Raw genomic sequence first — 72,089 nt, 5'->3', positions numbered from 1 at the left:
CCGTCAGCTGTTGTATTTCTTTCAACTTTGTTGGCTTCCTCATAGTTATGATGGCCTATATTTTTTTGGGATTAGCTTCGATCCCTCTTGCTGATACTAAGAATCCAAGAAGTTCTCCTGCAGGAACGCCAAAGGAGCACTTTGTCGGGTTCAACTTGAGGCAAAACTTGTCAAGGTTGTCGAAGGTTTCCTTCAAATCTTCGATCAGTGTTGACCCCTTCTTTGATGTTATCACAACATCGTTGATGTAGACTTGTACATTTTTCCCAATCTGTGTTGCAAGGCACTTCTGCATCATCCGCTGATATGTTGCTCCCGCGTTTTTCAAACCAAAGGGCATTGTTTTGTAACAAAACATGCCGTAAGGTGTTATGAACGCTGTTTTGGCCTCATCATCTTCTTTTAGTCTGATCTGGTTATAACCAGAGTATGCATCCAAGAAGGAAAGACGTTCACATCCTGCCGTGGAGTCGATGATTTGATTGATCCTTGGGAGGGGAAAGTGATCCTTAGGACAATGTTTATTGAGACACGTAAAGTCGACGCACATGCGAAGGACTTTCGTGTGTTTCTTCGGCACCATCACTGGGTTAGCTACCCATGTGGCTTCTGTAGATATCTCTTTGATAAAACCAGCATCCTTAAGTCTATCTATTTCTGATAGCATAGCTTTGCGGTTTGGTTCCGAAAAATGCCGCAAGGGTTGTTTATTTGGTCTCGCGAGAGGATCCAAGTTGAGGTGGTGCTCGGCAAGTTCCCTGGGTACTCCTGGCATGTCAGTTGGACACCATGCGAAGATTTTCCAGTGCTCACGGAGGAACTTGACGAGCGCGCTTTCCTATGCGAGGTCCATATTTGTTGCAATGGACGTCGTTTTCTTCGGGTCCGTCGGGTGGATTTGCACTTCTTTTGAGTCCTTCGCTATGTTAAAGGTTGGTTCCCTGAGCGGCCTCCCTGTGTCTGGCAAAACATCATAATCAGTTTGCCTTGGCGCCATATATTCTGCTTGCATCCCGAAGGTTTCGATGCTTGATGAAAATCTCTGTCGCATTTGTCAGCTAACGCAAAGCTTCCTTTGACTGTGATTGGTCCTTTGGGTCCAGGTAACCTCCACAGTAAATACGTATAATGAGGTACCGCCATAAACCTAGCATACGCTGGTCGTCCCAACAAAGCATGATATTGCGACGGCAAATCCACAACTTCAAACTCCAATTTCTCTATCCTGTAATTTTCTCGGGTCCCAAACTGAACGTCGAGATTAATCTTGCCCAACGGATAACTTGGTTTCTCTGGCGTGATCCCGTGAAAACGTGTGTCAGTTGGTGCTAGATTTGTTAGGGATATGTTCATCTTCCTTAGTGTATCTGCGTACATAAGGTTTAAGCTGCTGCCGCCATCTATGAAAACTCTCGACACGTCGAAGCCAGCAATTACTGCGGGTAAAATAAGTGCGGATTGCCCAGGTCGAGGAACCTGCTGCGGGTGATCCGCAATTGTGAAGCCGATATCCTGTCCCGACCAATTTAGGTAGTCGATCGTTGGTGGAGGCATCTTTTCTCGCCATGAATACTTGCCGCGAAATTACTTTCTGCGCCCTGTTAGATGGCCTAGCTTTCTGAATCATCAAGACTACGCTATTAGAATTAGGATCAACATACGGAGGTGGTTGTGGTGCTGCCGCTATTCTGAGCTGGTGCCGATTCTCGTCTGTAATCGCGGGAGGAGGTGGGAGATGTATCTCGCTCCTTGGTCCCTGGTGATTTCTATTCATTGCTTGGGTATTTGCAATTCATGCGGCTCGCAACATTGCCTGAAAGTTGCGGCAGTCTTTTTGGAGATGTCCTGACTGTCTCTTTCCGTTGCTATCGAGAAAAAAGTGCATCTGACACGGTCCGTTCATCATCTCCTCGGGGGACACATAGGGTCTTTGAAACCTTGGTCCACTATTTTGCCTGTGCCCGCGAGAATCACCTCTATTGTCGCCTTGTTGTTCATTACTTCTTTGGTAGTCATCTCGACTATTTCCTCCAGGATTTCCTCGGAAGCCAGCCGATATGTGGCCGGGAGCGTCATTGTTGTAGAACTGGCGGGAAAATCGCCTTCTATTTTGAAAATTTTGACCGCGGTCCTCTTCTGGCGACCTGTGTCGCTTGTTATATATTGCGTCTTCTCCATCTGCCCACTTGTTGGCTATCTCCATCAATGCTGATATTGTCTTGGGGTTGGTTCTCCCTAAGTCCTCGATGAAATCTCCCCGTCGGATTCCTGCCACGAACGCGTCTATTGCTCTCTCGTCAGATATATCTTCTGCCGAGTTTTTAATAATGTTCCACCTCTGTATATATTTTCTCATCGACTCGTCGTGTTTCGTTTCGCACGCCCTCAACTCTTCCAATGACGCAGGTTTCTGTGTGTGGATCGGAAGTTTCTCACGAAAATATCTTCAAAACTATCCCACTGTCGATGGAACCTCGGGGAAAGTTTCTTTATCCAAGATCTCGCGGCACCACTTCGTGGACTTGGATACTTTGCATGGCTGTTGCTCTGGTTCCTCCTACCAGCTTCACCATCTCGAGATAATCAACGAACCAATCCTCGGGATCCTGCAGACCGTCGAATTTTTTGAAATTCTCGGGTAACTTAAACCCTTTTGGTACTCGAGTTTTCGGACTCGTCTCGTAAAGCACGGAAGCCCGCACAGATCTTCATCGGCAACTTCTGGTGAATGCCGATGTTCTCTTCTTTCTTGCCGCGCTCTGTCTACCCTTGCTTGAGCCGCCGTATCTCTTGCCCCACTTGTTCTTGGTGGATCTTGCACTGCAGCAGTAGGTCGTGGACTATTTTGCCTTGCAGTTCCTTCGGGAGGTGTAGCTATGAATGCTGTTCCCATGACTCCAACTCCAGCCATTGCCATGTTGAACAATGCTTCTCTCGGGTCTCCGGGGGGTGGTCTGGACGCGAGGATGTAAGCTTGCGTTGCCATGTATCCTGCTTCTGGCGTTTTCGGGATGATATTTCCCCTTGTATCAATCGACATGAAAGACATGTCGAGATTTTGAATTATGTTGCCCCTCTCTGCTTCAGGTATATTTTGCAGCCGAGATATTGCCCTCCTCCGAGCTTCTCTGTGACTATCTCCCGAAGTTCCTGATTGTCGACTGAGCTCTGCTCGACGCCTGCTTGACGCGGATGCTGCCTCTTTTCTTCTATTCAGGGATGTTGTTTCTTTTTCCAACTCCCTACTCACACGAGCAAGTCTATATTGATAGGCTTGTAATTCCTCGGCAGTAACTGTGGTGGTCATTGGTTCTGAACCATCCATGGCTCTTGCAGCCCTATCCCACGCTGCTTGCGGGAGTTGGACTCTTTCGCGAGGTGAGGTCCCGACATATTTGGTGCATAAGCCTCTTCTGAGATCAGCGGGATCGACGTATGGGTTTCCCAAATCATCGAAAGCCTCTGACGTCTCTGGTTCTGCTCGGCTTGCCTCTTCAATTGCATACACTTGATGATATTTTGAGTATTGATTTTTGTCGGGATTGGTGACACCATCATAAAGATTGGTGAAGACCTTTCCGGTGGCAGCAGATTTGTCGATGAAGCTGTCGACACTGTCGGAGTCGCTGCTTATAAAGGAGTCCGCAGTCGACCCGAAGGATGTGTCGCTGAAGATCTTGACGAACTTTTCGCTTGCCTTGGTGTCGATGAAACGTGGCGACGAAAACTCTTCATCACTTGTCGAAAAGTCAGAATCGATCGCTGAAAATTTCGACGAGATCGGAACTTCGAGACGATAAGATCCTTCCTTGTTGACGCTGAATCGGAATTCTCCGAACTTCATAACGATGGGCTCCTCCAGATACGCACATGCATCCAAACGGGAGGGCGGGTGAGGAATAAAATCGACTAGATCAGTTTTTTCCTGTTTACCTCTATCCATCGCATTGCTTGCTGATACGTCTCCGACGTATCGATAATTTCTTATGTTCCATGCCACATTATTGATGATATCTACATGTTTTATGCACACTTTATGTCATATTTATGCGTTTTCCGGAACTAACCTATTGACGAGATGCCGCAGTGCCAGTTCCCGTTTTCTGCTGTTTTTGGTTTCAGAAATCCTAGTAAGGAAATATTCTCGGAATTGGACGAAATCAACGCCCAGGTCCCTATTTTTCCCAGAACCTTCCAGAACACCCGAGAGCCGCCAGAGGGAAGCCCTGGGGGCCCCACACTACACCCTGGCGCGGCCAGAGGGGGGGCCGCGCCGCCCTATGGTGTGGTGGCCCCAGGCCCCCTCCGAGGCTGCCCTTCCGCCTATTTAAAGCCTCCGTCACGAAAACCCTATCACGATCGACGAAACCCACAGAAACCTTCCAGAGCCGCCGCCATCGCGAAGCCAAGATCTGGGGGACAGGACTCTCTGTTCCGGCACACCGCCGGGACGGGGAAGTGCCCCCGGAAGGCTTCTCCATCGACACCGCTGCCATCTCCACCGCCATCTTCATCACCGCTGCTGCTCCCATGAGGAGGGAGTAGTTCTCCATCGAGGCTCGGGGCTGTACCGGTAGCTATGTGGTTAATCTCTCTCCTATGTACTTCAATACAATGATCTCATGAGCTGCTTTACATGATTGAGATCCATATGATGAGCTTTGTATCGCTACTAGTTGTGTGCTACTCATGTGATGTTATTAAAGTAGTCTATTCCTCCTGCATGGTGTAAAGGTGACTAGTGTGTGCACCATGTGGTTCTTGTCGTAGGCTATGATCATGATCTCTTGTAGATTGTGGAGTTAATTATCATTATGATAGTATTGATGTGATCTATTCCTCCTTCATAGTGTAATGTGGGCAGTGTGTGCACTATGTTAGTTCTTGGTTTATTTTGCAATGATCTATTATGCTCTAAGGTTATTTAAATATGAACATTATTGTGGAGCTTGTTAACTCCGGCATTGAGGGTTCGTGTAATCCTACGCAATGTGTTCATCATCCAACAAAAGAGTGTATGTAGCACATATGAGAAAGAGTTATTTATTATGCGATCAATGTTGAGAGTGTCCACTAGTGAAAGTGTAATCCCTAGGCCTTGTTCCTAAATACTGCTATCGCTGCTTGTTTACTGTTTTATTGCGTTACTACTGCTGCAATACTACCACCATCAACTACACGCCAGCAAGCTATTTTCTGGCACCGTTGCTACTGCTCATATATATTCATACCACCTGTATTTCACTATCTCTTCGCCGAACTAGTGCACCTATTAGGTGTGTTGGGGACACAGGAGACTTCTTGCTTTGTGGTTGTAGGGTTGCATGAGAGGGATATCTTTGACCTCTTCCTCCCTGAGTTCGATAAACCTTGGGTAATCCACTTAAGGGAAAACTTGCTGCTGTTCTACAAACCTCTGCTCTTGGAGGCCCAACACTGTCTACAGGAAAAGGAGGGGGCGTAGACATCACTTGCTACCGACGAAGTCGACGATTCTGGATGTGCCATCGAGATCAGCTCCTTGCAACCTCTAGATCCCACAGACGGCGCCAATTGACAAAGTATTAACTTGTCAATGCCTACAGATTGTAGACTAGGGTTTCGTTAGATGTAGAGGGCAAGTAGATCTCGAAGGTTTCAGCCGAAAAGTACTCGACGATGTAAAAACTAGGGTTTGAGAGATAATGATTCGATGCTTTCTGCGTCCCTCGACTCCCCCTTATATAGGAGGCGGAGCCGAGGGTTTCATATCGTACAAGTTACAGAGTCCGGGTAGGTTTCTAACTCCTCCCGCAAGATTACAAATAATGCTTCCTATTACAACTCTAGCTTTCCTTAATAATATCTTGGGCTTCCGAACCTTCTTATTCTTCGAGTAGTGGGCCTTCAGTAAACCCCGGGTACCATCATCGGCAGGCCCATTGGGGATGCCTATGTCACTATGAGAGACGATGAAGCCAAGGAGTTTTCCAGCTGGAACGCCAAAGACGCACTTCAGCGGATTCAACATCATCTTGTACCGTCAGAGATTCTCAAAGGTTTCTGTGAGGTCGCTGATCAAGTCGGATCCTTTCCGGGTCATGACCGCGATGTCGTCGACGTAAGCGTGTACGTTCCGGCCAATTTGGTCCTTCAGGCACCGCTGCATCGTACTTTGGTAGGTGGCACCTGCATTTTTCAAACCAAAGGGCATGGTAACATAGCAGTAAGTGCCGAACGGGGTAATGAACGAGGTCGCCTTTTGGTCGGACTTCTTCATCCGGATCTGATGATACCCGGAATATGCGTCAAGAAAACACAGAAGTTTCGCCCCTGCCGTCGAATCAATGACTTGGTCAATGCACGACAAGGGGAACGGATCCTTCGGACAATGCTTGTTCAAGCTGGAGTAATCGATGCACATTCTTAGTATTTCAGTGTTCTTTTTGGGTACAAGGACGGGGTTTGCGACCCAATCAGTATGGATAACTTCTATTACAAAACCTGCCTCTAATAACTTTGCTAGTTCCATTCCTATGGCGCGGCGCTTCTTATCTCCAAAGCGTCGCATAGCTTGCTTCACCAGTTTAGCCCCCGGATTTATGTTGAGGCAGTGCTCGGCGAGTTCCCTAGGTACTCCAGACATGTCAGAAGGTTGCCATGCGAAGATATCCATGTTAGCGCGGAGGAACTCGACGAGCGCGTCTTCCTATTTGGGGTCCATGTTGGCTCCGACCGAGACCTGCTTAGTGGAATCTCCTTCCTTGAAGTCGATTTTCTTGGTATCTATCGCGGCCTTGAACGAGGTTTTCTGTTCGGAGATCTGCTTCTTGGTGGTGTGCATCTCTTGCGGATCCACCGCGGCTCTGTAGCCTTGTAGCTCCTCTCCTGATAGCACAGACTCTGTGAAGGCTGCTTCGCCTAACTCGCACTCGTGAGCCTTCTTGTAGTCTCCGGATACGGTAATCATACCCTTGGGACCCGGAACCTTGAGCTTGTTGTAGATGTAGCACGCTCTCGCGTGAAACTTGTGGTAGGTGGGCCTGCCAAAGATGACATGGTAGGAGCTCTTGAAGGGCACGACCTCAAATGTGATCATCTCTTCGCGGAAATTATTGGCATCGCCGAAGGCCACGGGAAGTCTGATGCTGCCAAGGGAATTTGCCTTTTTACCCGGAACCACACCATGGAATTCAGTGGTGCTGTGTTTGAGCTGTTCCTTGGTAAGGTTCATCCGCTCCAGAGTCTCCAGGTACATGATGTTCAAGCTAGCTCCGCCATCCATTAGGCACTTGGAGAAGTCATATCCGTCGATGCGGGGACTTACAACCAAGGCGTAGCACTCTTTCGGAATGACAGTAGGATGATCCTGTCTATCAAACATACACGGAGTTTCCGACCACCTGACATACTGCGGCACAGCAGGAACTGTGGCGTTAAGGATTCGGAGAGCTGATTTGCCTGCGCGGACTGTTGGGGTTCCGAGGAAGGTGTGGTATGCGCCCTCACTCTTTTTGACGAAGGGGTTGGTTTTAGCTGCGGATCCTTCCTTGGGATCCGGCGAAGCATCATCCTCATCCATCACCTCGGAACTGTCTTCCTCCTTGTCCTTGTTCTTGCCCTTGCCTCCTTTGCCACGTGGGCGGTGCTTCCGGGCTCGCTTGTATCCTGCTTCCGGGTCAGATTTGAGATCATTTACCCACTTGCAGTTGCGGTTGGTGTGAGTGGACTTCCCTGTAGCCGGATCCAGGTGGGCCAGGTAGGGCATGTCTCTGTACTCCTCATAAGTCTGGGGAGCGCGGGTTCCGGCAACGGTGACCTCGTCACCACGCTGCTGGCCCCTTCCAGCTCCGCCTCCGCGGTCGCGGCCTCTTCCCCCTCTTTGGCCTCCGCGCTAGAAAGCCATGGCGATCAAGTCGGATCCACCACTTCTCTGGTCATCAGGCGGATTTTTCCGCTTGGTGCCGTTGTTGCTGCCGTTATCACGGTTCTTCTTTTGCTGATGCAGGGGAATTGCTGTAGCTGCTAGATCTCCGCCTGCGTCGTCGGCGGCGGCAGTGTGGTCGCTGGCGATGGTGATCATGTCATCTAAAGTCAGTTTATTTGCATTGACCAAGCAAGTTAGCTTGTGCCGCAGCAATCTTCCTCTCTGCAATCCACCAATAAAGGCATGCATTGCTGTGCGGTTATCCACGTTCTCGCACTTGTTCCTGGTTTGCAGCCATCGGGTGAGGAAGCTCCTTGATGTTTCACCCTTCTTCTGGATACATGCCTGTAGGTCGCTTGTCGTGGCAGGTCTCTTGTAGGTGCCCCTGAAGTGCTTCTCGAAGGCGTTCTTCAGGTCAAACCAGCAAAAGATGGAGTTCTTCTCGAGGTCACTGAGCCAGATCCGGGCTGGACCTACAAGGTACAGCTGGAGCATGCAGCGGGCGATGTTAGGGGTTCCTCCGGCGAAGGTTACTGCATTATAGTAATCCTCGATCCAGGTATCCGGCCTTTCGGTGCCATCATAATGCTTCAGGTTTCCGGGTAGCTTGAGGTTCATCCTCGGCTTTGGTTCCTCTCGAATCATCCTGCCAAAGCACCTTGGGCCGATGTAGTCAGTTCTGTACTCGTTGAGGCGTTCCCGGGCATCGCGTGGGCCGCCGCCAGGGGTTCTTGAGCGAGAGCGAGATCTCCGGCCACCGCCTCCGCCTCCAGCTCCTCCACTTGGTGGTGGTGAGGGATACCTGCGAGGGGGCCTGTAAGATTTTTTGCTTCCGTCCTCGGATTCCCGGCGTTCTTCCTGTGGCTCGCTCCAGCTTTGGTGGCTACCTTCACCTTGATGATAGTCGCTTCCGTCGTTCCGGCTTCGGCGGGGCTCCGGCTCGCGTTCCACGTTCCGACTCCTCCTGGGCTCAGGTTCGCGATCATTGTTCCGGCTCCTTCTGGGCTCAGGCTCACGATCGTTGTTCTGGTTCTGGTGGGGTTCCGGCGTACGCTCCCTGGTCCTCGGCGGCGGCACGTTGTCGCGGATATTGATTCCACCGGCCCCATGGGGCCTGGTGTTTCTGGCTGGACTACGGCGGCGAGGAGGTGGGGGACGCGGGTATCCGTTAGGCGGAGGTGACGGGTTCCGGTACTTGTTCCTACCAGCGTACATTGCATCCTTTCCCTTCTTCGGATCTGACGAAGGCGTCTTTGACGGTACGGGGATTGGATTTGGGTGTTCTCTGGTTTTCCTTCTGCGCTCCGATGATCCGGTGCGCGATTCATCATCGGGATTACGATTGTCGTGGGCGTCCTTCTGCGCGGTCGACATACAGTGTTCCGGGTTGGATTCCAACCTGCGCAAAGTGTCTGCCTTGCTTTGCTGCTTCATTGCTGAGGCAACGAGCGTAAGGACGTAGTCGATATCAATCTCCTCGTCCTTCTTTTTCAAGATCTCCGCAGCCTTTTTCATGTTATCCTTTGGAGTCGTGAATGGCTGTTGCTCGGTGGGAGTCGCGAAGGTGATCTTGCGGGGAGCTACAGCTTCTCGCCTGAGTCTATCGTTCTCCTGTTGAGTCTCGTTGATCTTGTCCTCCCAGTGCTTCCGGAGTTGCTTGACTTTTGCCAGTGACTCGTCGACCTGGCGTTCTCGCTGGAGGAAATTTTCCACGAAGTGCGCGACTTCTTTCCTCTCGTCCAGCATTGCTGCTGCGGTGGTGGCGAATTTTTTGGCTATTGCCAGCATCTCCTGCCTCTTGGCTTCTAGAGCCTCCGGATCTGCAGCTTCATCAGGAGTTATAGGTTTGTTGAGGATCTCCGAGTGTGCGATTGCGTCCATGCCTGCCTACTCAACCAGTTCTTCTGGGGACAGGACTTCCTTATGCGGTCGTTCCCGCGATAGCGGGGATCCTGCATTAGATGGCTGTGGGTCGGAAGGGGTGTGTTCATCCGCTGATTCCTGCTGATCCAGCGCCGCTAAGGTTGCGAGAACCTGCTTAGGCTGAGCGGAATCTACTTCAATCTGTTCACCGCCTCCGAGTTCTTTCAGCTTGCGATCGTACTCTTCAGTGTCCATGGAGGAGGTATCGTCGGAAGTTGGGCTGAGGTTGCCCAGGATTGATTCTTCTCCCGGAGCGTCGCTTTCTCCGACAGCCTCCTGCTGATCCGGAGCGTCGCTGTTTTCTGGGTCCTCAACCTGCATGGGGCCAGCTCCGGCTTCTTGAGGGGCGGCTCCTGCGGTATGGGCTAAGAAGTGCACGAAGTGACACCTTTGCTTCTCTAACACCTGGGAGACCCAGGCGGATATGCATTGGTCTTCCACCTTTATTTCCTGCTCAGGGGCGGATTGGGTGGGTTTTGATTTTTCCAGATCTAAGGCGGAATCTTCTTCGGGAAGTTCCTGCGTCTCAGATCGGATCTTCGCGACTGCGTCCTGCTCAGCGACGGTCGCGTCAGCGTGGTACTTACCAGTGCGTTCCCGTCGGAATCGACGGTCTCGCCGATGAAGAGGTGTATCCCGCCGATCGGGATGATGGAGAGCTTGACGGGGTTTGTCTTAGCCGAAATCCAGCAGTCGTCCTCAGGGACGATCGGAAAGTTCCCGGCGTACTTGACGCGCCCCACGGCGATGGTGTCGCCGATGCCTCCGAAGGTAGAACCCTCCCGGTTCCAGCCTCCAGACGCCGCTGGCCCCACGGTGGGCGCCAACTGTCGTTGCCTATTCGACGGTACTCCAGAGGAGGGATCCTCATGGAGGGGAGAAGAAGTAGGGGCCATTGGGCGGAGAGTCCTCGGGATGGTGGTACGCGATTTACCCAGCTTCGGACCACCTGCACGATGGCAAGGCCTACTGCTGCTTGTCTGGAATTATCAGGGCGCTTTCACGTTGTTACAATGAGTTGTGGTTGTGCCTCTAGGGCTCCCGGGATCCGGCTTATAAAGGCGCATGGATCTAGGGTTTACATGGAGAGTCCTAGCCGGAATACAAGTTTCCTAACTACGGTACAATGTCTTGTCGTGTACGTCAAGGATCCGCCTTCCATCGGGGTCGTTCAAGATCCGGATACTTCATGGGCCTTCACGGATCCGGCCTCCTTCGTAGGTCGGTTGGGATCCGGCTTCCTGTTCCTGGGCTGGACTTCATCCTTCAGGATCTACAGCAACTGGGCCGCCCGATGGGCCACATGCCACATCACCAACTATGGGCCACCCGGGCTTGCCGGATCTAGGCACTGCCGTTGATATACCCATAAAGTATACCCACAACAGAGAGAGACTTGAGAGAGAGGAGGAAGAAGAAGCAACTCTTGAAAGATGGGGGCAAGAATGACTTAAAAGGCTGGCCCCATTTTTTCTGCCCGTTGGGGCTGCCTCGACTTGGGGCTGGTAGTACCGGCCAACAAGGGGCGGTACTACCGCCGGTGTGCAGCAAGCAGTGGAGGGAGCGAGCAGCGCGAGAGAGGAGGGGACCGGTACCTCAGGTGATCCCGGGCGGTACCTCCGGCCGATCCCGGGCGGTACCTCCGGCCTCGGTACCGGTCGCGGTACCATCCGCGCGCCCAACACCCTGGAACTTATACTGTAATCAAACCATCTTGAGCGGTACCAAGGGTGGTACCTCCGGCCGTGCTCCGGTGGAGGTACCGGCCGTGCCCTTTCCTCCGTTTCCTTCTTCTTTATCCAAATGAGACAAACTTAAAACCACAAAATCTAGAGTTTGGAAACTCCGATCGACATGAAACCAATTTTATTGAAAATATGAAAACTAGTGGGAGATGATTTTCTATAATTTTTAGAGTGAACCCTCTGTACCGAGAAAAATTCCAAAATCGAAAACGCAACAAATGATATATGCGAAATCCGTTTTCCGTGAACTAAAGCTTGTCATGGAAATAACCACAAGGTCTAATACACCACATGGATAAGATCCAAATAACAACCAAGAAAGATGATGCAAGGATGCAAATGTTTGACCGCACTCCGAATGATACGATCGAGTTACTCACTCGAGAGCCCCTTGATAGTACGGCCATTATCCTATAAACCAGCCTCCCAACTAAACCACGAGACCGGTAAGAAAGAAACCCTATCAAGAGCAAACCTTAACCTTGAGCATTCCATTTGAGCTCGATGGTGATGATCTTGACCGCAACAAGATAAAACTCCGTTCTTTATTGTGCTTGCTTGATGAAGATGAGGTCTTGCGGATTGCTCCCCCATACTCCACTATGGATGAACTTCTTCTTCAGTGCAGCTTCACATATCCATGGACACATATAAATGGCAAGTTTCAAGCATGTGAGCTCTTCGAGTTGACTCATCTTGAACTTGCACCTCATTTCTTCGTATTGCAACCTTGGCGCTAACTAATCGTTCAAGCATTACCTATGGACAACTCCTACACATATAACTCAATGCAACCATTAGTTCATAGGGATTGTCATTAACCAAAACCACACATGGGGGCTCTATGCACTTTCACTCCTCCCATGGAGATCGCGACCCAAATCCATTTTATAGAAGGTTTTAGGTCAAAACGAATATGATGGCGGTGGAATCGACGACATTCGAGATTCGACGCTCTAGATCCACCACCTAGTGGCACAATCCATCTTGTTGGGCTTGCCATTTGCAGCTCGTTGGGACCCCAGGGCTCTACTTTATCTACTTTTGTTCATACGGAAATTATCTGACTCCTCATGTTGACCTAGCTCCGTTTCGAGTTCTGTATCTCCTGGAAATTCTAAAATACTAACATGCATCAGTGTGTAGGTTTGCTTATTTTAGAAAAAAGTTTGAACAATTAATCTAAAACGGAAGCCGTATCTGTTACATCTATTAAATTATTAAAATAATAGAGAATAAAATAGTTCCACATAGATTAAAGGTTCTATAAGCGGTTGATTAAGATCTAAAAATGGATGTACCTAAAATATTCAGTCCATTTATATAGCTTCCTATCACATTACTAAAATGATAGAAAATACAAAGTTTCCACACAAACTAAATGTATCTTATATCAATTTATTATGAGTTGAAAATGAATGTACCTAAAAATGCTAAATCTATCTATATATATATCTACATATTACAACTATTAAATATTAAAATGATAGAAAATAAATCATTTCCATCAAAAGTAAAGTATCTAATCTATTGCTTACAAATTCTAATGGTTGAGATTTGAAAATTAAAGTAACTTAATATGTGGGCATGACCGGGTCTTGGTCACGAGTGTGCAAGTACAACAATAGTACAAATCGGGATTTTTTTAATTATCCATGGTGTTTGTGGGATTGACCTAGGCAGAGGTACATGTGGTTGTAACTGGCCTTGTTGGTTTTGCTTTATATTTTCTTTTGCTACAGTTGTGTTGATGGGTGTTTGTGTCTAGTGGGTTTCGTGTGGTATGTTGTGATGTTTGATTTATTGAGGACGCTTGGGCTATGTGGGTGTGTTGAGAGCCACCTAATGATGTACTATGATCCTTAATGTCAATATATCCAACTTTGTTGAAAAGGTTGTAATGGAATAATCTATGTGATATATTTTCATGTTTAATTTCGTGCAAAAAGGTTTATCTGAAAAACTGACGGGAGCACTTGCATACACCATATGATCACCAAACACATGTAAAACAAGCACACCTAAGGTAATTTTATATTTCCCGATTGTTATTATACTATATACAGTTCCAATACCATGTGCAGAAGAAACACACACGTTGTCAACTTTCTACGAAATCTAACTTGCAAGATAAATATATCAATGGTTAGAAATTTCCGTAATTATAGGTACCTAACAATAAATCAGAACTATAACTAAGATATTATTTGATTATACGATTTATAGATCTCTATCATGGTATTTATGAATACACCATATAATTTTGGAAATAGGTGAAACATAATTTAAGGAACATTTTATTGCAACATAAATTAAAATTAGCACGAGCAAACTATGCAAATTATGCATTAAAATTAGCTCAATGTAATTTTCGGAAAATTCTATCTGGTGCATTATTTTGGCCCATATGTTTTCATATAGGTTATGTGATTATTAACCCAGTTGTACGACTTTTCGTTTGCATTAATATCTTATTGAACATCTTTTGGTAAGACGAACACCCGACAATTCTTTCTCAACCTTGTAAAATTTAAAGTGTCTCACGCGAGACAAAGACGAGCCTAGTGATATCGTCAAAATTATTTCGTGGATGCCTTTATATAAATGGGAAACATGGAGGCTACGTTCTTTTAAAGAAATTTATAGATCTTTACTCGACCGAAAAATGCATTTGGAGCCCGATGTCACTGGAGCCCTTTATTTTAGAAATTTAAAAATGATATTTTCAAGTTTGAAAAAAATCTAAAAAAATGTACATATGTAATAATGAACTCCTCCGTTCCAAATTAGTTGTCGCATAGCTATTCTACATACTGAAGTGTGTGTAGATACATACGTATCTATACCAAGTCTGAGCAAAGCTACGACAACTTATTTGGAATAGAGTGAATATGCATTAAGCATGCAATGTCTCAAACTGAAATATTTTGTATTATGAGATATAGAAAAAAAGACAGAATCCAAAAAGTTTAAAGGTGCACTGTGTGAAATTTTGTTTGTTCTACGTTGAGTAGATTATAATGTATTTTGGGTTGAGACCTTGCATGCTCGAAGTATACATTATTGGCAATATATAGATATTTTTTTAGATTTTTTGAAACTTTAATTTTTTTTGAATGTTCAAATTTAAGGGCTCTAGTGAGTCTAGAAGCCAAATTGACACACACTTTACTATATTTATTTATGTAATGGTAAGGCACTTTTCTAAACTCGTTCAAACTTCTAAATTAGTCTCTCTAATACTAATTAAAAAAGTTAGACGAATTTAAAAGATAGGTTTTCTAGGAAAAGCCAACGAAGGATAGCTTCTGAAAAATGCCTTCTAGAAACTGAAAAGAAGTGGGCCTTACTCGACCTTCTACCTTATAACCGGGAACCCCTATCTATCGCTTATTAGCGCGCTTTTGTTGCGTCGCTTTTGGTCCGGCCCATTAATTCCATTTCGTACTTAAAATAATATCAAATTTCTCTACTTTCGTATACCAACTGACTACTATCCCACTTGTTGAAGTTTTGCTCCATGATGACATATACCAGAGTTCGAACACTGTGACCATGAGTTGCACAAATTTTTTCGAATCAGAACAAATTTCGAAACTAAGCGAAATTCGAATTTGAACAAATTATGAAATAGAGAAAAATTTGAATATGACAAAATTTTGAAACTGGACAAAATCGTTTTATGAACAGATTTCAAAACTAAGCAAAATTTGAATTTGAAAAAATTCAAAAGTGAACAAAATTTGAATTTGAGCAAATTCAGTTTCAGAATAAAATTTGAATCTCCACAAATTTCGGAACTGAATTTTTTTTTTCAATTTAAACCAAATTTTGAATAAAAAATAAAAAACCCAAAGCAAACTGAGAAAGAAACGGACAAAACCAGAACCGGGAAGAAAACATGAAAAAACCTAACCAGATACCCTGCCTCAAAACCCGAAAAAGAACGACACTAATGGGCCGCGACCCAAAATCGCCAGCCATGCATGCATGACCTATTAGGGGAGCGCCTAATCCCCGCTTTAAGCGGGAGCGAATGTCCCTCCCGCCTGAAGCGCTATCTCCATGGGCCGAACCGACTCGGCCCAGAAACTTCCCAAAACCAGCAGAATAAAAAAACCAGCTGAAAACCGTGTACTGCTGTTGCCACTAAATTAGCCGATCCAGACCTATCGTGCTCCAAGCGAAACGCCGGATATCGTCCGCTATAAGCAGCGAATAGGTTTCGGCACCTATTAGCGCGCGCTACTAGGCAATAAATAGGGATTCCTCTTCTAACTCAATATGGCAACGGGGACACTAACCACTGGTTATTGCTGAACCATAACCATCCCCGTGCAGGATAATTTTCTCCATCCCCATCCCCACTAACTGTCATGGGGCCAGTTCTTTTACCATCCCCGTCCCCATCGGGTAAATAAATAACCATCGGTTAACCATCCCCGCTTTATCTAGTAACTATGAGCCCAAAATAAAATGACAACATGGTAGGATGACGGGGCTGGCTGGGTCAGGAGTTTAGAAAGGAGAGGCGAGCATTTGGGAGTTGGGATTTGGGGGCTACTACGGCGGTTGGGGATGGGAGGGGAAATGTGAGCATAATAGGATTAGGGTTTTCTGGTATCTATACATACCTATCTTGTATCATAGTACCACATGTCATGTGCTTAACTGGGATTTCACAGTTATCGGGTATGGATAGTGGTAGCACAGACCCATCCCCACCTTGCCTAATGGGGAGAGTTTGCCTCCAATAAAACTCCCACGGGGATGAAGTACTAACCAAAACCATCTCCTAATAGGTGAATTAACCACCGAGATCGGGGAATGGGGCCCCATTGCCCAATTGACTTCTAACCCTTCCACAACTAGATGGTACCCCGCGCGTTGCTGCGGGATTTATAGAAATATTATTGTGCATACAATATTTATGAAGCCCTCTTGAGAAGATAAGTATGGTCGATCTATTTCTTAAACTTTTGATAAGTTGGATGAGCAAGGAGTGATGCATGGACGGTCGATCTCATAGTCTGTACATATGTTAGTGTTTCAGTGCCAGGTGAAAGAGAGGCTTTGATCGCAACGCCAAAGTCGCTGCCAAGTGCATGGAGCTATTACGATTCAGAATAAAATAAAGTATGCAGAACCTAGCATATTGTTGAAATTTGACTCATGTGTGTCCAATCTATATGTTGAAGTTCAAAAGTTTTGACTTGCTCACATTTCGTTTGGCTAGTAAGTGGCATGTACAATCAGTATGAGGGTTAGGTAGGTCTTAATCAGTTCATTCATTGCTTTTCCATTCCATATTCTTACACATGAATGTGGCATTTATATATGGCTATGAATGTTGATATACTATCATAGATTGAATATGACAAATAATATTGAAAAATAAGTTTTTTTCCACATTACTGTAAAATAAGATTTCAGCCACTTTGAAAACGGCCAGAATACATGCATGCCTAAACTGGAATTCTGCAAGGCAGATGTTATCAGTAAGATGGAAAGCAGGTTACCTGGCCGGTCATACGCATCTAGCGTTGTATAGTGATTTAGTTGAATCAAAATTCCAGAGAGAGGGATGTCGAACAGGGCACCAATGCACCAACACATACGACCATGATTAACAAAGCAGATCCATTCTATATTAGATGCCCAGTTTGCTCAACCTGATCGAACCAACAGTAATCTAACCGCAAGAGTTTATAAGCTCTTTTAAAGTGACAATGTAAAATACAACTCAGATGGATCATGCTCCCTTGTTGAGTTGCGCTGGATTTATTTAGTGGTGCTTAGAATAAGAATTCATATAGTAGCAGTTTATCAACTTTAATGTATAATAACAGGCCACTACATGATTTCAAAGTCCATAATTTTTTTATTACATGAAATCAAGTAAAGTAATGAGATGACACTGGTACATTGGAAAAGGAAATATAATGAGAACAGCCTTCATGTACAGTGGATCGATGGCCATACGACCCTAAAGTTGTTAGTCCTGCTTCAGAATGATTGTTATGAAGGAAAATTGATAGAGAACTCCTCAGAACCGAATACAACTGTGAATCATCTGAGAAACAGTGACAATATTGCAGAAGTAGCATCAGCTAGCACAATGGCTAAAATACATAGGATGCAACTTTCTGTCTCCATCTGGATTACAATTGAAGGAAATCAACCTAGTAATCAGTAAATCTTTATGTAAGCGACAAAACTAATTTTAGGTAGGAATGGAGCTATTGGTTGTTTCCATGAGTGGTCAGTGATGTCCTGCATGTGGGTACAAAAACTATTAGAAATGTCATACTTGTGTAGTAGTTATCTTACATGTAATATACTCAAAATTTTGATTTTGTTACGATATGAGATTAATGATACCTGGGTGTTGATCCTCTTGCCTTTCTTAGATGACTGTGCAACATTGTTGTCAGCCATGTTGTTTGAGGATAAACATGTAAACGTGAAAGTAATATTTGACATGTGATATGAGGAAGGGTACATACTTTTGCTTATGCCTTCTGACATTCTAAATTTGAAGTTCTCCAGCTCGAAGATTCATATATCTTTTTCGCCATGCTATGTAAAAATTGCATTTGTGATAAGATGCATCGTGCGCTGATATTTTTTTTACTTTTGGTACCTTTCTTTGTTTGTTGGTTCAAGTTCTCTAAATAAATCTACATGTATGTCTATACACTAATAAAAAAATTAAAGGGACATATGATCCTAACTAACCTCTATTCCTTGGCTGCTCACGACGGTGTCGGCATCCACGAGTCCACGACTGCATGAGACGGATTGTCTACCATGATGGACCACAGGATTTTCAGAACTTTCAAGAGTATCCATCTTTGCAAACTGCACACACCAAGGAAGCAGGCAGTTGTTATTTTGATATCTAGTCAATCTGGTTTAACGATCATCTCAAAAAAAATCTGGTTTAACGATTGCACTTGATGGAAGATTCTAGGGGGGTAAATTCCATGTAACAAATAAATTTCAGGCAGGATTCAAACGGAACAAATACTACATGCGACCGAGCAAGAAGATAGAAGATACATGTGCTGATTCAATGTACACTAAAAGTGAAGAATAAGAGGTGAGAGTCTGTACCAATGGAAGCAGCATGTCCAGCGTTCATAAGCTGAGACATGATGACAGCTTCTTCCTCCTTGATTGAGCGACCAGTACGCAAAATCCAATTAAATCAGGGTGGGATTGAGTGAGTAGCAGGAACAATCCAAGAAAAATCCAACCAAATCGCGGGGGAGGCAAAACGTCGAGCGGGTTTGGAGCCGGCACACAACCTAACAGATTGAAAAACATGAGGAAGGGGATAGTAAAAAAAAATGAACTGGAGAAAGAAATCTAGAGTGGAGAACAGAGTCGCTTGCATCGCTGGAGGCTGGTTCCAGCAATGGAGTCACGAGCAGGCTGGTTGTTGACGGGTAGCTATTTAAACGTGAGGATGGAGGTGACGTCTGAGTTCATCGCAACAGTTTCTTGTGTATTTGCCGGCAATAATGATGATGGTGGGCTGCATCGGCTATTTTTAGGAGCATTTGTGGCGAGGAGGCAGGTCGCTCAGCATTCGTGGCCTTGATGGCCATCAAGGCGTAGGTCGCAGCAGCGGGCAGCAGTCCAGGTCAGGAAGACGAAGAGCGGATCTTTTTTTCTAGGCGAACGGGGACCAACGTGAAGACTGGTGCCGTACGGCCGGGAACTAAGCAGGAACGTGAAAAATTCTAATCCAATGACGTGGCTTACTGTGAGATCAGCAAAATGGGGCCATCTATTAAGAAAGAGAAGATTAGCAGCATGAGAAGAATCAGCCTGACCAGGCCCATATGGATCTTTCTGGAGATGAGAGCCCAGAAGACGCACACGCAGCCCAGTACATAAATAAGCCCAGCAAGGATCCCGAGATTTGCAATCCTCTTCTTCTTCCTCCTCTCGCCTACTCCGGCAAACCTCTCTGATCCATCTCCCAAATTCCTCCCCTTCCCGGTCTTTTTCTCAAATTCGCGGTCACGACCACCACGGCAAGCCAGTCCCACCGGTGCTGGCCGGCGACGATCGATTCTCCTTCTTCCGCCGCCGCCGGTAAGGAACCCTAGCTTCTCTCTTGCCGCGGCCGCGACCATCCGCCCCCTCTCCCCGTTTCCACGGATGCCTATGGTAGTAATCTAATACATCCATCCGTTGCTGCTTCGATTAGGCTACTGTAATTCAGCGCAGCGCGAGATCGATCTCCGCGTCGCTCTGTTTCGGGGATTTGCCAAGACGAGGAGGAGATGAAGCGCAAGCGTGAGGGTAAGTCGGGCACCGAGAGTTCCCCGAAAACCGGCTCAGACGCTTCCACATCCAGCCCAAGCAACGGAGAGGACACCCCACCGCACAACACACCACCAGTCTCCGACCCCACCCCGGCCGTGCCCGAACCACCTCTTCCACCTCCCCAACCGGAGAAGGCGAGCGTTGCCGCTCCCGGGGCAGCAACACCCTTCTCAGCAGCGGCCAACCCCGCCGCCGACATACCGTACACCAAGCCGAGGATGGCGGTAGTATACGGCCGGGTGAAGCTAAAGTTCAAGTCCTCCAAGGCTGCTGAGCCCAGCCACAGTCCCTCAGAACCAAAGGCGCCCGCCGATGCCGGCAAATCTCAGACCGCTGCCCCTGAGACGGGCAAGCAAGGTACCGCCGAGAAGGGTGTTGTTGCCCCGTTGGATACGCAGGCAACTGATGGGCAGGGGTTGGAGCTGACTGGTTCCGATAAGGAGAAGGTGGGGAAGAAAGTAGGAGTCATCAAGCTCTTGTCTGCGGGATTGCCTCATTCGGCGCAAGATGGAGCACAGGACAGGGAAGCTGATGAAGTGGTTGAACCTCTTCCCAGTAAGCAGGAAACGGTTTTAGTGAACGATGAAAGTGACAATGCGTCGGAGCCGAGGAACTCGCAGGAGTCGGAGGTGAAGCAGTCGTCTACCCCAGACCGTCAGCGCGATGAGAAAGAGTTGGCTGCTGCGCTTGAGGTGAGTACAACTTGGCTCAGATTTACAGGGGGTCTTCTGGTTCCCGAAACATCACTTGATAGTTGATACTGATCTGAGATACATGAAAACTTTACTGGAATTATTTTTTGCTCTCAGGCTATTAAGAAGGTTATGAAGGTCGATTCAGCTGAGCCATTCAACGTCCCAGTAGATCCTGTTGCTTTGGGAATACCTGTGAGTGTTTTCGTGCACCGTTTCTTTCATTTTAAATCACTGGGACATTCTGGTAGGCGTGACACAGGACTAGGTTCCTTCCAAATGATCTTAAATACTTAGTTGACTCAGCCCCTCATTAGTTTTGGTGTTGTATCGGCACGTCCACCTAATGTATTCTGTGGTGGTGTAGTATTGATCACTTCGGTTTGAAAGTGTTTATAGATATCTACTTGCTATGAGTATGGCAGTATGTAGTTTCCGTTTATCATGCTTGTGATTTTTCTCTCTGTTAACTTTTCTGGGGTAACTTTATTAGTGAGTGGGTTGCTGCCCTGTACTCAATTGCATGGTCCAATAAATGTTCTTATTAGTATCTTCCATTTCTCCACTCTTGGATTGTTATTATTAGGTCTATTTATCTGTAGTTATGGTGAAAGATCTACCTAATTACATTATTATTTAGCTGAATCCCGTGGGGTTTTCCTTCCTCACAATATCAAGTTACTGAGCCTCAGTATATTTTTTTTTCTTGAATATAACTAACAGAGTAAGAAACAGTTGTCTCAAATGAGGATCATTTCCTCGGCAGTTTCCCAGTAGATTTCTGTAGCTGCATATCTTAAGATCTTTGTTCTAACTACCGGAGAAATTAATCTGTATGCATGCTCTTATTATGGATAAAAGATTCACTTCATCCACGTGTTTTTTTTTGTTTGCCCTCACACTTTGCAAATTTGTAGGATTATCTTGATGTTATCGACACTCCTATGGATTTTGGCACAATATGTCAAAATTTGGAACATGGTAACAAGTACATGAATTCAGAGGATGTCTATAAGGATGTACAATTTATATGGGATAATTGTATTAAGTACAACAGTAAAGGTGATTACATAATAGAGCTTATGAAACGGGTAAAGAAGGCCTTCATGAAAAATTGGCTAGCAGCAGGCTTGTACTCTGATGTGCAAGACAATGGTAAGTATTGGACAGAAGGGAATTCCCAACTTATCCTTTGTACTTCCATCTGATATTTAGCTTGCATCTGAGTTTTTTTAATTAGTTTCAAGTAGTAAAATTTGTGTACCAAAAATGAGTCAATACCAACTACCAAGTGCCCAAAGGAACATCATATACAAAAATGAATATTTTATAATCAAGTCATTTATACCATCAGTATTTATGAGTTTGTTTTCAAATTATTTGACATAGTGCAGAAAACAAAATGAAGTTTTGACATTTCCTATTATTGTACAAATTTATTACATAAGAGACCAAGTAAAAAATATTAATGCTGTTATACCACTTCCCTTCCATGTGGCATTGTGTTAGCAGTTCAACAATGATGCACACTTCATGGCCATTCTTTTGAGTTGCATATAGTTCGCATTACCTGACCAAATGCATGTGTTCATATATGTGACGAGTTTTACCAAACAAAATCTTAGGTGGCAATGACACCACTGGTGATGAGGATGCCAAAGTTACTTCAAAAAGCAAGTCTAAGCAAAAAAGGCGACGCCCAGGGTATGCAATTTTTCTTGTTTGACAGTTACCTGCAAGTTTTATTTATTTATTTGTTCTGGAGGCTGAGACTATCATGTGATATAAACTTGCTGTGTGCTATGTGCATGCTCTTCAGGAATCATGTCAACTGGAAGTTTAGGCCACTGCATGAAGTAACGAAATAGGAATAAACTAAACAACATACTGCACCTGGAACAGTGATTTGTCCAGCATATCATCTATAAGACTCATGTGCATGTATACCATGTTTTCGTAACCTTTATGAACTGGGAAAACTGCAAATGGAGGCCGAGCTACATGTAGCCCTTTATTTTTAAAAATTCGAAAATCGTATTTTTAAGTTTAAAAAAATCTAAACCAAAATTCTTGATTTAGCCAATGATGTATGTTACTAACGTGCAAAAATGTCAAATTCTTTGTATTCTAGGCTACACAAAAATAACAAAATCTGACAAGTTTTATAGTATTGAAATGTGCACTATTCACTATGCTCAGATCCACACATTTGTCATTTTTGTGTAGCCTAAAACACAAAGAATTTCACATTGAGATTTTGCACGTTTGTAGATTTGATCATTGGCTACATCCAGAATTTCGTTTCAGATTTTTCTGAAACCTAAAATACGATTTTCAAAAAATTTAAAATAAAGGGCTACATGTAGCTCGGCCTCCATTTGTCCACTCTCTTATGAACTTCCTATATTGACTATATTTTCTTATTAGTATTATTATTAGCCTTTTGGTAATAAAACATAACATAGGCGTAAATTTCTCGAGATCATGACAGAGATAGTTCCAACAGTTATACTACTTTGCAGACCTATATTCATGTTACAATATTTTAGTTGAGGGGCATTTAACCATTGTTCCCTCAAATGAATATATGTGTAGTTAGTTAAGTGATTAATCAACAATACTTAACACTTTGGGCGCACATATTTTCCTTGTTAATTCCTGTTAGGTTTATATTATGTAACTGTGTCATGTTCGCGATACCTGTTCAGAGTGGGAACACACATATGTTGCTTGATTATTTCTGTTAGATCAATATTATTTGACAGTAACACTGAAAGAGTGGTCTTTCTGATGTACAGAAAGAACATTAGCCCACTATGCCCACCTGCTGATTTTGCGGCTCTGGATGTCAAGGAAAATATTATTCTATAATTCTTAAATAACTTGTTTGAATACAGGAATGATCGACACAAAGATGACTGTTCATGTGCTGTATGTCAAGTTACACGACGTAAGAAGGAAAGGGTTGAAATTTTGTCTGTTGATAATGAAACCACTGTAATGAATAATGACATTTCTGAAGAACAAAGCATGGAGGTTAGAATCAACATCTAAATCCTTGGTTCGATTGCCCATTGCATTCTTTGTGTCATGTATACATCATTTTTTTTTGAGGAATTATACATCAAATTTTCCTCCGTTGCTGTTATGATGTGCAATTCATATGCTCAGTGGAACTACCACAACGTCTCTGTTATCTGTCTTGGTACTCTTCACCATATTGCAGACATGCTTAAGTGTTCCTAATGTCATTTTGGAAATTATGTAATTTTGTTTAATTATTAGCATATTGCGCCATTTATTTAGTTGTCGTAGTGCTTCCTATATATATGAGTGTAACCACATTGTGGTCAGTAGAAGTTCTACTGGCAATTTTACCCACAGGTACGGGTACCCGCGGATACCGTACCCGCATGGGCAGGGTATGGGTACATTTTTATGCCCATGGGTAGTACCCATACCCTACCCGCTAAGCCATGGGTAGGGCACGGGTATTGCTTTGTACCCACGGGTATACCCATACCCTGCTCATTTATTGTCAATTTCTTATGTTACACATAACACATCTACTTTTGTTGACTTATGAGTTACTATATGAGAATGAGATTTTTATATTTTTTTAATTGTTATGTACTCAACTACCTGTTATCGAGTTGAGATAATTCATTTTTTAATCGAATTTATTATCGATAAATGTAAAATTGCGAGAAACTTATGTACAATTTAATGTACCCACCGGGTACCCAATGGGTATGGGTACCCGCCGGGTATGGGTATGGGTAAAGTTTTATACCCATGGGCACGGGTATGGGTAGAAGTTTGTACCCATCGACTATACGGGTATGGGTTTGGTATTGCTCTACCCTGCCCATTGCCATCCTTATCTGAACCACCACAACGTCTCTATTATCTGTGTTTGTGCTCTTCACCATATTGGATACATGCTTAAGTGTTCCATTTTGGCAATTCCGTAACTGTGTTTAGTTATTAGCTTATTGTGCTATTCATTTAGTTGTCGTTGTTGAAGTTTTGGTTTTAATTCCTAGATAGTTTGTACACTTCTATTCTCAGAGTGTAAGTTTGTATTTCCATCCATGTGGATCGTCTTCATCTTGAATGCTTTAACTAACTTTTGCTTTTGCATGCCAGGTAAACTTCGGTGTTAATAATTCCGGTAGTCATGATACACCCTCTAGTCAGGAGAAACTACAGCATACTGATGTGTATAAAGCGATGGTAGAAGTTGACGCGCAGACTCAGATGAAAGATCTTGGTAAATTCCTGAAAAATCCATCTCCTGACTATGAAGATGAGGGCTCCAGACAATACTCTGAGGAAAAAGAAGAGGTAGAGTATAAAGATGCCAACAATCAGGACGAGCATACTTCCGCACACCCTAATGATAACTCAGAAGTTGAGCATCACCAACAGAAGGTAATTTTAACCAGGCTGTGTGAAAGAAACTTTAACTTTTTATCTATGGTGTGGCATTATTTGACTAGGTTGGCAGAATCAAAAAGGTTCATACTTGTCTTTGTTCAGTGGTTAGTTTCTCAGCCTGTGTTCCTATCTTGATAGACAAAGCATCAAAATGTTCCAAGCAACAAGTAATTATTTCGGAAATATTGCATTAGTTGATCAACATCAACTTATATTGCGGCGTGTTTTTTGTCCCACTCACATGCCCTGTCGGTGCACCTATTAGTATGTAGTGCTACTGTACCCACCTCAGATCTTAGGCATCATAGTGGGCTAAAAAGTCATTTATTTATGCCTATATATTTTCGTGGGAAAGAAGAATCTAAACTCTGTTTTTTGTGATCTGACCACAGGCACGGACAGAAACCAGCCAGGAGGTTGAAATGGAAGATTTCCCCATTCAACAGGAGAACCAGTCATTCCTGCACCTCTGCTCGCGGCTTTTCCCCAGCAAGCGGAGCTCTGCTTTCAGGGGGCGCCATTCCCTGTTCCGTCAACAGCGCCGAGTGGCAGCAAAAGAGAGCCCCCTACACGCTGCGATGACAACGATAATGAAACGGTAGGAAATTCAGTTTCTTGCCAGAGAAGCTCCAGGAGGCGTTGGTATGATTCTGGGAAAGCTCTTCCCTGAAGACATGGAAGCTGGCTGGTTGGTATAAAAAGTTGATTAGTCAGAACATTTCTCCCTCAGATCCCAGGACTCTGGTATGATGTGGGTACGAAAATTAGTTGGAGGATACCTGTCCATTGTGCGGGAAGAATTCTCTTGTTCATTTTTGTATCAAAGCTAGTCGTGACAGTCACACGTAGCTTGCCGCCCTGGCATAGGGTTGTCCGGAAGGCTATATTAATTCTTAAGCGATTTGATTAGTATTTGTGCCGATTCTTCCGGCCAACCGCTACCTGACTCCCAGTTGCTTGCCCAAACCCAAAACAGAAGTTTGATTGTGATGCATGATTCACGATTGAATATTAGCAGTGAAGATTTAATATGCTCTCTAATCAGTTTTTCTTTTGAGGAATTTGTTCTCTAATCAGTTTGTCTTAAACCTGTCACCTACTCCCTGGAGCTTGCCTTGAGAGTATAGTAAGATGGATTTGCGGGCAAGTGGGACTTTTTATGCGTATATCCTGCTGGTGTGCTGATAAGGTCTCTGTGCTTGGTCTTAGCCAGTAAAGTGGTGTATCACTGATAGCTCGCCATCTGGTATTCTGGCACCCTTTGTTTTGTCTCAAAAATCATCTACAACTCTGTAGCACATTTCTTCCCACAATAACACTTCATATAATTACATGTTTGCAAGTGCCGACAAATTATTGTTTTCGGTTAGTAAAGTACTCCTTAAAAAGTGCACACACATATATGGTAAATCACGGAGGTAATACTTGTGTAACCATACGATACGAAGCCTGGAACTTTTCCTTGCAGGAAAGTTTCCAGCCCACGTAAGATGAGTGCCTGAATCTACCGTCTTGTCTGTAACTTTGTCAAGGGTAAATGTCAAGGTTCTAGTAACCAGTGAACCACCCCTACTAACCTTGTCCGACTTGGCCGCAACGCTGCAGTATCTCTGTACATACGGAGGTGTTTGATTATGACGGTTCGGTTTAGTCCCAACCGTACGTTTGGGAGTGCTCGCGTACCAAAGTTTTTGTTTGTTGCCATAGAGGAGAGACAAGGTTTCGGTTTGGTGACAGGACTGGTCCATAAGGCACCGGATGATTAAGGGCATCTACAATGGATTTGGCGCGCCGTCAGCTTCCTGCTTGGAGATGTGAGTACTGCTAACACTTGCTGAATTGGGAGAGGCAAAAGGAGATAGATAGACGCCTTTCCTCTCGATGTGCGAAAGAGAGGTATCAGAGGTGCCTCCGAAGAGGCGTCTATGTGTAGAGCATGTTATTTCTCCATCACGTGTTTTAGTTTTAAGGGTGTGATTAAGTGTCTACTGAGAGCTAACTCAGTAGAATGATTTCATCGAATCTCAATTGCAATCCATGTTGCAACTCATCATTAACATGAATCTTGAAACAAGTCTAACGGTTCTGAGATATTTTTCGTAGTTGTAACCTCACTTGTAGCTAAAAAAAATCATCCATTTGCTTACCAGGAAAATGTTTTTGCCATTTCTCTAACAACGTGGAGAGCATAAGAGAATCATAGTGCTAGTAGTTTCTACAGTTAGAGATGCTCTAGCAAGTGCTTATGCACTAATTTGACTCTGTTTAACAGGAGTATAATCCAGCAATGATTGTGAATTTGGAATTTAAGCAGCTGCTGCAGCCTGGCTTAGTGAGGAGGAGGAGGAGGAGGAGAGATTCACAAGGTAGCATTGACACTTGAATTTCAACGGACCTAGTCAAGTCTACCAAACCAAACCTCATCATCGATCCATCATCATACAGTACATATATTTTTTCTAAAATTTTAAATAAATATGATGTATAAATAAAATAAAAAGTAAAACCAACCAAACGCGTTGTCTTCGACTTGTTCTCCATCCATTCATCCACCTACAACCCCAGAACGCAACAAAGCCAAGCAAAGGCTCGCTCGATCGACCTGCTCCCATTCCATCCATCCATCCATGTCGTCTTCTTCCTCTCCATCTCACTCCCAATGCTAATGTCTCGCCGCCGTCACCTCGCCACCAACGCAGCGCCTCTCCTCCTCGCGGTACTCCTCCTCGTCGTCGTTCCGCCGTGCTCGGCGGCGCCGTCGGCGCGCCAGCTCTCCACGGTCGCCATCTCCCACACCAACGACTCCACCCTCGTCTGCGCCCTCATCATCGACAAGACCGACGAGGATGGCGTCTACGCCACCGGCGGCAACTCCAAGCTCCGCTGCGCCTCCTTCCCCGACGGCCAGGTCAGGACCTACCCTTCCGCCGACATCCCCTTCAACGCCATCGCCGCCGGCAAGGACTTTCTTTGCGGCCTCATGGCCCCGGCCGGCGGCCACGCCGCCATGCGCTGGTGGTCCTTCACCGAGGAGGCCGCCGCCAACCGCTCCCGCCCCGTAGGCCGACGCCTCTACTGGGGCCCCTCGCTCCGCTCCATGTCCGCCGGCGGCGGCCACGTCTGCGGCCTCTCCGACGACCACGAGCCCAACTGCTGGGAGTGGCCCGGCCTCTCCCTGCCCAAGGGCCTCGACTTCTCCATCATCGCCCTCGGCCAGAACTTCCTCTGCGGCGTCGACAAGACCAACGGCACCGCCATGCGCTGCTACGGCGGCGGCATGCAGTCGCCGCCCGCCTTCGCGTACGGGGACGCCGCCTACAAGGCCGTCGCCGCCGGCCGCCGGCACGCGTGCGCGGTGGACGCCATGGGCGGCCTCGTGTGCTGGGGCGACGGCAACCCGGACGTCCTCCGGGAGGAGCTGCCCGCCGACATGACGGCCATGGCGCTCGGCCACAACACCACGTGCATCCTCGCCGGGAACGGCACCGTCAGGTGCTGGGGCGTCAAGGTGCCCAAGGAGTACACTCGCACCAGCTTCGCGTCCATCGAGGCCGACGGCGACACCGTGTGCGCCGTCATGACCAGCAACTACTCCGTCGTGTGCTGGGCCAAGGACGGCCGCTTCGACGGGAATCATCTCGTCTTCAACAGCACCCTGCCCGGGGCATGCACCAACAAGACCAGCTGCCAATGCGACGTCGTCTCCGGCTCAGGGGCGCTCTGCGGCACCGGCGGCGGGGTTAGCGGCGTAGAGCTCGCCGTGTGCCATCCTTGCACGATTCCGCTCAACGCGTCGAGGATCGTCGTCGCCAATGGGAGGACCCCGACGCCAGGCAACGATGACAAGAAGAAGAATGCGCTGGTTGTGGGGCTAAGCGCGGCCGGCGCCGGCGTCGCGGTTCTCGCGGCGGTGGGGCTGACGTTCTACCTCGTCGTGTTCAGGAAGTTGGACAAGAAGGCGCACGTCACCGTCAGGCTCGGGGAGTCGTCGTCGAGGGGGCTGTGCCGCGACGGGGAGAGCATGGTCATGCCGGCACCGGAGCGGTCAGCGCTGCAGCCGGCGCGGCCACTCGGGTGCGAGGAGTTCACGCTCAAGGACCTGTCGCGGCTGACCAACGGGTTCGCGGAGGAGTCCAAGATCGGGAGCGGCAGCTTCGGGTGCGTGTACCGCGCGAAGCTCGCCGACGGGCGCGAGATCGCCATCAAGCGCGCCGAGCGCGCGTCCACCGGCGCGCGGAGGCGGCGGCGGTTCGACGCGGAGCACGCATTCCGTTCGGAGTTGCGGCTGCTGTGCCGCGTCAACCACCGCAACCTGGTGTCGCTCCTGGGATTCTGCGAGGAGCGCGGCGAGCGCATCCTCGTGTTCGAGTTCATGCCGCACGGCGCGCTCCACGACCACCTCCACGGCGACGCCACCGACCGGAGCACTTCGCCGCTGTTCTTGTCGTGGGAGGCGCGGCTCCGGGTGGCGCTGGACGCGGCCCGGGGCGTGGAGTACCTGCATTGCTACGCCGTGCCGCTGATCATCCACCGGGACATCAAACCTTCCAACATCCTGCTCGACGCCGACTGGACGGCGAAAGTCTCCGACTTCGGCCTCTCCCTCGCCAGCGGCTCCGCGTCGGCGCCGAACTCGAAGACGTCGGGGACGGCGGGGACGGTGGGGTACATGGACCCGGAGTACTACCGTCTCCAGGAGCTGACCGAGCGGAGCGACGTGTACAGCTTCGGCGTGGTGCTCCTGGAGCTCGTCACCGGCAGGAAGGCGATCCACCGGGACAACAGCGAGGAAGGGAGCGGGTCGCCGAGGAATGTCATCGAGTTCGCCGTGCCGGCCGTGGAGGCCGGCGACATCTCGACCATCCTCGACGGCCGGGTGCCCGCACCGCGCGGGCACGAGGTGGAGGCGGTGGCGCGCGTGGCCAAGATCGGCGCCGAGTGCGTCCGGCGCGGGCGCGGGCGGCCGGTCATGTCGGAGGTGGTGGCCGAACTGGAGTGGGCCGTGACGCTGTGCGAAGAGTACGTCGGCCGGACGACGAGCGGCGCGCGGAACAGCAGCTCCGGGCACGGCGGCTCCGACATGTCTCGGTCTCGGTCGAGGTCGGAGTCCGAGGACCGGAGTCCGTACCACACCCGTGAGTTCAGCTTCGACTCGGGTCGGGTCGCCGGAGTCGGGCATGGCAGGTCCTACTCAACCATGTAAAGATTTGATTCTTTTTCTTCTTCTTCTCCTTCTTTCACAGTGTTTCTGTAGGATGAACCCACCCATAGTAGTTAGTTCTTGTCCATAAAAATTTTACAGGAAAAAACAGAGAGAGAAACAAATTCTCATTTTCCACGAGATGAATCAATGGATTTGCTGTAAATTGTTGCGGTTAATTTTACGTTGTGATCTGTGAAGAAAAACAAATAAGAAATCACAGAGTTTGGGAAATTTTGACACATAGTTATTGGAGTAGTGGTGGGTGTGTACTTTATAAGTTGTAGGTGTAGATAGCCATACTTCAAAGTTCAACAAACAGCAGTTGATAGAACACATGGACGCAACCATAGCTTATACCATGATTTGATCCTCCAGGATCTTGTATAGTACAATAATGTTCCGTGCTAATTTCTTTATTCTCACTTCATTCTCTGCAAGTAGTGGCTGTGTTGAGCTCCAGATTATATTAGTATTTTCTACATTCCAAGTTCTGAATTTATTCCTTATCCAGAAACTAAATTTGAATAATTTCAGAAAATTTCTCTATATCCTAAATTTTAAAAGAATCATTTTACAAATTAAACTGAATATATAGGCAGGAAATTTATTTTATTAAAAATACAGCTCTCATGAAAGGTACATGCATATGTACATACGCTGAAAGTCCACATGAATATACATAAGGATATACAAGCTGATTTCTTGCAGCTTAATTATGCACAAATTTAAAGACGGAGGACATTCGGTGCCCGCAAACTTGATGGGATCAACAACTATTCTTTGGTTACAAGTTGTGCAACGATCCATCAGTGAAGTCACCAGTTGCTCACCAGACAAGGAAGGAAAACATAATTACCAAGTCCTCTACCCTTTATGTTGTTCATAATTATAATTTGAATATTTGATCCATCTTTGCGAATCAAGTTCTGGCATGTACTATGTCAAAGACAAACACACCATTTTGATGACTACAATTTGAAAAGGTAAAACATATAGGCAGTCAGTTTATTTTATTAATTGAAATTACAACTCTTATGATAGGTACGTGTATACTTACATACGCGAAAGTCCACATGAATGTACATAGGGATATACAAGCTGATTTCTTGCAGCTTAGGTACATATACAAATTTAAAGGCGGTGGACATTTGGTGTCTGAAACTTGATGGGATGGACAACTAATCTTTGGTTACAAGTTGTACAACCATGCATCAGGTAAAGTCACCAGTTGCTCACCAAACAAGGAAGGAAACTATGTGGAAATACTTACCAAGTCCTCTACCCTCCATGTTTTTGATAATTAAAATTTGATCCATCCTTGCCGATAAGTCCCCGATACTGCTATGTTGGGCCTGCTTGATTCAAAAGAATTTTCTTACCGGTAGGATTTCTTTGTTCTATAGAGACCATTTGATTTAAAATATGAACCCTCCAAAATTTATATAGATTGCTTTCCTATACTACAAAGTCATAGGATTTCTAGCTAGAGGTTAGACCTCTTGACAAAAACTCTATGTGCCTATGGCAACTACGACTCAATCGTTGTAGAATTTTTTTCTGCATTTTTTCTTAGGGTAAGCTCTTTCGTGCTGTTGTTGTTTTGTCTTTGGTGGCTGTCTTCGGACTAGCCGGTGTGGAGTTCGTGCTACGAGTGGTAGATTCTTGTATTCAAACCCCTGCCTTCTATAAATATAGGGCACGCCTTTGATCTCGCACTCTCGGGTAAAAAAAGTGAATCTAAATATGAAGAGAGGAGGGTGGCCACGACTCCACCAAGGGAAATGCTGGATTCCATCCAGACCTGGTAGACCCCATCCATCCATGAGCATACGAAGAGAAGAGAACAAAAAGAGGAAGGAAGAAAGCTATAGTTTCTTGTTGGTGCTGCATAAAAACGTGAATTTTCAAGGTCAACTTCAACTCCTTGAAACTTTCTGTGTTTTTCGATGGTGCAATCAAATGACTTCCTCAATTAATTCATGTGATGTTGCAACCAAAATTCATGTGATGTTTATTCATGTAGAATTTTACATGGCATGACATATTGTTTCTGCGGTTTTACCCTAATCCCGTGCTTTTAAATCGTCTGAATCAAACGGACCCTAATATAGAAAATCCATATTCTGGTACGTATGTACGCTGTCAAAGATACGTGTATGCTAATTTGATAACCGAAAGTTGACTTGCAAAACATCCGATAAGTAGGATGGTTTGATCTGATCACACATGCAACCAACTGGTAGCTTTTTAAGCATGATGGACTAGGCAATATGAAAATGAAACTGAATATGAATATGATGAAGAGAGGATGGTGGCCACCACTCCACCGAGGGAAAGGCTGGATTCCATCCATACCTGGCAGGCAAGAACGTTTCAATCCATGAGCATACGAAGAGAAGAGAACAAAAAGGAGGAAGAAAATAAGCTTGTATTTTGTTGGTCCGGCATAAATAAGAATATGAAATTTTCAAGGTCAACTTCAACTCCTTGAAACGCGATTGTGGGCAGGCCAATGTCGCCTCAGAGTTCAGAGAAGGTCAGCTCCACACACGTCGTACAGCTGTTTTTGGAGAACGGAACCCTTCTGTTCCATACATATTCCCATCCCACACGCTTTTTTTTTTTTTTTTTTTTTTTTTTTTGCGAAAAGGGCAAATACTATTAAACCACAGTTCTTACAGAAAGGTCTAGAACAAAGATAAAAGTTACAAGTAGGTCCTCCTGGATCCTGTCTTCGTCAACGGCGAGCAAGACGTGCCGATGGCGCGCCGCCGCAACACCTCCTTCAAGACTTGGATCGGAAGTGCCCCTCTGTGGACGGGAAGTCGTCGATCCTCGACTCCGGAGAGCCTCCACCTTGCTCCGTCGACTCAGACGCCATGGTCAACAGCATCAGCACCTTGAGCTTCAACAACCGGCCAGATCCGCCGCACCTCGGACTCCGGCGAGGGGACACCACACACCGCAGATCCGGAGAACCGCGAGCGTGGGGAGGACAGCCGATCCATGACAGGGCTCCACCGAGGCCCACCGCGAGAGGGGAAGATCGCCGCACCAAAAGGCCACTCCGCTGTCGCCACCACCTCCTCAACGCCGTCGGCTGGCCACCTACTCGAGCCTACGCTATGTACACAACGAGATCTGGGGTTCCCCCACCCCCCCGCCACCGGAGAGGCCGACGGAGGGAGAGGGAACCGGCGAATCGCCACCAGCGAGGTGGATTGACTAAGTGGTTTCAAGAAATCGCCTCTCTGCTACTGTTGCGGGAGAGAGGAGACGTCCATGGTCGTCTTCCCATCCCACACGCTTTGTTCCTGTATGTTTGCCAGTTACCCAAACGCGATCCGCGCCGCCAGGGGTGTCGGAGCTGCACCGCACCGGACCTCTGTCACCATGGAGGGGACCACCAGTCACCGCCTGAGCCCACCTCGCTGCCGCCATGGCAGGTTGCCACGCCCAAGCACGACGTGCCACCAAAGCCATCTTCACGGGGCCGCCGCCCTGCAACTCGCGCCGTCGTTAACCAGAAGACACCACCGCTATGCCTAACGCCTGCCCCCACGCCGCGATGTGAGAGGAGATACGAAAAATAGAATATGGTGTATTGATTGTATTGATCACCAAAGGGTACAAGTATATATAGAAGAGAGGAGTAGAGGAAGGGCAAACCATAACCCTATCCGTATACGAATACAACACCCCCCAGTCGAAACTGGGCTGCTGAGACTGGTACGGAAATCCTGGAACACGGTAGTGGGTAATCCTTTGGTGAAAATATCAGCAAACTGTGAGCTGGTAGGCACATGAAGAATGCGAGCTTCTCCGAGGGCAACATGATCACGAACAAAATGCATATCAATCTCGACATGCTTTGTTCGTTGATGTTGCACATAATTAGTTAACAGGTTAGTGGCGCTGATGTTGTCACAGTACACAACAGTGGCTTTGGACGCTGGTTGATGAAGCTCAAGAAGAAGTTGACGGAGCGAGACAGATTTTGGAACACAGTTGGCGACAATGCGATATTCAGCTTCAGCACTAGAATGTGACAGTGTGTTGTCGTTTGGAGGACCTTGACACCAGGTTGGTCCTGAGGAAGATGCAAAAAACCGGGGGTAGACTTGCGGGCATCCTACCTAATCAGCATCAGAGTAAGCCACAAGTTAGGAGGAGGAGCCCCCATGCAGCTGAAGTTCAAGATGAGCAGTCCTGCTAACATATTTTAGAATCCGTTTAATGAGTTGAATATGCGCTTCACGTGGATCGTGCATAAACAAACATACCTATTGAACAGCGTGTGACTAATCTGGCCTCGTGAGTGTCAAATACTAAAGGCCTCGTGCTAAACTCCGATACTGAGAAGGATCAGCTACCAGCTGTCCATTATTAGCCGAGAGTTTGCACTTGGGGTCGATGGGGGTGGATGTGGGGTTGCAGTTGGACATGTTAGCGTGTTCCAAAATGTTAGGAGCATACCGCTGCTGAGAGAGAAATATGCATGTAGGCGTGCATCGCACGTTAACACCAAGGAAGTGATGTAATGCACCCAAGGAATACAGACTGTAGGGAGTTGATAATATGGTGGGGGAGGGAGGTGGTGCTGGCTGTAAGTATGATGTCATGAACATATAGGAGGAGATAGGCGGTGGCGGTGGTGGAGTGGAGAACGAATAGTGAGGTGTCACTTTTGGAGGTCACGAAGCCAAGTGTATGGAGGTAAGTGGTGAAGCGCAGGAACCAAGTGCGAGGAGCTTGCTTGAGGTTGTAAAGATACTTTTTGAGCATGCAAACATGAGCGGGGTGAGCTTCATCCACAAAGCCGGCTGGTTGAGTACAGTAAACAATTTCTGCGAGATCACCATGCAAGAATGCATTCTTCACGTCCAGTTTATGAAGAGGCCAAGACCGAGAGGCGGTAATGCCGAGAACCACACGCACTGTAGTATTTCACCACTGGGCTGAATGTTTTGCCATAGTCAACTCCTTCTTGTTGAGTGAAGGCACGTAGAACCCAACGAGCTATATAACGTGCCAACGAGCCATCTGGGTGCAGTTTGTGTTGAAATATCCATTTGTCGGTTACCACATTGACACCTGCAGGACAAGGAACTAGAGACCAAGTGCCATTCTGAATTCGAGCATCAAATTCATCACTCATAGCGTCGTGCCAACGGGGTTCTTTAAGTGATGTACGGTATGACAAGGGAATAGCAGAGGTGACTGTGGAGATAGAAAGATTAAAATGTTGCTTGGGCATGAAATATCCGGTTTTACCGTGTGTGCGCATATGGTGTGCGTTGTCGGGTGCATCTACCGGGATGAAGACGTTCGGCAGGTGAAGAGGACGGGGCGGCATCGAGTTGATGGGTGGGCAATCTCTGGGCGCGGGGGAGACACGGGTGGAGGTGGCGGCACAGGAGTGGTTGCTGGTTGTGGTTATGATTGCGGCATGGATGGTGCATGTGGATCGAGGAAGATCTGATCCGGTACGGCGGGTGGAGTGGCTGTCTGAAGGAGATATGCCCTAGAGGCAATAATAAAGTGGTTATTATTTATATCTCTATGTTTATGATAAATGTTTATATGTCATGCTATAATTGTATTAACCGAAACATTAGTACATGTGTGATATGTAGACAACAAGAAGTCCCTAGTATGCCTCTTAAACTAGCTTGTTGATTAATGGATGATTAGTTTCATAATCATGAACATTGGATGTTATTAATAACAAGGTTATATCATTATATGAATGATGTAATGGACACACCCAATTAAGCGTAGCATAAGATCTCGTCATTAAGTTATTTGCTATAAGCTTTCGATACATAGTTACCTAATCCTTATGACCATGAGATCATGTAAATCACTTATACCGGAAAGGTACTTTGATTACACCAAACGCCACTGCGTAAATGGGTGGTTATAAAGGTGGGATTAAGTATCCGGAAAGTATGAGTTGAGGCATATGGATCAACAGTGGGATTTGTCCATCCCGATGACGGATAGATATACTCTGGGCCCTCTCGGTGGAATGTCGTCTAATGTCTTGCAAGCATATGAATAAGTTCATAAGAGACCACATACCATGGTACGAGTAAAGAGTACTTGTCAGGAGACGAGGTTGAACAAGGTATAGAGTGATACCGAAGATCAAACCTCGGACAAGTAAAATATCGCGTGACAAAGGGAATTGGTATCGTATGTGAATGGTTCATTCGATCACTAAAGTCATCGTTGAATATGTGGGAGCCATTATGGATCTCCAGATCCCGCTATTGGTTATTGGTCGGAGTGAGTACTCAACCATGTCCGCATAGTTCACGAACCGTAGGGTGACACACTTAAAGTTGGATGTTGAAATGGTAGAACTTGAATATGGAATGGAGTTCGAATATTTGTTCGGAGTCCCGGAAGACATCCCGGACATCACGAGGAGTTCCGGAATGGTCCGGAGAATAAGATTCATATATAGGATGTCATTTTATGTGAATTAAAATGATGCGGAAGGTTCTATGGAAGGTTCTAGAAGGTTCTAGAAAAGTCCGGAAGAAACCACCAAGGAAGGTGGAGTCCAAGTGGGACTCCACCTCCATGGCCGGCCAACCCTAGTGGGGGAGGAGTCCCAAGTGGACTCCCCCTTAGGGGGCCGGCCACCCCCCCATATGGAAGGGGGGAATCCCACCCCAAGTGGGATTCCCACCCTAGGTAGGTTTCCTTTTCATATGGAAGGTTTTGGTTTCGGGTCTTATTCGAAGACTTGGAGTCCAACACTTGGGGTTCCACCTATATAATGAGGGGCCAAGGGAGGGGGCCGGCCACCCCAAGACCACAAGCTGGCCGCCCCATTGAAGTGGCCGGCCACCCCCTCCCAAACCCTAGCCGCCCCCCTCTCCTCCATATCTCCCGCGTAGCTTTAGCGAAGCTCTGCCGGAGTTCTCCACCGCCACCGACACCACGCCGTCGTGCTGTCGGATTCAAGAGGAGCTACTACTTCCGCTGCCCGCTGGAACGGGAGCTGGACGTCGTCTTCATCAACAACCGAACGTGTGACCGAGTACGGAGGTGCTGCCCGTTCGTGGCGCCGGAGCGATCGTGATCAAGATCTTCTACGCGCTTTTGCAAGCGGCAAGTGAACGTCTACCGCAGCAACAAGAGCCTCATCTTGTAGGCTTTGGAATCTCTTCAAGGGTGAGACTCGATACTCCCTCGTTGCTACCGTCTTCTAGATTGCATCTTGGCTTGGATTGCGTGTTCGCGGTAGGAAATTTTTTGTTTTGTATGCAACGTTATCCTACAGTGGTATCAGAGCCGTGTCTATGCATAGATGGTTGCACGAGTAGAACACAATGGTTTGTGGGCGTTGATGCTCTTGTTATCTTTAGTTTGAACACTTTGCATCTTCGTGGCATAGTGGGATGAAGCGGCTCGGACTAACTTTACATGACCGCGTTCATGAGACTTGTTCCTCGTTCGACATGCAACTTGTATTGCATAAGAGGCTTTGCGGGTGTCTGTCTCTCCTACTATAGTGAAGATTCAATTTACTCTTCTATTGAAAACATTAGTATCAACGTTGTGGTTCATGTTCGTAGGTAGATTAGATCTCTCTCGAAAACCCTAAACCACGTAAAATATGCAAACCAAATTAGAGACGTCTAACTTGTTTTTGCAGGGTTTGGTGATGTGATATGGCCATAATGTGATGATGAATATGTATGAGATGATCATTATTGTATTGTGGCAACCGGCAGGAGCCTTATGGTTGTCTTTAAATTTCATGTTGAGTAGTATTTCAAAGTAGTTGTAATAGTTGCTACATGGAGGACAATCATGAAGACGGCGCCATTGACCTTGACGCTACGCCGACGATGATGGAGATCATGCCCGAAGATGATGGAGATCATGTCCGTGCTTTGGAGATGAAGATCAAAGGCGCAAAGACAAAAGGGCCATATCATATCACATATGAACTGCATGTGATGTTAATCCTTTTATGCATCTTATTTTGCTTAGATCGCGACGGTAGCATTATAAGATGATCCCTCACTAAAATCTCAAGATAATAAAGTGTTCATCCTTAGTTGCACCGTTGCCAAGACTTGTCGTTTCGAAGCATCTCGTGATGATCGGGTGTGATAGAATCAACAAGTGCATACAACGGGTGCAAGACAGTTTTGCACATGCGGATACTAAGGTGGCCTTGACGAGCCTAGCATGTACAGACATGGTCTCGGAACACGTGATACCGAAAGGTAGAGCATGAATCATATGGTTGATATGATGAACACTTTGAGTGTTCGCCATTGAAATCACACCTTGTCTCGTGATGATCGGACATAGGTGCGGTGGATTTGGTTCGTGTGATCACTAAGACAATGCGAGGGATATTGTTTTGAGTGGGAGTTCATCTAGATTTTTAATTATGTTGAATTAAAATTTGAACTCAATTTGTCATAAACTTAGTCTAAACTTTTGCAAATATATGTTGTAGAGATGGCGTCCCCAATCAATTTTAACCAGTTCCTAGAGAAAGAAAAACTTAAGAGCAACGGTAGCAACTTCACCGATCGGTTCCGTCATGTGAGGATCTTCCTCTGGCGGAAATCTGCAATATGTGCTTGATGCACCGCTAGGTGACCCTCCTGCAGAAACTGAAACCGATGAAGTAAAAGCTGTTTACAAGACTCGGAAAACTCGGTACTCTCAAGTTCAGTGTGCCATCCTGTGCAGTCTGGAATCCGATCTTCAAAAACGTTTTGAGCACCACGATCCTCATGAGTTGATGAATGAGCTGAAAGCTATATTCGAGACTCATGCGGCCGTGGAATGCTATGAAGCATCGAAACATTTCTTCAGCTGTATGATGGAAGAAGGCAACTCCGTTAGTGAGCACATGCTCGCCATGACCGGGCATGCGAAGAAACTCAGTGACTTGGGAATAGTGATTCCTAACAGACTGGGGATTAATCGTGTCCTTCAATCACTGCCACCAAGTTACAAGAACTTTGTGATGAACTAAAATATGCAGAACATGAACAAGGAGTTACCTGAACTCTTTGGCATGCTAAAAGCTGCTGAGATTGAGATCAAGAAAGAGCACCAAGTGTTGATGGTCAACAAGACCACCAGTTTCAAGAAACAGGGCAAGTCTAAGGGAAAATTCAAGAAGGGTGGCAAGAAAGCTGCCACGCCTCCTATGAAACCTAAGAACGGCCCTAAGCCTGATGCTGAGTGCTATTATCGCAAGGAGAAGGGACACTAGAAGCGTAATTGCTCCAAGTATCTCGGCTGATCTGAAGAGCGGCCTTGTCAAGAAGAAGAAAGAAGGTATATCTGATATACATGTTATAGATGTTTATCTCACTGGTTCTCGTTCTAGTACCTGGGTATTTGATACTGGTTCGGTTGCTCATATTTGTAACTCGAAACAGGAACTAAAGAATAAACGAAGACTACTGAAAGATGAAGTGACGATGCGCGTTGGAAATGGATCCAAAGTCGATGTGATCGCTGTCGGCACACTTCCTCTACATCTACCTTCGGGACTAGTTTTAAGCCTAAATAATTGTTATTTTGTACCCGCGTTGAGCATGAACATTATATCTGGATCTTGTTTAATGCAAGACGGTTATTCATTCAAGTCTGAGAATAATGGTTGTTCTATTTTTATGAATAATATCTTTTATGGTCGAGCACCAGAAAAGAATGGCTTATTTCTGTTAGATCTCGATAGTAGTGATACACATATAAATAACATTGATGCTAAGCGAATTAAACTGAATGATAATTCTACTTATATGTGGCACTATCGTCTTGGTCATATTGGAGTGAAACGCATGAAGAAACTCCATACTGATGGATTACTTGAATCACTTGACTTTGAGTCACTTGATAGATGCGAAGCATGTCTGATGGGAAAAATGACTAAGACTCCATTTTCTGGTATGATGGAGCGAGCTACTGACTTATTGGAAATCATACATACCGATGTGTGCGGACCAATGAGCGTAGCATCGCGCGGTGGTTATCGTTATGTTCTAACCTTCACAGATGATCTGAGTAGATATGTGTATATCTATTTCATGAAACATAAATCCGAAACTTTCGAGAAGTTTAAGGAATTTCAAAGTGAAGTAGAAAATCAACGTAACAAGAAGATTAAATTTCTACGATCTGATCGTGGAGGTGAATATCTGAGTTATGAGTTTGGCATGCATTTAAATAAATGTGGAATACTTTCACAATTGACACCGCCGGGAACACCTCAACGAAACGGTGTGTCCGAATATCGTAATCGAACTCTCTTAGATATGGTTCGTTCTATGATGTCTCTTACTGATTTGCCGTTATCATTTTGGAGTTATGCATTAGAGACATCCGCATTCACTTTAAATAGAGCACCATCAAACTGTGAGAAACGACACCGTATGAATTATGGTTTAATAAGAAACCTAAGCTGTCGTTCCTGAAAGTTTGGGGTTGCGAAGCCTATGTAAAGAAGTTACAATCGGACAAGCTAGAACCCAAAGCGGAGAAATGCGTCTTCATAGGATACCCTAAGGAAACTATAGGGTATACTTTCTATCACAAACCCGAAGGCAAAATCTTTGTTGCTAAGAACGGAACCTTTCTTGAGAAAGAATTTCTCACTAAAGAAGTGACTGGAAGAAAAGTAGAACTTGATGAGATTGATGAATCTATACTCGTTGATCAGAGTAGCGCAGTACCGGAAGTTGTACCTGTACCGCCTACACCGGCAACAGAGGAAGCTAATGATAATGATCATGAAACTTCGAACGAGGAATACACTGAACCTCGCAGATCGACAAGGGAGCGTACCACTCCTGATTGGTATGATCCTTGTCTAAATGTCATGATTGTGGATAACAATGATGAGGACCCTGCGACGTATGAAGAAGCGATGATGAGCCCAGATTCCAACAAATGGCAAGAAGCCATGAAATCCGAAATGGGATCCATGTATGATAACAAAGTATGGACTTTGGTAGACTTACCTGATAGCCGAAAGGCTGTCGAGAATAAATGGATCTTCAAGAGAAAAACAGATGCTGATGGTAATATTACTGTCTATAAAGCTCGACTTGTCGCAAAGGGTTTCCGACAAATTCAAGGAGTTGACTACGATGAGACTTTCTCACCTGTAGCGAAGCTAAAATCTGTGAGGATTTTGTTAGCAATAGCTGCATTTTTCGATTATGAGATTTGGCAGATGGATGTCAAAACGGCGTTCCTTAATGGAGACATTGAGGAAGAGTTGTATATGGTACAACCCAAAGGTTTTGTCGATCCTAAAAATGCTGACAAAGTATGCAAACTTAAGCGTTCAATCTATGGACTGAAGCAAGCATCAAGAAGTTGGAACCGACGCTTTGATAAGGTGATCAAAGACTTCGGGTTTATACAGTGTCATGGAGAGGCCTGTATTTACAAGAAAGTGAGTGGGAGCTCTGTAGCATTCCTGATATTATATGTAGATGACATATTATTGATCGGGAATCATATAGAACTATTAAGCAGTGTTAAAGGTTATTTGAATAATAGTTTTTCAATGAAAGACCTTGGTGAAGCATCGTATATATTAGGCATCAAGATTTATAGAGATAGATCAAGACGCCTAATAGGGCTATCACAGAGTACATATCTGGACAAGATTCTAAAGAAGTTTAGAATGGACGAAAGTAAGAAAGGGTTCTTACCTATGTTACCAGGCAAGGTCTTGAGTAAGACTCAAGGAACGGCTACGGCAGAAGAAAGAGAAAGGATGAGTAATATCTCCTATGCCTCGGCAGTAGGATCTATCATGTATGCCATGCTATGTACTAGACCGGATATAGCACATGCTGTTAGTTTGACTAGCAGATATCAAAGTGATCCAGGAATGGAACACTGGACAGCGGTCAAGAATATCCTGAAGTACTTGAAAAAGGATATGTTTCTTTGTTATGGAGGTGACCAAGAGCTCGTTGTAAGTGGTTACACCGATACAAGTTGGAACACTGATCCTGATGACTCTAAGTCACAGTCTGGGTACGTGTTTATATTGAATGGTGCTGCAAAGAAGCTGGGCAAGCTCGAAGCAGTGCACGGTGGCGAAGTCTTCAACAGAATCAGAGTACATAGCGGCTTCAGAGGCTTCATCAGAAGCGGTATGGATGAAAAGGTTCATTGTAGAGCTCGGTGTGGTTCCTAGTGCATTGGACCCATTAATCATTTACTGTGATAACATGGGTGCCATCGCCAATGCACAAGAGCCAAGGTCACACAAGAGGCTGAAGCATATCAAGCTGCGTTACCACTCGATTCGCGAGTACATCGAAGATGGAGAAGTAAAGATTTGCAAAGTACACACTGATCTGAATGTAGCAGATCCGTTGACTAAAGCTCTCCCTAGGGCAAAGCATGACCAACACCAGAATGCCATGGGTGTTAGGTATATTACAATGTAATCTAGATTATTGACTCTAGTGCAAGTGGGAGACTGAAGGAGATATGCCCTAGAGGCAATACTAAAGTGGTTATTATTTATATCTCTATGTTTATGATAAATGTTTATATGTCATGCTATAATTGTATTAACCGAAACATTAGTACATGTGTGATATGTAGACAACAAGAAGTCCCTAGTATGCCTCTTAAACTAGCTTGTTGATTAATGGATGATTAGTTTCATAATCATGAACATTGGATGTTATTAATAACAAGGTTATATCATTATATGAATGATGTAATGGACACACCCAATTAAGCGTAGCATAAGATCTCGTCATTAAGTTATTTGCTATAAGCTTTCGATACATAGTTACCTAATCCTTATGACCATGAGATCATGTAAATCACTTATACCGGAAAGGTACTTTGATTACACCAAACGCCACTGCGTAAATGGGTGGTTATAAAGGTGGGATTAAGTATCCGGAAAGTATGAGTTGAGGCATATGGATCAACAGTGGGATTTGTCCATCCCGATGACGGATAGATATACTCTGGGCCCTCTCGGTGGAATGTTGTCTAATGTCTTGCAAGCATATGAATAAGTTCATAAGAGACCACATACCACGGTACGAGTAAAGAGTACTTGTCAGGAGACGAGGTTGAACAAGGTATAGAGTGATACCGAAGATCAAACCTCGGACAAGTAAAATATCGCGAGACAAAGGGAATTGGTATCGTATGTGAATGGTTCATTCGATCACTAAAGTCATCGTTGAATATGTGGGAGCCATTATGGATCTCCAGATCCCGCTATTGGTTATTGGTCGGAGTGAGTACTCAACCATGTCCGCATAGTTCACGAACCGTAGGGTGACACACTTAAAGTTGGATGTTGAAATGGTAGAACTTGAATATGGAATGGAGTTCGAATATTTGTTCAGAGTCCCGGATGAGATCCCGGACATCACGAGGAGTTCCGGAATGGTCCGGAGAATAATATTCATATATAGGATGTCATTTTATGTGAATTAAAATGATGCGGAAGGTTCTATGGAAGGTTCTAGAAGGTTCTAGAAAAGTCCGGAAGAAACCACCAAGGAAGGTGGAGTCCAAGTGGGACTCCACCTCCATGGCCGGCCAACCCTAGTGGGGGAGGAGTCCCAAGTGGACTCCCCCTTAGGGGGCCGGCCACCCCCCCATATGGAAGGGGGAATCCTACCCCAAGTGGGATTCCCACCCTAGGTAGGTTTCCTTTTCATATGGAAGGTTTTGGTTTCGGGTCTTATTCGAAGACTTGGAGTCCAACACTTGGGGTTCCACCTATATAATGAGGGGCCAAGGGAGGGGGCCGGCCACCCCAAGACCACAAACTGGCCGCCCCATTGAAGTGGCCGGCCACCCCTCCCAAACCCTAGCCGCCCCCCTCTCCTCCATATCTCCCGCGTAGCTTTAGCGAAGCTCCGCCGGAGTTCTCCACCGCCACCGACACCACGCCGTCATGCTGTCGGATTCAAGAGGAGCTACTACTTCCGCTGCCCGCTGGAACGGGAGCTGGACGTCGTCTTCATCAACAACCGAACGTGTGACCGAGTACGGAGGTGCTGCCCGTTCGTGGCGCCGGAGCGATCGTGATCAAGATCTTCTACGCACTTTTGCAAGAGGCAAGTGAACGTCTACCGTAGCAACAAGAGCCTCATCTTGTAGGCTTTGGAATCTCTTCAAGGGTGAGACTCGATACTCCCTCGTTGCTACCGTCTTCTAGATTGCATCTTGGCTTGGATTGCGTGTTCGCGGTAGGAAAATTTTTGTTTTCTATGCAACGTTATCCTACACTATCGGAGGGGGATTTTCTGTGGAGATGCTCGGTGGGGGTTGTGGAGAGCCGTCGGAGTGCGGAAAGGAACTTTTGTCGAAAACGACATGACGTGATGATGATTTTGCGAGAGGAGAGATCAAAGCACATGTAGCCCTTATGTTCACGTGGGTAGCCTAGGAGGATACACCGGGTGGAGCAAGGGGAGAGTTTGTGGTCTATGGAGTGAGAAATATTTGGAAAACAAAGCCAGCCAAAAGTACGTAGATGGTCATAGGTGGGATGAACACTGTATAGGAGAAAGTAAGGAGTGAAATTGGCAATGACTCGAGACGGTCGAATGTTGAGAAGATGGTCTGTGGTGTTTATTGCTTTAGCCCAGATAGGAGGTGGTAGTTTGGCTTGGAATATGAGTGTCCTAAAGACATTATTTGTAGTACGAATCATGCGTTCAACACAGCCGTTTTGGGGTGAGGTGTAGGGACAGGAGAGCCTAAGGGTAATACTGTGGTCGAAGAGGAAAGTGCGTAGAGGTGTGGTGAGGAATTCCCCACCGTTGTCACGTTGGAGGCAACGGATGGTGGTGTGAAATTGGGTGGTGACAAAAGAAAAGAAACTAAGTAATGTGTCACATGTGTTAGATTTAGCTCGTAGAGGAAAGACCTAAGTAAAATGAGAAAAATCATCCAAAACAACAAGATAATATTTATAGCCAAAACAACTAATAACTGGAGGTCCATATATAGATCACAGTGAATGAGATCAAAAGGTGAAAAAACCTGAGAATTCGATACATGAAAAGGTAATTTGTCGTGTTTCCCTAACTGACAGGCATCTCACCAAGTTTGAGTGCCGGTATTTTTATTATAGTGAGAAAGAAAATCTAATGGTAAATGAGCTAAAGCGGTGGAGCTGGGATGGCCAAGACATCGATTCTAGAGATCATTGGTGACAGCAAGAACAGTTGTGGTGGAGCCACCGTGATCACCGAAGAATGGGCAGAGGTCGTCGGGGCTATTGGAGCGCATTAGGACCCTCCTAGTGAAAAGATCCTTCAGAGAAAAACCAAATGGGTTAAATTCAACAGACCAGTTGTTGTCACGAACAAATTTTCGAGTGGCACAAAGGTTTTGAATAAGTGATAGAGAAACAAGAACATCGTTAAGTAGAAAGGGTCGAGACATGAGTTTGGCAGTACCAGTAGCAACAACAGGAAGACGTGACCCATTGCCAACAACAATATGATGAGAATTTATGTATGAAACGGGATGAGATGAGGTCAGTATACCTTGATTGCCGGTGACATGAGATGTAGCACCGGAGTCCATGATCTAGTCCCAGCTCGAGGAAGGGAACGTGTTTCCGTAACTTGGGGCATTGTGGTAGTGTTATCACCAGATTTTAACCAAATCAGAGGTGGGCCGTGATTGAGATGGGCTTAACAAACATACGTAGAAAATATTCATGAATCGGCCTTGTATAAAGAGTTTGGGCTAAATTGCCCGTGTATCTGTAAATATAGTAGGATACGTGTCAGTTAGGATTAAAAGGTAGAGTTTAGCTCGTACACGGTTGGGATTATTCCCACGTTAGAAAGTCTACGGACTATAAATATGTATCTAGGGTTATTGAGAAGGAAGACGATCACGTTCACAACAAAACCAATCTAGGCGCATCGCCACCCCTTGTTTCGAGGGTTTCTTCCGGGTAAGCGCTATGCTGCCTAGATCACATCTTGCGATCTAGGCAGAATCTTGTTTATCTGTTGTTCATGTGTTGCTCGTACTGAAGCCTTTTTGATGGCGAGCAACACCGTTATCATGGATATGTTAGGGTTAGCATCGGTACTTTCTCGATGTATTTGATTAGTCATGCTACTCCTGGATATCTAGCCACCCTTGTACCGATCTTAGGTGCAAGGGTGGCACCCTGCTTAGTCATTGTTTAGTAGATTCGATCCGTTACGATTGCTCCTTGTTCTTCAAGGATTAGTTTAATATCTACATAGTTAGGCCTTATAAACGGGTTGAAGGATCCAGTAGCACGTAGGGTATAGTTTGCTAGTCCTAGAGAAGATGTTCCGAGAATCAACTCCACGTTGGTTTTTAGGCCTTGTCTAGAGCTGGTTTATTATCACTTTTCGTGGTTCCATGTGCTCAATCACGTGTAGGACGTTCCGGTTATGTGGTGAAAACCCTAGATCGTCGTAGATCGTTTTAACTTAATATTGATCAAGCAGGACCACCATGTTATCGTAGATCTCATACGAATCATGGGTGGATCGGCTCCTTGAGCCGATTCACGGGACAACCTGAGAGCCGATCGAGGCTCGTATTTAATGTTTACGTGTATGCCATGCAGGAAACTAGTCGAAGCAATCCATCACCTTCCTGACCAGGTATAGGTCAGGTGGCACGCCCTTGCACCAGCATCGGACGTGCGTGCCGGAGCTTTGCGGGCCGTCGTCCGAGGGACTAGGGCCCTCCAGCAGTCCTGGGAGCCTCCCGGCTCTTCGTGTTGCCCGTCGCTACTCGTCGGTGGGTTTTGATGGTCAACACATTCTGGCACGCCCGGTGGGACCTTCTTCTACAACAACTGCATCAACATCCGCATCGGAGATGGCGGAAGATCCAGTCACGTACGAAGACCTGTCCGAGGAGTACAAGAAGAAGTACGACGAGATCAAAGCTCTCTTCGAAACCGACCTCATCGGCTCTTTCCAGAGGACCCGCTCACACGGCATCAGGTGGAAAGGGTTCTCAGCTGAAGGCGCTCTCGATGGAGTGGATCTGTCTACTCCTTCAGAAAAACGCACCAGGTCTCTACGTCAGGAGGTTAATCACATGGTAGCGCACTCGCTACACCGCCATTCTGAGAGCCTGGTGAACGCTTTAGAGCGTGTTGCGCTGCGCGTGGTCCAGGAAATCATGAAGCATCAGTACTCTCCGTCAGGACCTGCCCTAGGGACTCACCAAGGAGAGAAACAGTTCCAGACCCGACCACCGCTGCCGTTCGCGCTAGCAGCGCCAGAAGTGCCGAGTTCACTGGCATACGTCGTCTACAAGATCGGTGGTGATCCTAGTGATTACCAGTTCTTGTATGAACCGCCTAAGGAGATCCCGCACGGATACATGTGCACATATGTGCCAGACTGCAATAACTGGGCGCGCACGAACTAGGTTGCAACAGTAGGGATCTCTGGAACAGCAAGAGGGGTTTCTGGATCGGATCCCGAGAAGCAGGCGTGGCTAGCTAAGAATGCCACTCCAACGAATCATCAAAGCTCAACTCCTGCAGCTAGCACCGTGGATCAGATCAGTGCAATCTTGCGGGACCAATTCGGCATGGTGCCGAAGAGGAGGGCAATCAGCTACTCCAAGCCGTACCCCAACGAGTACGATTTGATCCTACTACCACCCAAATATCGGCTCCCTGAATTCTCCAAGTTTAGTGGATCGGAAGGCTCTAGTTCAGTTGAGCATGTGAGCCGATATTTGGCGCAGTTGGGCATGATCTCAGCATCAGACCCATTACGTGTGAGGTTTTTCGCGCAATCTCTCACAGGATCGGCTTTCGGGTGGTACACCTCGCTGCCACCAGATTCAATCCGGACTTGGAAGCAGATGGAAGAATAGTTCCACATGCAATATCACTCAGAAGATTTCGAGGCTGGCATTGCCGATCTAGCACAAATACGACAGAAGCGCAGAGAAACAGTATCTGAATACATTCAGCGCTTCAGGGCCGTCAGGAACCGATGCTATTCGGCTCGTATGAATGAAAAAGAGGCAGTCGATCTGGCAGTGGTGGGTCTTGCATCGCCGATCAAGGATATGGCTTCCCAAGCAGAGTACACTTCACTGGCGCATATGGTTCAGAAACTATCATTATATGAACAGCGCCACCCAGAGTTGTACCAGGACAAGTTCAAGCGCGCGGTAGTCCTGGTTGAGACAGAAGGAGATGAAGACTCTGCGGGAGATCAGGAGGTAGCCGTGGCTGAATGGACTCGGTGGGCAAACCCCGTGTCCTGCAGATGGGTTAAACCACAAGGTCCTGCAGAAGGGTTTGACTTCGACGTAAGCAAAGCTGAGCAGATTTTCGACCTCTTACTCAAGGAGAAGCAGCTGAAGTTACCCGAAGGCCATAAAATCCCTACAGTGCAATAGATGAACGGAAGGCCGTACTGCAAGTGGCATAACACGTTCACCCATACCACCAGCGACTGCAGGGTGTGGCGTCAGCAGATCCAAATGGCGATAGAACAAGGCCGTCTAATTTTCAGCCAGTACGCCATGAAAGTTGACACGCACCCCTTCCCTGCCGTTAACATGGTGGAGTGCACTTACCCTGGGAGGTGTCAGCCAGGTTTCTCGTTCAGCATCAACATGGTAGGACCTGTGTACCACCCTGGTAAGGACAAAGACGAGAGCAGCCGCTCTCGTGACAAACAAAAAGAGGGGGCCGTTCCACGTGACCGGCCCCAACGTAATGACAAGCGCTACATCACGGAGGAGCAAGTGAGGAACGTGCGATACCAGCGACCTCTCTCAGAGCACCTCCTCAACAAATATGAGCGTCAGTACGACCAGCGCCGACGATACGATAGCGACGACGAAAAAGATCGTCGGTCTAGCATGGATCACAGGAAATATCGTCGGTACGATCAAGACGACGAAAGGTATGAACGCCCTGCCAAGGAAAAGTCAAGAGAGCAGGACGACGTGGACAGACACTGGGATTGTCCTTTCTTCAAGCATTGCTAGGATTCAGGGATGAGCCGGTTGCCTACAATCGGCAACTGCCCAGAGTGTAAACAGAAAAAGAGGGACGCAGGAGACGTGTCAGTGTTCAAGCGTCTAGGGCCTCTCCCATCTCGGAGCAAGCAAGCTGAGTCCTCTCGGGTGGAAGATCTCGAGGAGTTAGAAGATGACGATGAAGAAGAAGATAGATACCACCGGCCAAGGTGGTACCCTGATGGACTCAGCCATTCTCAAAAGCGTAGGGTTCAGCGACTACGTAGCGTGGAGGAAGCCGAGAGACGATACCTACACGCGTTAAGGAAGGCGCGGCCCTATCTGGCCGCGAAAATTCAGCAAACTCTGGATGAGGAGGGTCGTCCACAGAAGAAAGAGTGGCGCCCCAAGCAAAAGAAAGCCGATGATACGACATCGGCTGGCACGAACATGGTGTTCATTCTTCCATCGGAGTTTTGTGCTCCAGGAACAGAAGAGGCACCTATAGCTCAGCTCGACTGCGGCCCACGGCCAGTGATCTTTGAGAAACCACGAGAAAGGAGCTACAGGCATCTGAAAGCCCTGTACTTAAGAGGTTATATCAACGGGCAGCCTGTCAATAAGATGCTGGTCGACACGGGAGCGGCAGTCAACATAATGCCATACTCCATGCTACGTCGCTTGGGACGCTATAGCGCAGACCTGATCAAAACCAACGTCACTCTGAACGACTTCAACGGCCAAGCATCAGAAACACAAGGCGTTCTGAACATGGATTTAACTGTAGGCCAAAAGACCGTCCCTACGTCATTCTTCATCGTCGACAGCAAAAGCACTTACGCTGTCCTGCTAGGGAGAGATTGGATCCACGCTAACTGCTGCATTCCATCCACGATGCACCAATGCTTGATACAGTGGGACGGAGATGAAGTTGAGGTCGTCCATGCAGATGATTCAGCCGAAATCTCAACGGCTGGCATGAACATTTGGGAAGCGGGAGGCCAAGATCCGCTCTCCAGAATCAATCTGGACGGCTGCGAGTTCATCGACGTGACAAAAAACGGAGTGAGGCTGGTCTTATCCACCGGCCTGACAGTATAGCAAGAGTAATGGCAACGGACATACGTGGCAAGGCCGATCCCTGCGATCGGCCCCAAAAAATAAAAAGTGGTGATCTCATCTCAAGCATGCCACGTAGTCACAGTAAAGCACGAACAAGATGTAAACCTTCCTTGAGCAATGCAATGAAAATGGGGGCCGATTCCAGGAATCGGCCCATACTATCCTCGCTATACGTTTTGCCTGTGTTTAACATCGATCTGGCAGGCGACGGAAAGCTAGGGTATGGGTTTACATCGGCTGATGAGCTATAAGAGGTTGACATTGGTCCTGGGGATAAGCCACGACCAACTTTTATCAGCAAAAAGCTAGATCCACATCTCAGGAGCCAGATGATAGCTCTGTTAAAAGAATACCCAGATTGTTTCGCATGGGATTACACAGAGATTCCTGGGTTAGACAGGAGCATCATTGAGCATCGGCTCCCTCTCAAGAAAGGATTTCGGCCGTTCCAGCAACGTGCACGTCAGATGAAGGCCGATATCCTAGAAGAAGTCAAGAAGGAGGTCGAGAAAATGTTGACCGCCGGGTTCATCAAGCCATACAGACAGGATGACTGGAAAGCCGATATCTTCAATTACTTGGAAGATTCGGCTCGGGGGGCACATAACCCATGAACAGTGAAAAATCGGGGGCCGATGCACAAAAAATCGGCCAGTAAAAAAAATACATACAAATCACAGCCGATGCACAGACATCGACTTGAGAAAATATGCGAGACAAAAGTATACAGGTACAGCCGATGCACAGACATCGACTTCAGAATAAAAAAGCCGATGCGTAGCCATCGACTCTAGAGGTACAAGTTCAATGAAGCATTTATCAGTTACATGGAAAGGCTCTACTGAAGGAATACGTTGAGGGCATGAAGGGCGTCAGCGCGTATACGATCTACCTCGGCGATCTCAGCCTTGTCATCCTCGTCTTTGCCCGTCACCAGCTGACTGTCCAAAGCACGAATTTCAGCCAGATCAGTCTTCAGTTCAGCTGTGAGGCCTTTTGCTTCCTCTCGAGAGCGGGCAATAAGAGCTTCCTTATCTTGGATGAGCTGCTTGGTCACCCTGACCCTCTCTTCAAGGTCCTCCAGGTCCTTACGCAGGGTCTCGAGTTCAGCACTGCTGACAGAGGTGTCAGTTTTGGCGTCCAAGGCAGCCTTTTTCTCATTGAGCCGTTGACACTTGGCTGCAATATCGTCTTTCAACGGTAGCTGGGTATGGCGAAGGTCAATTCTCTGACGAGCCAACTGCACCCTTGACCTGAAGGCCGACAGGGTCACAGCTGGCCAGAGTTTCACCTGCAGTGTCACCGGGAGATGGGGCTGAATGTCTTCAAGAATCCCCTTTACTTCCTCGGAGTTTTCAACCAATATCTCAACTGGGGAGGAGAGCAAAGCCTTGAGACGCTGAAGTTGACCATGGGTCGTGCTGGGTCTTGGCTCTTCACCTGCCCTGGAAGTAGCTGGTTCGATGGATTCAGGGTCGAACGTCAGCAAGCTTGAGAGGTCATAACCCTGACAGACAAACACGAACAGCATCAGTATGCAGCAAAAGGAAAAGGTAGAACCAGGGGAACGAGGTATACCTCTCCTAAGACCGGAGGGGCAGCCGATGTTGTGGTGATCGGCTTTTCTGTGGGCTTGGTTAGGTTGGCCACCTTGTCAGCCACGCTCTTGGAAGGTGCTAAATCCAGGGTGGCGGATGGCATCGGTATCTCTTCAACGTCCCCACTAGAGGTGCCATCAGTCTACAAAGGAAATGGTTAGCCGATCCGAATAACGATGGGATAGTATGAAATATGAACCGGGGGAGATAATTACATCTGAAACCTCCTGGCTTGGTGAAGAAGCTCGCGGTTCTTTGCGAGCCCTCTTGACACATCGACTCTTCGTGCGTAGCCCTGCTCTGATCGGAGCTTGAAAAGCAGCAGGTTCGGGAGCTGACCTTTTCTTGGAAGCCGACGATGGCAAGTTTGTCTGGCTCTGTGTGGTGGTTCTCCCTGAATTACCTGAGCTCGAGTCCCTTCGACTGGGCTGGGTCTCCTCGCTGGAGTTCTCCTCGGTGGAGGTCTGTAAAAGGAACACAAGCATGTTGCAGAAGCCTAGAAGGACAAATGAAATTAGTCAAGGCATAGATCAGCTTACGTGCAAGCTTTCTTGAGCGGGAATGGGGGCTTGGCGCTTCAGGGTCTTCCTGGCAGCTACTTTCCTCACTACTTTCCTTGCCTGGATTGAGGCTCGGGGGGCAGTTGTCCCTGAGGATGCTTTGCTCTTGGGAGCCAATTTCGGTGAAATCGGCTGGCTCTGCATCATAACCTTTTTCAGGGGTGGTGAGCTCTTGCAGAAGAGAACCACTGGAGCTGGTGGAAGGAATTTGAAGGAGGAGCCGTCAGCCTGCACAGGTTCTGGACCATCTTGTTGCTGCGAGGAGATAGAGCTAGGTTACAGACAATCATCATGAGCCACTGCAAGAAAATTGTAAGTGGTGGTACCTGTTCTGCAGGAATGTCGTATTCAGCATCAAGTTGCTTCAGCAACGGCCCTAGAGCTTCTCCTGAAGGCGTGGGTCTTCCACATTGACCACCAAGTCTCAAACCCATCGGTAGTGGTGGTGAAGCGAAGGTTGTGAGGGATTGGAATGGCTAGAGCATCAAAGAAGGAATAGCACCTCTGGCCAGTAAGGATATCAGGCAGCTCAGCTCAGCTCTGCTTTCTGTCAAGTGGTGTAGGAAGAAGTGTGGAGCCACTTGCCCGAGACCAAACTGCCGGGCCACTACCACCGGTTGATAAGATTCATAACCGGGTTTGATGATCCTGTTGGAGGTACTCATGCCAACTGGGAGGAAGCAAGGAAGGATCATGATGGAGTACAAGTGCCGAGTGCTGGGGTCATCGGCAAAACTGTCCAACCTGAAGGAAACTGGATTCTCGAAATTTTCAGCTTCAGTGTAAGGAAAGAACAGGGGACTGTCCAGGCCTTGGAAGAAAATTCTGAACCACTCTGACGCTCCCTTAGGGATCAGCCTGCTACCTGGAAGGCTATATAAAGCTTGGCCGTAGCTGGTGCATCGGATCTGCTTCCCATTAGCGTCTGGGAAGGTGCAAGTGGCCAGAGGTGGGGAGTTTGGGACCTGGTTTCGGAAGTACAGTTGAGCCCATAACTGAATAAACCACCAGGGGCCTCCTGTTTTAACTGTCTTTTGGGAAAACAGTTTGACAGACATCAGTTGGAGAGATCGATAGACCTCTCCAAGGAATAGTTTGCCGATGCCAAGCTGGGTGCCTTTGGCAAGTTCATAGGCTAGGGAAAGGTAATTCTTGGTTGGGGCGAGTGATGGGCCACAGAATATGAAGTGTTCTAACCAGAAGTTCAGGAAGGCTGTGTGCTCTTTCTCTGTCACAGGCCCTTTGGTTTTCATGTAACGCCTAAGGTAGGCACCCCAGCTGGTACACTCTGTTTTGGAGGAGAGGGTGAAAGGAACCTTTGGCAGCATAAAAGCAGAGGGGCTTGGGGATGCAATATCTAGACCTGTGATCATGGCCACGTCCAGTAAAGTTGGTGTCATGGGACCATGGCCAAACATGAAGCAATTCAGTGCATCAGACCAGAAGTAGCCGATGGTTTTCAGAAGGTTTTCGTGTTTCTCAAGGGGAGACAATGACAATGACAAGGCATCGGCTATCCCTATAGTTTCCCATGTGGCATGGTGAGTTTTGGATACTCTACTGTACCATGCCACCCAACCTTCAGGAGGATTAGGCCAGGCTCGTAGGTAGTCGGCCCAAGAGGTCAGATCTAAATTCTGGTTTACGAAGGGAATTCTGTTGGCCTCGCATGAAATTAGATGAGCGGGACTCTCGGAAGAACGAGGGCCAAGACACAGAGAATTTGGGAGAGAGGGATGCGGCAGCAGGATGTCTGAAACCTAAAATTAATAACAAAATAGGACATTAATTCAGGTGTTTGCTGTTAAATCCTAACATTTACTCGGATGGCGAGGAGCGGTTGAGGATTACCTTCAGACCGGAGACCATAGCATTGGCGTTGGATGATTCCGCCATTGGATGCGCTGTGGAGTTGGTCTGGCGCGGGTGAGATCTGAGATTCGTGTGGCCGGGAGTTGGATCTGTTCGAGCGGCGATTTGGGGATCTGAGTTTACTCTCTCAGACGGAGGTTGCAGGTTACCGTTTGAAGAGACAACTGATGGGGCTTTACTCGCGTTTTATGGTAAAGGCCGATGCGATGCCATAGGCTCTTTGGGAGTTGACTGAGTTTGACTATCGGCAAGATTAATTGGAAGCACTTCTTCATTAATAAAAGGGGTTTTTTACAATGAAGAGCTGATTGCTCAAGGAGGGAAGAACAAAAGAAGAGCCGATTGCTCAAGAAATACTACTAATCCTATACTAGTAGTTCCTATTCTAAGGGCCGTCGCTGGCCTCGTCGTCGGCGCCGTAACTGCCGTCGGCGCTGCTTCCGGAGAACTCTTCGTCGCTGCTGCCCCAGCCCTCGGCCGGGGCCTCTTCCTCCTCATCTTCATCATCGTCGTCGTCTTCCGACCGAGCGCGGAAGCGCTTTGCCGGTGGGTACCCGACGGAGGAGGAGTCATCCTCCTCCTCTTCCTCCTCTTCCTCCTCTTCATCTTCTTCCTCTTCCTCCTCTTCATCCTCTTCCTCTTCCTCGTCGTAGGAGGTGAAGCTCGCCCAGGAGTAGAGGTCGTCCTCGCTCTCTCCCTCCAGTTCCCCGTCGACAAGGAACCGGAGGTCCGCCTCCCCATCGGTCATGGACAGGTCGTCGTCCGACCCGACGGCGGCCAGGGGAAGGTCGTCATTCACCCTGACGGTGAAGTCCCACTCTTCATCGTCCCAGTGTTCGGACTGAAAAGAGATACCCGACGAGGCGGAGGAGGAGGAAGAGGAAGACATTGCTACAGGAGATGGGGGTTTTTTGGTGCCGATGGCTAGAACAGAGCAAGGGGATGAAGAGGCGAACTATTCGGCGCGGTTAAATAAAAGGGGATATAGTGGAGATTTAATGCCACAGCAGTTTCCGAGGAAGTGGTGCTAAAAGAAAAAAAAACTGTCAGATCACGCGGAGAAGTTGAGAAGGCAAGGCATCATGATGAAGGATACTGCGACGGTTCTGCTCTGCCACGACATGACCCGACGAAGAAAAAACAGAGTGGTTTTGGAATTATCATTACCAAAACCAGGGGGCATGTGTTATCACCAGATTTTAACCAAATCAGAGGTGGGCCGTGATTGAGATGGGCTTAACAAACATACGTAGAAAATATTCATGAATCGGCCTTGTATAAAGAGTTTGGGCTAAATTGCCCGTGTATCTGTAAATATAGTAGGATACGTGTCGGTTAGGATTAAAAGGTAGAGTTTAGCTCGTACACGGTTGGGATTATTCCCACGTTAGAAAGTCTACGGACTATAAATATGTATCTAGGGTTATTGAGAAGGAAGACGATCACGTTCACAACAAAACCAATCTAGGTGCATCGCCACCCCTTGTTTCGAGGGTTTCTTCCGGGTAAGCGCTATGCTGCCTAGATCGCATCTTGCGATCTAGGCAGAATCTTGTTTATCTGTTGTTCATGTGTTGCTCGTACTGAAGCCTTTTTGATGGCGAGCAACACCGTTATCATGGATATGTTAGGGTTAGCATCGGTACTTTCTCGATGTATTTGATTAGTCATGCTACTCCTGGATATCTAGCCACCCTTGTACCGATCTTAGGTGCAAGGGTGGCACCCTGCTTAGTCATTGTTTAGTAGATTCGATCCGTTACGATTGCTCCTTGTTCTTCAAGGATTAGTTTAATATCTACATAGTTAGGCCTTATAAACGGGTTGAAGGATCCAGTAGCACGTAGGGTATAGTTTGCTAGTCCTAGAGAAGATGTTCCGAGAATCAACTCCACGTTGGTTTTTAGGCCTTGTCTAGAGCTGGTTTATTATCACTTTTCGTGTCTGCCAGGCTCAATCACGTGTAGGACGTTCCGGTTATGTGGTGAAAACCCTAGATCGTCGTAGATCGTTTTAACTTAATATTGATCAAGCAGGACCACCATGTTATCGTAGATCTCATACGAATCATGGGTGGATCGGCTCCTTGAGCCGATTCACGGGACAACCTGAGAGCCGATCGAGGCTCGTATTTAATGTTTACGTGTATGCCATGCAGGAAACTAGTCGAAGCAATCCATCACCTTCCTGACCAGGTATAGGTCAGGTGGCACGCCCTTGCACCAGCATCGGACGTGCGTGCCGGAGCTTTGCGGGCCGTCGTCCGAGGGACCAGGGCCCTCCAGCAGTCCTGGGAGCCTCCCGGCTCTTCGTGTTGCCCGTCGCTACTCGTCGGTGGGTTTTGGTGGTCAACAGGTAGAGTGCGGTGTAATCCCATGATGGTGTCAACGTCGGTGCTGGCGCGGGTGTGGTGTGCATAACCTAATATGCATGTGTCAGCGCGCCGTGACAGGGTTCGAAAGCACCAGAGGCATTGGGCGGGATCCAGATGTTGCAGATATGCCCAAGAGACAATAATAAAATAATTATTATTATATCTTTGTGTTTATGTTAAATGTTTGCATCCCATGTTATAATTGTATTAACCGGAAACATTAATACTTGTGTGTTTTGTAAACACAAAAGAGTCCATAGTAAGCCTCTTGTTAAACTATCTTGTTGATTAATAGATGATCATATATAGTTTCATGATCATGAACATTGAATGTTATTAATAATAAGATCATATAATTAGGTGAATGATGTGATGGAAATACACCCATAGTAAGCGTAGCATATGATCAAGTCATAGTAACCTAATCCTTCGACCATGAGATCATGTTAGTCACCTACACCGGATGGATGCTTTGATAACACCAAACACTACTTCGTAAATGAGTTGTTATAAAGGTTGCATTAAGTGTTTGAAAAGTATAGGTTGAAGCACGTGGATCAATAGTGGGATTTGTCCATCCAAATGACGGATAGATATACTCTGGACCCTCTTGGTGGAATGTCATCCAACTAGCTTGCAAGCATGTGACTGACTCACAAGGGATGTCATATCACGGTATGAGTAAAGAGTACTTATCAGTAACGAGGTTGAACTAGGTATAGAGATACCGACGATCAAACTTCAGATAAGTAAAATATCGTGAGACAAAGGGAATCAATATCGTATGTAAATGGTTCTTTCGATCACGAAGTCATCGTTGAATATGTGGGAGCTATTATGGATCTCCAGGTCCTGCTATTAGTTATTGATCGGAGAAGATTCTCGATCATGTCTGCATAGTTCACGAACTGTAGGGTGACACACTTAAGGTTCAATGTCGTTTTAAGTAGATATGGAATATATGGAATGGAGTTCGAATATTGTTCAGAGTCTCGGATGGGATCCAGGATATCACAAGGAGTTCCGGAATGGTCTGGAGAATAAGATCCATATATATGAAGTCACATTCCAAGTTTAGAAATGGTCCGGTGAATTTATGGAAGGTTCCGAAAGGTTCTAGAATCATCCGGAACAATTCACTATGGCAGGTGCACCAGACCTAGCCGACCCACCAAGTGGGAAGGTGGAGTCCCATCTTGGTCGGCCAAAGAAGAATGAAAGGGAGGAATCCCACTTCTTCTAGGTATCCAATTTTGGTAAGTTTTGGAGTTGGACTCCAAAGTGTTTTTTGGGGGAACCCTAGGTTTTCCACCTATATATAGAGGAGGAGAGGGAGGGGGCTGGCCACCTCAAGCAGCCGCACCACCCAAGGGGCACCCAAGGCCGATGCCCCAAGCCCCCTCTCTCAAACCCTAGCACCACGCCTCCTCCATACATCTCCCGCACGGCGAATCCCTGCAGGAGATCTCCACCACCACCGTCACCACGCCGTTATGTTGGAGGGATTCCGAGGACGATCTACTACATCCGCTGCCCGCTGGAACGGGGGAGGACAACTTCATCGACACCGTACGTGTGACCGAGTGCGGAGGTGCTGCCCAACTGTGGCACCGTCAAGATATTCTATGCGCTTTTGAAAGCGGCAAGTGATCGACTACATCAACCACACGATTTATCTCGTTAACGCTTGATGATCTTTGAGTGTGTGTTGATCTTCACCTCGTTGCTACCATCTACTAGATTAGATCTAGGCTTGTTATTCGTTCTTGCGGTAGGATTTTTTTGTTTTCTATGCTATGAATCCCTACACCAGAGTGAGCGTGGAGGAAAAGGCGTCCCCATGGGTGCGAAGTAACCTAACCAGGGCTGTTGGCCACCGCCACGGCCTCCTGCCTGGTCGTGGTAACAGCGACTGCTTCCCTGGTCGTGTTGCCCATGACCCCCGCCGTGACCGCGGCCACGCCCGCCGCCACCAGAGGATGAGGGAGAGACACGCCCCTGTTCACGCCTTGGTTTGGGTGCACAAAACCCGAGATTGGGTTCTTTCCCTTGTAGTTCGGACTGACGTCGGGAGGGCGCGAGGGGCCGCCGTAGGTGGAAGTACTTTGGCCGCCAGGCTGGACGACCATAGCCTGAGCGCCGGCCTATTGCTGCTGGGAGGCATCATCGATCTCGGTGAGTTGGAGGCGGGAGTAAGCATCAGAGAATGTGGGGACCGCGATCTTCATGATCTCGGCATGAAGCTTGAACTGGGGGCCGAGACCATCGATTAATTGGAGTGTTAGATCGCGATCGACAACCGGGCGGCCCATCGTGGCCAGATCGTCAGCAATGCGCTGCAGCTTGCTGGCGTAGGTGGAGATGTCAAGATCACCGCGTGGGGTGGAGTGGAAGGCCTTGTTGAGGAAGAGGCAGTGAGAGGCCTCGTTGTTGACGAAGAACCGCAAGAGCTTGGACCAGGTGGAGCAGGCACGGCCATTGCCGTCAGACACAAGTCGGTAGAGGTCGTCGCTCAGGGTTCCCATGAACCATAGTGAGATGTGGATATCCACCGCCATCCAGAGGTCCTTAGGGACGGCAGGAGCCGCACCCTCGGTGATGTGATCCAGCGCCTTGTACATGGTGAGGAGGAAGGTGATGATCTGACACCACTTTGAGAAGTTCTCGCTAACGGCGGTGACCTGAAACTTGATGTAGTTGGTGGACGCTGAGGATGGGGTGGGTGGAGGGGTATGGTGCGATCTGCTGGTGATAAACAAACGGTGGCGCTGCGGTGGAGGTGTGGAAAAGTTGTAGATTTGTTGCGAGACTATAGAGATCTAGAGATTCTTTGGTGGTAGGGAGGTTTTTGGTTGAGGGAGGAAGGTTTTGGAGATTGGTAGGAAGAACAACGGCGGTAGGAGGGGTAGTGGTGGTTGTGGAGGCTATGGGCTTTTGAGGTACCAAGGGCGGTGGAGGAGGGGGAGGTCGCCATGGCAGCGCGCGGCAGCGCCTGGGGTGGCTCTGATACCAACGAGACAAATCGAGTATGTTGTATTGATTGTATTGATCACCAAAGGGTACAAGTATATATAGAAGAGAGGAGTAGAGGAAGGCTAAACCCTAACCCTAGCTGTATACACGAATACAACTGTCCCCGCTGCCGCCTACTGCCGCACGGGCTTTGCCCGTTGGAGCACACCAGCGAGGCGGAGGGGAGGGGAGGCAGAGAAAAGGCTGGCTGCCCAGCGGCTAGGGTTTTTGCCGCCCGAGTCATCCATGTGGGGACGGCACGGGGCCGTCGAGGTAACCTCTAAAAATAGAGGTGTCAGCGTGCCAGTCGTAGTCAATTTATTTTATGATAAGTACATGTATACATGCATGCATATGTACATACGCGAAAGTCCACATGAATATACATAGGGATACGATATGAAAGCTGTTTTCTTGCGGCTTACGTACAAATTTAAAGGCGGGGGATGGACAACTTGATGGGATGGACAACTAGTCTTTGGTTACAAGTTGTGCAACCATCCATGGATGAAGTCACCAGTTGCTCACCAAACAAGGAAGGAAAGTATGTAGAAATAAAACTTACCAAGTCCTCTACACTCCACGTTCTTGATAATGACAATTTGTACATCCTTGCGAATCAAGTCCTCTTGTGTACGATATCAAAGATACACACGCCATTTTGATAACTAGAATTTGAAAAGGTAAAACATCCGATACGTAGGATGGTTTGATCACACTTGCAACCAACTGGGAGTTTTTTAAACATGATGGCCTAGGCAATATGAAAATGAATCTGAATATGAATATGATGAAGAGGGGAATGGTGGCCACCACTCCACCGATGTAAAGGCTGGATTGCAGACCGTTTCCATCCAGATTAAGAGCATCTCCAGTCGCGCCCTCAAAAAACGTCCGGCAAAAATGATTTGGAGGACGTTTAAGACCGCATCGGATAAAAAGAGACCAAAAATCTGTATAAAAAAGAGGCTCTTTCCAGCCGCGTCCCTCAAACAGCGTCCGGATGCATGCATTTTAATAGAGGGGACCACTCCATGTGGAAAAAGTAGGTGAGAGAAAGTGTGGAAAAAGAAAATGACATGTGGGGAGTAGGGACCGCATGCATGCATCCGGAAGCTGTTTTTGTGTCCGGCGTGACTCTATACATAGAGTCTCTACCAGGGACGCCTGACATAAAATGGGGCGCTATTTAGCTTTGGGGGACGCGACTGGAACGCGATTTTCCCCATTTCTTGTCCGCCGTTCCCCAAACATCATTTGGGGGACACGACTGGAGATGCTCTAAGGGCGGTTTGCGTATGTGCGGTCGTAAAAAACGTCTGAGCCCTGCTCCAGCAGGCGACACATAGTGATCTGGTCGTCAGCAGAGACGCAAACCTGGCCTAAATATGCATCTTGGATGCATCTCTGCGGACCTGCCTAGCGGTGATCCAGGCTCGATGCGTCTTCCCAGGCGCGCCTCGCGTGGCGCACGGCCGTCGCCTACCTCTGCGCACGAAATAATGGCGATGCCACGCGTGCCACGGCCGTCGCCTGCCTCCGTCCTATATAAACAGGAGCGCATGCATCTCATCTCATCCCACACAAAACCCTAGCCGCCGCGCAACCTCCACCGTAACGCCGCCGCCGCACAACCTCCACCTTTGCCCATGAGCAGCGCCGATCGCAGCCAGGCTACCGCGCCTCCACCTCCGACTCCACCTCCCCCGATCGAGAGCTCCAGAGGAGTTGGAGGACGACGAAAGCAGCGATAACATCCTCAAGGACGTGAAGTTCTTGGCTGACGCACAACAGGAAGCATAGGAGGAGCGGGCGGTCCACGCGGCGTTCGACGCCGAGATGGAATGCCGTAGGGAGGCGGCCACCGCAGACGACGACCCCAGCATCTCATGGTCATCTAATGACCCTGATGCGCCTACCTCGGAGGAGAGGGCGGCGGAACAGAGGGTGTTATTTGACTCCTTCGAGACGCTCAAGAAGGACGAGGATGCCGCCAACGAGACGATGTGGTGGCGCCTGCTAGAGGACGCGACGGCGCACCGAGCTCTAGAGGCCGCACGACGGGCAGCGGAGAAGCAGACGAGGGAGGCACGCAACGACGGGCCAGGCCGTCCGGAAGCAAGTAGCCTAGGGCTTGTATGGACTGTAGTTTGTAGTACATTATGCTTTTTAAATATTATTGGAAAACAAAAAATGGGTCGCACGCTGGGAGCACACCCAGACGCAAACGGATGCGCGGTCAAAATATGCCAGCGAGACGACACAAACGGACACGCGCGGCCACTTTTGGACGTCCGGTATGCTTCGTCCCGTTGAAGATGCCCTAAGAGAAGAGAAGAGAAAAAAAAAGGAAGAAAAGAAGCTTGTATTTTGTAGGTCCGGCATGGTATGGAATTCTTTGGACGACAAGATCAAACCAAATAGTAGAACAGGGTCTCATAAATAATGTTCAACAAATTGGGATTCATTTAGCAACCGATTTTTATCTTCCGTTTGAACTCATTTCCATAATTCTTCTAGTTTCTTTAATAGGTGCAATTACTATGGCTCGGCAATAAGAAAACTTAGAAAGAGTAAAAATTATAAGAATTGCAAATCTAAAATAAATAACTAAAGAATCTCGAAGCCACCCATTAATCGTAATGGAACTCTGTGCAAAGTTTCCCCCTGTAATATGAGTTACTACCCCTTGATGACTTATAGTACCCCAAACATCCGACTGCATCTGGGGCACCCCGCCGTTGCGACCTTGCCGAATAACTCCACGACTCCTCCGCCGCCGCTCGGGGGCGACGGAGGGTTACCGCCAAACCAACCAGCCGCAGCGAATCCAGTCCACACCCCGAGCCCCTCGCCACCACGGCCGGCTCGATCCTGGACTCTGGTATGGGATTGCCGGTAACTCCCTCCCCAATCTCTCCTCAAGTGTCATGGTGCGCTGCCTCCTTTCCTCCGGCATGCCGTGGTGGCGAGGGGAAGACTGGCTGCAACCCGCCTCGACCTTGGTGGAGTCTTCGGGCGAGAGATGTTGAGGGAGCCCCTTCTGCGAGAGTAGTCATGTCGCCGGCGAGAGGGTCGGTGCTACCTGCTGCTGTGTGGTGGAAGGGGTTCGCCTCCTGCCCGGACTGGACGTGCGCGTGCTCCCCTGAGGGGGGGCTTCTTCTCCAGGCCGCCATCATATGCCTGCCTCCTCCCGTCCGTGGCAGGTTCTGGGAGTTTGACGGCGGGACGTTACTCCTCGGTGGCGTCGGTGAAGACCCTACCCCTGCTTACCTCGTCTGCTGGGCCGGGAGTTGGAAGACCACCTTATCGAGCTCGTCTTCGACGGCGAGAGCACGCCGTCAGATCATCAAGGCCATTAGGCCCATCAAGATGCCGGTGAAGGGTTCCGGCAAAAGTTCAACCTCCATTGGGAGGCCCCTTCTGAGGTCGGCTACCGCAGGTATCGTTGACTCGGAGGCAAGTGGTTTCGTCCCCGCCTCCGACCTCAACGGCGGCAGCTCCGGCCTCTGGCTCGATGGTGGTGATAGAGGAGGACCGGATTGCTTTTCTTTATCTTTCAGAGAGGTCCTTTCTACCTTAGCTAGGGTCCTATGTGTTCTTCTTGTATTTTATGGGGTCCCTTGTAACAACTTGTACCTCCACTGCTTGGTTTTAATATAATGCTTCCAGGCCCTTCGGGGCTGCTCCCGTTCAAAAAAGGTCAACTTCAACCCCTTGAAACGGGATTGTAATGTCGCTTGGGGGTTCAGAGAAGGTCAGCTCCACACACGTCGTACAGCTGTTTTTGGAGAACAGAACCCTTCTGTTCCATACATATTCCTATCCCAATTTCGTTCCACGCGCTTTGCTATTGGACGTTTGCCAGTTGCGATCCGATCCGCGGTCTGGACGCAGCCAAAAACAGCTAAAGGGAGGGGAAGGAGACGAAGAAGAAGAATCCTCATCGTTTCCAGAAAGAAAGAAGGGCCTTTTCCCGCCTGTTTTTCTCGTGGAAGGTCGGCGCCAGACGGTCACAGAATACAGTTGCCGATGCCGCGTATAGGCTGGTGGTGGTGGGATTCGACGTGTGTTTCTCCCCGACCATAGGAGTCTAGGACCTAGCTATTTCCTCTTTTCATAATTCCTCTCCTATTTTTATCTTCAATTTAAACTAAAATTAAGATTTTTTTTTTCGAAATGGGTAGCATGGCCTCCCAGTCAAAATGATGCGCAAAGTTTTGAGATTCAGAGTTTATAAATTACGGCTCACTCAAGGTCTCTACGTGAATCACGACAAAAAATTATGAAACGGAGGAGGTAGCTATCTAGCCGAGTGCTAGTGTGCACATCAAGCGAGTGATCGCAATCAGCTCGCGAGCTTCTTTACTTTGAGTTGCTTTTTGGAGATACCAATCCTAGTCCTTGTATTATTACAGGTATCGGAAGCTTCCGCGTAGTATATATGCGTGATCGCAGCGTACGCCGGCTGATTAGCGTATCTTCCTGTTTCACACCGATCGGCCGGCCAATTACGAACTCTATGCCGGTTGTTTTCGGGTTCACATCTCCATCTCATCTGAATCTGATGCTGCACAGCTAGCTGCAGCACATTAGAGCTAGCAGGAGCTCCGAGACGAGATGTCGATGCGCAAGTGCAAGTCGTTTTCAGAGCGGTTGCTATAGGCTATAGCTGCCAGCCATTTTCGGCCGCTTCTGTGTAGTTGCTTCCTTCTCTCCTTTTCCTCCAAGTTTCCGGCCGGCCGGCGCTAGGCCGTGAGTTCAAGCGATCGAGCACTTCTGCTCCGGTGCTCCTCTCCTGGAATTTTTTTAGGCCCATCAAACACAATAACGGTGCAGATCTTGTCATACCTGTTCGTAAGCGAAGGCACGATTGTAATTTTAGTGTAGGTGCATCGTCCGTACAATCCTGTACTAGCCCGTATGGCCCGTGTTGTGGTGTACCTTGTTTTTGTACGTATCTACAGTCATGTGCATGTGCAAAAATAGAAAGATCCTATAAAGATCTTGCTCACGTGACCTTTTTTTTTTCTTACGCGACGTACACATACCGTATCAACATAGACGGGTATACATTGGCTGGATATGAGTTTCGGCGGACCCAACATAGGGAAAAAAATCCAACTATAACTCTTCAACTTTATTTAGGGGGGAGCACCGGAGCAACCCTCGCGATCGAGAGGAAAAAGACCAGACGGGCAGAGGCAGCAGCCGACATCTTTGGCACTGCTCCTTGGATTTTTAATTCTAGTTTTTACCACATTTTTTTTGTTTGGAAGTGACTAGAATGTTCAGTCGATCGAGAATTCACTTAATTCTTATACGTTGTACACTCATTACTACCGTGAATCAGAAAGCAATCCAACAGTTCGAAACATGTTTTTCATTTGCAATCCATGTGCAGTGGTAAAATCTCAATTGCAAGCACACATACGACTTGAAAGTTGGTAGAGAAATGGCAAAACCTTTTTTTCATCGGATATATTTGACATGGCTGTCATGAGCACAAAAGTAGTTGCGTTGATCCCCTTTTGGTGCAGATTGAAGATTGGTGTTATAAACGCGACACACCAAAATTAGAGGTCTTGGATTTACGTGCAAATGCCGTTAATCACTAATTATTGCATACATGTGCAAATCTCCCTGGCTTTTTATCTCCTTGCAGAAATGGATGTTTAATGACGACATCTGAGTACATAATGGAAGGATCACATGATGAAGATCTTCACAGTCAAGAGGATATTCCCAAATGATGGGAAACTGGAGTTAACGACCACTTCTACGGTCATCTCGACTATATCGACCGGCTATACCACATATCAGTGGATCCGTCAGATCAAACCGTGTAACATTCATGCACTAGAAATTCGACGTCGAAACCATACACTCGTCCACTGCCCTATAAGAAGAGGATATCATCCCAACCACAACACGATGCCTCCAATCCTCAACGCCGAAGCTCTGCCACCCCTATCACCAACATCTCCATAGCTATTCTCCTAGTCTTCTCCAACGACAAACAGACTTGTACTATTGATTCCACGCAACTGGTGGAATAGTGTAAGACTATTTCGTTATTCATTAATAGGAATTTCTATTACAATATATATGATTGTTGATATAATCATGTGTGCGTAGTCCTCCACAGCTAAGGCTCCGCCTCGCAACATGTGCGTACTTTGATATGGGATAGTTAGTGTAATTGATTACTTTATGATTAATGTATTTTTCTCTTGTCTTTGCCTCAGACTGCTCATAGTGGGGATAACATAGGTGGTAACATCACACGCTCAAGAAATTTTGGTGACATGGCATGACAATAAAAGAAAAAAAAAGTGAGGTGGTAACTAGCTATGTTACCATAACATCACATATCCCAAAACAATATGAGTCTAAAACATAATTAATGATACATTGCATGAAACCACATCTAAGTTACTACCCACTATGGAGATACTAGTAATAACTTAGACTAGTAATATGACATATGTTACTAGACTAAGTTACTCTCCACTATGAGCAGCCTCAATCATAGGACTTCCTGAGCACCCAAGAATCTGAATATCGATAAACGTAAAAATTATTAGTATGGAGTACATGATCCTATGCGCTATACGAGAAACCTAGTGTGAGTAAGGGGAGTAGGGTACCTAAAGTAATTCTCTAGGGAACAATACTGGTGTCATAGAAATTAATGATTGTCCTTTTTTTTTATCTCAATACCTAGGTATCTGCGTAGTGGGACATGATACCGGTTGGACAATTTAATCCATAGTAACTACAATCATAGACTATGGTGCCATGAGGACGCATAGCTCATACGTAGTATATATCTCCGTGGATACATAGCACTATTTTGTCTCCCACGGTCCTTAATTTTTTTGTTAGTATCCAACTGTGTGTGCACACCTGCAGTTGAAACTTTGGCCTAGCTTATTTCCATCCATTGATATAAACCTCAAAAGATAACAGATTGTTCAGTAAATAAAGATTCCACAACAATTTAGAAGTCTTGCTCGAAGTGAAATTTCCAAGAACATACTTTCCAGTTTTTTGGATATTGATGGCCGAGTTATTCTATCTACTCCTTTTGAGAGAATGCTCGGGCGGATGTGGGTAATATTTTCTTCAGTAAAATAATTTTAAGAATGCGCTAGGCGATTGCATTGAGTTCTTATCAACTTCTTCTCTTGGAGTTAAGTTCTTGGGACCATGTGGCTTGAAGACATCCTCATTGATTCTACACAATTGATTTTATGAGATACTAATATGAGATATCATGGAAATTTTCCGATTAGTAAAATGAGATGAATCTAGCATGGGTGGGGAACTTGACGGGTTATATTAATTAGACATAGATTTGGACAACGGAGAATATTGTAACGTAGTAGGTATCATGTTATTTCTATGCGACCCATCATAATGTTTGGGACATTTGGACCCTATATCACTAGCTTCCACTTCAGGAGCAGTGCTTTCACTTTAGGAGTGGTGTTGGGATCTGGGGATGTTTGGCTTTAAGGCTAGGCACCACTTCTTTTCTCACTTATTCGATGATATATACTCTAAAGGATGCAAAATTATTATTTGGAGCATCTAAAGTCAAAGGAGTAATATTGGGGCTAGGTGGTGGGTGTCGTAGTGTTCTCACCGGGAGAATCCTATGGGGGTGATCATGGTATAGAAATAATAGGAGTCATAAGGCTGCGGTGATCGGGGAATGAGATTGGACAATTGGGTTACCCGGGTTCAGGTCACCGCAGTGGAGAAGCCTGATAATCCCAAAGTGCACGGACTAGTTGTAGCACAATTCGATAAATATTGAGTGTTGAACCCACAAGGAGCTGAAGTTAAACTACTATTCTCTAAGTTCATATAACCATCTTATATGAAAGTTCATGCAATGCACTTAAACAAAGGATGCATTTTTTTTTACTTAACACTATTAACCTAGAAACCTACAAACTATAAACTAGAGAGATTAAACCCTAAAGGGTGTGAAAGGTGTGAGAAAGTGTTAACCAAGAGAGTAAATGGTATTTTAAAATAGTTATTTCATTTGTTTTGTTGTCCATAAGTCAAGCAGGAATTCTTTTATACCAACTAGTTGTCAAATATTAGGAATTTTAACATGATAAACTACAAATTCCTAGATACATTTGTCATGTATCGGAGCCCTACGTCCTGGTATAAATCACTATAGAAAATGAAATTATACATATTATAGATGTGAGGTTGGGTAGCCAAAAGGCTCCCCATAATCTGTCTTTACATAAAGGAGTCAGATTTACATGGAAATCCACCAACTGACTATCTACGAAGACATAGACTAATACATTTAGGCCTTGTCTAGTACTCTAAGGCTATATAATTCTTGGCTCCTATGATTATTCTTTTTGGCATCCGTGTAGTCGTCTAGGGCTGTAGTAGGCTAGGTTCCCCGATAGGCCAGCTGGCACTATCACGAGTGGGCCACCCTGCCTTTCTAGATTATGTCCATGTCGTGGGTATACCCATAAAGTACATCCCAATAGCGGGGTTGATATACCTTGTTCCGATCCTTATTCGAGTCAATCATCGATCCTCTTTAGGTGGTTAAGCCTTCAATAAAGATACGAATATCTGATACCAATTGAAAGGATCAAAGTGGCCGACTAGAGGGAGGGTGAATAGGCGACAACAAATATTTAATTTTCTTTCAAAAAATTAGAGATTACTCGAAATCTAAGTTCTTAGATAATGCAAATAGCTAGGCTATATGACAAAGATAAAAAAAAATCATACAAGATACAACTTGCTATGCGAGATAAGCAATTAACCAAGCTAGTAAAATTAAGTGAAGGATGAGAAATAACAGGACAATGGAGATGGTGATGTATCCCAAAGTTCACACCATTGGGGGAGCTAGTCTCCGCTGGAGAGATGTGATGGCACGATGCTCGTCAATATCCACATTGGCTGACATTATTCTCCCCATGGCACTACACAATGCAAGCAACCATGATCCACTATGAGGTTCTCTTGGAGGCAACAACTGAACCTGCACAAACAAGCTTCCGTTAAGCTGTAAGGGTACATTGCACGTATGTGTGTTTTGGTAATTAATAATAATTCCTATGGACTAATGTTTTCATTGAGTTTAATTTGAAGGAATATTCCATAGATATTGTTTGTAGTCCATGTGTTGGATTCAAGTGTGGATATCATGAAGATAAATATATACCTTGAGTATTGGCATCAAGATCATCGATTTGAAGAGAAGAATATGATGTGATCAAGAAGATGAAATAAAGATGGAGTTCTTGTGTGCAACTCATTTTATCCATGCTCTAGCTTATGTGTTAAGCAATGGATGATCAAGGTATTATGATAGAGCATGAATAGATACAAGGTTGACCAATACTAAGAGTGAAGATTGAATTCAAGTTGGTAAACACATGAAGCATAAATAATGTACCACATGCGATCATGTGATCTTGCGGTATGGTAAACCTTTTTAATTATGCTTCATGATCTAACCATAATTTATGTGGATGTGTGTTGTATATATGGGTTATGTATCTTTCCATGATAATTCATCAAAAGAAAGATCCAATATAGCCCATGAGAGGAGGACATCAAATGGTGATCGTCATCAAGGTTGAGAAGGGCATGTTCAATGTGAGCATATCAAGAAGATTATGCTTGTAGCTTGCCATCCATTTTGTGATACTGGACATGTGAATACATGCTTTAATGAAGCCATCCCATGGTGGTAAATGAGGGAGAAAACTACATGTCATCACGAAGTAACAATAATCAAGTGAAGCATTCTAGATTGAATGGATCTTGAAGCGTTGTCATAAAGATCAAGTGGGACGCGCAAGGCAAAGGTATGACACTGCTAGGTTTTCATTTTACCTATTTTCAGGTGGTTGTTGGGAGACCGGGTTATAGCATAGATAGCCACATTATCAAAAGGGGCTTTCGGTTGGTAAGTTGTGGTCTTAGGGACCTCAACCCTTTACATACTTTGCATCCCCTATTCTTGTTACTTCTTGGAATTTCTGTCTCAGGTTCTTGAGCTTGTTGCTAGATTTTCAACAAGCTCAAGTTCATTGAAAACAGAATACGTATGCATCTTCTTCTATGTTTTCGAGTTTGGAATTTGTATTTGGGTTCTACTTGTCATTATGTTTCCGACAAAATTAGTTTCATCTCAATCAGAGTTCAGGAACAATGTGAAAGCTTAAGTTCTTTCGAGAAAACTACATTTTGAAGGAACTCTGTGAAACTGACATGAAAATCGGCACCGCTAGACTCACCACTGGAACTAACCATCTACCACTGGATTTTCCGGTATATGCCAAAAGGCTATACCGAGCACTATTCTGACGGCGCTGAAGTGGTTCTGGTTTACTGGATTCAAACCGGTGAGAGAACCGGCGTGCCAAACTGTGTTGGCCTAGCCTTGTGTGCTTGTAGAAAATACGGCAGCCATTTTGGCACGCCGGTCTATGCGTCGGACCATCCGACGTGTAAAGCAACACCACCAATTTTACCGCCGGATTGGGTCGCAGAATTCCCCTCAAACGACTAGTTTCCCCTTGGACTATGAATAACCTTTCTTCATTCTTGAGGAGGTAAGGTCAACCATTCCATTTTCTCTCTCTCATACTCCATCGTTGAACCTCAAAAGCTTGATTCCTCTCCCATGCCTCCTATGATTCTTGCATCTTCTTGAGGGATTCGGAAGAGGAGATATAGATGTACAATCTCCACCAACCAATTCCTCCACTAAGTGAGGGGAACTCTTGAAAACAAGATCTTGGAGTCATTTATTGTTTTCCTATTCTTTCTATGTGATTCCTCCCTACCAATTGTTGCTTTGGTGGGATTTGAGGGTGAAGGATTGAACAACTTTGATATTTTTGGTTTGCATTCTTGCATAGTGCTGACTCTCTATTATGATTAGTTCAAGTGAGAAACCATGAACTTGTTAGTATTGGAGGGTGATACGTCTCCGACGTATCGATAATTTCTTATGTCCCATGCCACATTATTGATGTTATCTACATGTTTTATGCACACTTTATGTCATATTCGTGCATTTTCTGGAACTAACCTATTAACAAGATGCCGAAGTGCCAGTTGCTGTTTTCTGCTGTTTTTGGTTTCAGAAATCCTAGTAACGAAATATTCTCGGAATTGGACGAAATCAACGCCCAGGGTCCTATTTTGCCACGAAGCTTCCAGAAGTCCGAAGAGGAGACGAAGAGGGGCCACGAGGGGGCCACACCCTAGGGCGGCGCGGCCCCCTTGGCCGCGCGGCCCCGTGGTGTGGGGCCCCGTGCCGCCTCTTGACCTGCCCTTCCGCCTACAAATAGCCTCCGTCGCGAAACCCCCAGTACCGAGAGCCACGATACGGAAAACCTTCCAGAGACGCCGCCGCCGCCGATCCCATCTCGGGGGATCCAGGAGATCGCCTCCGGCACCCTGCCGGAGAGGGGAATCATCTCCCGGAGGACTCTATGCCGCCATGGTCGCCTCCGGAGTGATGTGTGAGTAGTCTACCCCTGGACTATGGGTCCATAGCAGTAGCTAGATGGTTGTCTTCTCCCCATTGTGCTATCATTGTCGGATCTTGTGAGCTGCCTAACATGATCAAGATCATCTATCTGTAATTCTATATGTTGCGTTTGTTGGGATCCGATGAATAGAGAATACTTGTTATGTTGATTATCAAAGTTATATCTATGTGTTGTTTATGATCTTGCATGCTCTCCGTTACTAGTAGATGCTCTGGTCAAGTAGATGCTTGTAACTCCAAGAGGGAGTATTTATGCTCGATAGTGGGTTCATGCCTGCATTGACACTGGGACAAAGGATGAAAGTTCTAAGGTTGTGTTGTGCTGTTGCCACTAGGGATAAAACATTGATGATATGTCTAAGGATGTAGTTGTTGATTACATTACGCACCATACTCAATGCAATTGTCTGTTGCTTTGCAACTTAATACTGGAGGGGGTTCGGATGATAACCTGAAGGTGGACTTTTTAGGCATAGATGCATGCTGGATGGCGGTCTATGTACTTTGTCGTAATGCCCAATTAAATCTCACTATACTCATCATGATATGTATGTGCATGGTCATGCCCTCTTTATTTGTCAATTGCCCAACTGTAATTTGTTCACCCAACATGCTGTTTATCTTATGGGAGAGACACCTCTAGTGAACTGTGGACTCCGGTCCAATTCTCTTTACTGAAATACAATCTACTGCAATATTGTTCTACTGTTTTCTGCAAACAATCATCTTCC

At 46.6% G+C, this 72,089-nt stretch overlaps 3 protein-coding genes and 1 long non-coding RNA gene across 5 annotated transcripts; 2 read left to right on the top strand and 2 right to left on the bottom strand.

Moving 5' to 3' along the window:
* Window positions 1-17,125: 17,125 nt before the first annotated feature.
* On the bottom strand, window positions 17,126-19,260 carry LOC127314222 (uncharacterized). 2 transcript variants are annotated; one of them, XR_007859497.2, is made up of 3 exons: window positions 18,691-19,260; window positions 17,956-18,435; window positions 17,126-17,847 (listed from the first exon to the last, which is right to left on the bottom strand). It is a non-coding gene; the product is annotated as an uncharacterized lncRNA (long non-coding RNA). The 2 variants fall into 2 exon arrangements; XR_007859498.2 differs by having other exon boundaries at window positions 17,126-18,153; window positions 18,313-18,435; window positions 18,691-19,258.
* Window positions 19,261-19,519: 259 nt separating this feature from the next.
* Window positions 19,520-26,087, top strand: LOC127314221 (uncharacterized). The gene is made up of 8 exons (XM_051344675.2): window positions 19,520-19,680; window positions 19,796-20,606; window positions 20,724-20,801; window positions 21,524-21,761; window positions 22,232-22,310; window positions 23,504-23,642; window positions 24,756-25,040; window positions 25,439-26,087. The coding sequence occupies exons 2-8, from the start codon at window positions 19,872-19,874 to the stop codon at window positions 25,646-25,648; spliced, it is 1,764 nt and encodes a 587-aa protein (XP_051200635.1). The 5' UTR covers window positions 19,520-19,680; window positions 19,796-19,871; the 3' UTR covers window positions 25,649-26,087.
* A 1,501-nt stretch (window positions 26,088-27,588) lies between these two features.
* Window positions 27,589-30,425, top strand: LOC127314220 (serine/threonine-protein kinase-like protein CCR4). Its single transcript, XM_051344674.2, has one exon. It carries the CDS (start codon window positions 27,706-27,708, stop codon window positions 30,247-30,249), a length of 2,544 nt encoding a protein of 847 aa, XP_051200634.1. The 5' UTR covers window positions 27,589-27,705; the 3' UTR covers window positions 30,250-30,425.
* A 28,496-nt stretch (window positions 30,426-58,921) lies between these two features.
* On the bottom strand, window positions 58,922-59,398 carry LOC127315570 (uncharacterized). The gene has a single exon (XM_051346047.1). It carries the CDS (start codon window positions 59,396-59,398, stop codon window positions 58,922-58,924), a length of 477 nt encoding a protein of 158 aa, XP_051202007.1.
* Window positions 59,399-72,089: the final 12,691 nt, after the last annotated feature.

This window comes from Lolium perenne, chromosome 7 (assembly GCF_019359855.2).
Source record: "Lolium perenne isolate Kyuss_39 chromosome 7, Kyuss_2.0, whole genome shotgun sequence".
In the NCBI taxonomy this organism is placed as follows: domain Eukaryota; kingdom Viridiplantae; phylum Streptophyta; class Magnoliopsida; order Poales; family Poaceae; genus Lolium; species Lolium perenne.
Note: the sequence above shows the minus strand (reverse complement) of the source record. Positions and strands in the feature narration are given on the sequence as shown.

Coding starts and splice junctions, on each gene's coding strand:
- LOC127314221 (XM_051344675.2), top strand. CDS start 19,872: ATGAAGCGCAAGCGTGAGGGTAAGTCGGGCACCGAGAGTTCCCCGAAA. Junction 21,762..22,231: donor CTCTGATGTGCAAGACAATG/GTAAGTATTGGA, acceptor ACAAAATCTTAG/GTGGCAATGACACCACTGGT. Junction 23,643..24,755: donor CTGAAGAACAAAGCATGGAG/GTTAGAATCAAC, acceptor TTTGCATGCCAG/GTAAACTTCGGTGTTAATAA.
- LOC127314220 (XM_051344674.2), top strand. CDS start 27,706: ATGCTAATGTCTCGCCGCCGTCACCTCGCCACCAACGCAGCGCCTCTC.
- LOC127315570 (XM_051346047.1), bottom strand. CDS start 59,398: ATGTACAAGGCGCTGGATCACATCACCGAGGGTGCGGCTCCTGCCGTC.